The sequence below is a fragment of the Clarias gariepinus genome, chromosome 6 (genome assembly GCF_024256425.1).
Source record: "Clarias gariepinus isolate MV-2021 ecotype Netherlands chromosome 6, CGAR_prim_01v2, whole genome shotgun sequence".
Taxonomy (NCBI): domain Eukaryota; kingdom Metazoa; phylum Chordata; class Actinopteri; order Siluriformes; family Clariidae; genus Clarias; species Clarias gariepinus.
Genome location: NC_071105.1, coordinates 5,504,377 through 5,576,465, shown reverse-complemented (window position 1 = coordinate 5,576,465; position 72,089 = coordinate 5,504,377). Strand labels below are relative to the sequence as shown.

Sequence of the window (72,089 nt, the reverse complement as noted above, 5' to 3'; positions counted from 1 at the left end):
TTTTACTACTCATCCAATTAATTTCTTTAGTCTGACGTAAGTTGGCAAGTTCCTCATATTTGACATATCCTCTAAGGTCAAGGTTCTTTATCTTCCTCTTTTTCCTATTATTATTATTATTATTATTATTATTATTATTATTGCTCCTTTGTATTACTGATCAAAAACTACCTCAGATATATATTATTTCATACTTTAGATTTTTTATTTGAATGCTCTAATATCTTTTAAACTGTGTATGACTGTGCATGTAACAAAACATTTAAATTTTGTATTTGATAATGCTAAACTAGCTCCATTACATAACATGACTAATTGAAGCATAATCACTATGACCTCTTTACAATAATTTTTTGAACTGCATGATTAACGCTGGGTTGGCATGAAAAGTAATTACTGCATAATTAAGACCTTCATCATATTTCTCAGCCAATTGTCGAGCACCACTGACTGAGAAAGCAGAGAGACCTGTGGATGTGTGAGCTGTGGAGTAAACAGTCTGATTAAGCGGGATTCCACATGAAATCTGATCTTTTCAATTTTAAATTAGACACAGATCTGATTGTATGCAGTGCGTTTACTGTCTGAACAGTCAAATCAGAGTTTATGTGACTCTACCATCAATACAACACTACACTTATCACATTTACAAACAAGTCTGATTAGATATGAGTTACTTTCGCCTGCAGTGTGAATGTAAGTTACAATTCACAAATCATGAACAATAGTTTATTAGAATCTAAGTAGGCACTACAATACAGAGGAAAAGTTTGAATCGTTTGTAAGAATGAGCAGAAAGTCTTTGCGAAGTCAAATGGTGAGGCTACAGTATACAGTACCACCACTGTAACACTGATACAGATATCTTTATTAAGTCTTTTCAGGCACATTGCAGTGATTGCTCCATGTACAGTAGTGTGTGGAAGTGGAGAATAATAAGAGTAAGAAAGGCGATACATGCAAAAGAATTTTTTTTTTTAATTTCAAGTCTTGCTGCAGATAATCTAGAAATCATGGCTGGGTGTTTCGTAGTCGCGCGAGATCTCTTCCTTTACAATGATTATCTTCGGGACCGTATGATTACAGGGGGTGGCTTTAGTTCGGGAACTGTTGCATAAACAGAACCTTCACCAGTTTGTCCACCTGACACCAGATCAGGGAGGATTGTAAGATAATCAGGAGTAGAACTAATACTAGAATAACAGGGGGTTGATGATAACAGTGTGTTGTCACAAACAGTTAGGGAAGCATCAGAGGTGGTTGTAGGTTGTTGCGCAGTGGAAATGGTGAAAATATCAACATCTGATGCACAAAGTCGCCTGGTGTCTTTATTCTCATCATTCTCCTGGACCGAAAACACAAAAACAACAACAACAGAATAATGCAAATGTTTATTACTGATTATTACTAAAAGAGAATATATTTTCATACTGAACACACATGTGCACTAGTAAAGACAGTTACCTCCTGGTTATTTCCTGAGACACAACACTTGACCAAGGAAGCCATACCTGCTGAAATAAATAGACAGTTATTATTACTGCTCTTATTGGAGCCCAAGCACTGTGAAATCAGCCCTATTACATTATAGCATGTGGCATTTTATTATAGCATATAGCAAGCTTGTTCTTCTAAGGATTATTATTAGTAGTATTTTTTAGATCCCAAGCACTATGACTTTGGCCCTATGTTGTCATAGTGTGTGAGGGCCCTCGTGTTCCTTTAGGGATTATTTAGTGCCAAGCACTATGACATCAGACTTATTACATCACATTGTATAAATGGCCCCTATTCTTTTTTTGAGTATTTTTTTCCCTCAATAATCTAGGACTTTTTCAAGGTCTTAACCCTTAGGAGTCGATATTTCTGCCAGCAGCAACACGTACATTATTTTCTGGTAACTGTAAAAAGAGCTTTGTCATTTTTTATCACACACGTAAGTGTTTTTACATTATTTGAATCTGTAAAGGGTCTACATTTAATTATGTACATTCACAATATTCTCAGTCTCCAAGAAAATATTTTTGAAACGCGTCACTGAAATTGACAAACAGACAAAAAGCTTAAAGTGTCTTAAAGATATACATATAGTGCTTAAAGTGTAAAAAAAAAAAAAAAAAAACATTCTCAGTTTATGTAATCAGTGTGGAAATTATCTGATAATTACTCGAGGGAGGACACGCCCAAACACTATTCACAGGGAAAACAGTCTGGGTAATACAAGGCCACGGCCCCCAGACACCGACTTTCCCCAGATACACAATTTCCACACAGATTCTGATTCCTGCTCAAAACACACAGATTGTGCAGTACATCTTTGTGGCATTGTCCTTTGGAATGCTCAAAAGGCACAAAAGTTGTGTGGTGGTGATGGCACAGGTGCTCATTTTTGTTTGCAACTATATTTAACTCTGACAAAGTACTGATAGTAGGTGACTTTAACATTCATGTAGATGATGCTAACGACACTTTAGCCCTCGCATTTATGGACTTACTAAATTCCTTTGGGGTTAAACAAAATATAAACGGATCAACTCACCGCTGTAATCATACACTAGATTTAATTATATCTCATGGTATAGATGTTTCTAATATAGAGATTTCACCTCAAAGTGATGATATCACAGATCATCACCTCCTGATATATACTCTACCCATAGAACAGATTAGCTGTGTCTCTCCACGTTATCGATTTGTTAGAAATATGAATCCGACTACTAAAGACAGATTCACAAGTAATCTACCGGATCTGTCCCAAATTCTTATTAGACCCCTAAATGCAGACGATCTAGATGAGGTGACCAGCAGCATGGGTACTATTTTTACCAGTACATTAGACACTGTTGCTCCCATCAGATAAAAAAAAGTCAGAGATAAAACACTTGCTCCTTGGTACAATAGTCATACTCGCGCCCTAAAGAGAGCAACCCGTAACCTTGAGCGAAAATGGAGAAAAACTAAATTAGAAGTTTTTCGAATTGCGTTTAAAGACAGTATGTGCAGCTATAGACGGGCTCTAAAAACCGCTAGGACCGAGCATCTTAGCCAACTGATAGCTAAAAACCAAAATAATCCCAAGTTCTTATTTAGTACAGTAGCCCGCCTAACAAAACCTAAGATGCCTGCAGAGAGTACTCCACAACATTTTAGTAGTGAAGATTTTATGGACTTTTTTAATGAAAAAATCGATAGCATAAGGAAGAAAATAACAGAGGTTCAACCTCTAATAGCATCTCATGATCTAGTTCAGCCTAGAGCTTCACATTTAGATTTTCAGTGCTTTACAGGTATAGGACAGGAAGAGCTGTATAAACTTATCACCTCAGCTAAATCAACAACGTGCCTGTTAGACCCAATACCAACCAGATTTTTAAAAGAAGTGATGCTTACAGTTGGAAAGCCACTTCTAAACATTATTAATTCTTTATTATATCTAGGTCACGTCCCTAAACCTTTGAAGCTGGCAGTTATTAAGCCGCTTCTTAAAAAAACTAATTTGGACGCAAATGAAATAACAAACTACAGACCGATTTCAAACCTTCCGTTCATATCAAAAATATTAGAAAAAGTAGTATCAGCTCAAATATGCACATTCATGCAGGAAAACAACATCCTAGAAGAATTTCAGTCAGGTTTCAGGCCCCATCATAGTACAGAAACTGCACTAGTTAAGATTGCAAACGACTTGTTTTTAGCCTCAGACCAAGGCTGCATCTCAATACTAGTCTTACTTGATCTAAGTGCTGCATTCGACACCATAGATCATAATATTCTCATAGATCGCCTACAAAATCATATAGGTATTCAGGGGCAGGCATTAAAATGGTTTAGATCATACCTGTCTGATCGATACCATTTTGTAGATCTAAATGGAGTACCGTCTGATGTAATGCCAGTGAAATATGGGGTCCCACAAGGGTCAGTTTTAGGACCTCTCCTGTTCTCAATTTACATGCTTCCCCTGGGAAACATCATTAGAAGGCATGGGATTAGTTTCCATTGTTATGCTGATGATACCCAATTATACTGTACATCTCAACAAAACCAGATGAAATACCCAAGTTGTCTAGACTAACCGAGTGTGTCCAGGACATAAAAGATTGGATGGCCAATAACTTTCTTTTACTAAATTCAGATAAGACAGAGATATTGCTCATCGGCCCGAAAACCAGCACACAACAGCTTTCACAATTCAGCCTGCGTTTAGAAGGATGTACTGTTACTACTAGCTCAACAGTAAAAGACCTGGGCGTGATATTAGACAGTAACTTGTCTTTTGAAAATCATATTTCCAATATCACAAAAACAGCCTTTTTCCATCTTAGAAATATTGCCAAACTTAGGAGTATCCTATCCGTATCTGATGCAGAAAAGCTAGTTCATGCATTCATGACCTCCAGACTGGACTATTGTAATGCATTACTAGGTGGTTGTCCTGCATCCTCAATAAACAAGCTACAGTTAGTCCAAAATGCAGCCGCCAGGGTTCTCACTAGATCCAGAAAATATGATCATATAACACCTATATTATCATCCCTGCACTGGCTACCTGTTCAATTTAGAATTAATTACAAAATAGTACTACTTACATACAAGGCTTTAAATGGTTTAGCTCCCACATACCTAACCAGTCTTTTGATACGCTATAATCCACCACGTCCCTTAAGATCACAAAACTCCGGACTTCTGGTAATTCCCAGAATTTTAAAATCCACAAAAGGGGGCAGGGCATTTTCATATTTGGCTCCAAAGCTTTGGAATAGCCTTCCAGACACTGTTCGGGGAGCAGACACGGTTTCCCAATTCAAAAGTAGACTCAAGACGCATCTCTTTAATCTGGCATACGCGTAACTCATCCCATAACCTCATACTCCAGTACACCTATCCTGAATGGCAACTACGCTAATTCTCTCCATCTTTTATGTATTTTTCTACCCATCCCGAGGCATCTGGAGATTGTGCCAGCTTTAGTAGACAAAGGCCAACCCTGCAAGGTTTCTAAGGCATCTTGAGAAGGACCTGCTCCAGCTAGATTCTGCTTTATGATGGCTGGAGCTACCATCCTGCTCCTGTGCTTCCAGTGATCTGACCCCATCTGCCCTCTGCACCTACTGCTGAACTGAATCTACACAACTTCTGTTATATTGAACTTTCACCTGCACAACACACATGATGTTATTTCTATCTGTTATCACCCAGATGAGGACGGGTTCCCTGTTGAGTCTGGTTCCTCTCAAGGTTTCTTTCTATTGCCATCTCAGGGAGTTTTTCCTTGCCACTGTCGCCGTCACCCTTGGCTTGCTCATCAGAGACATTTCATTCATTTTCATTCATCATTCATTCATCATTCATTTCATTATTATTCATTCATTCATCATTCATTTCATTATTATCTTTTTTTTGTGAAGCTGCTTTAAGACAATGACCATTGTTAAAAGTGCTATATAAATAAAATTGAATTGAATTGAATTGAATTTAGGCCCCAGGCACTATGACATCAGGCATCATAGTGTATAAGGACCCTCTTGTTCTTCTAAGGATTATTATTTTTTTGATACATCACCCAGCTTTTTGGCTGGCTAGGTGTTTGGCCCCGGGCTTGTTGCTTGCAACTATGTTGTTTATTTTGTGACTATATGATGGCTAGAAATCCTGTAGTGAAACATTTGTTTATTGATTTATTGATCTGTATTGTCTGTAGATATGTTCTCATTTGTATTCATCTGCGACATGTGAATGTAATGAACATGTACAGCAATATCCTGATTTAACTACTGAGCATCTAATTTACACAGACACAAAATCACAGACACTACAACATAACATTTAAGCACAACTCTGAAACTTTTTGCTTATTTTAAGTTTTAAGTCAATGAAATACAGCAGTTGGACAATTGTTCATGAATCATTTATTCATGTATCTAACTATCCGTTATTTATACCCTTTATCCTGTGTAGGGTCATGGGAAGCCTGGAGCTTATGCCAAGTTGCTCAGGGCACAAGGCAAGAGCACAGGGCTCGGGGCACAGGAGAAGCTGCTATAGATGTATATACTAGACAACTCAAGAGCACCAAAGTTTGCTTCGCTCTAAACATAAAACAATGGCAAATTGCATATTTATGGTGAAGAAATACTCAAATGGAGAGAATAGAATTGTTGTACTGTAATGATGCGGGTCTTGAAATGGGCAGAACCATGCAAAATTACTCTGCACTGTCAGGCAGAGCCATGGCACTTTATACACATGGTTATACATCCTTATATCATTAGGTAGCACCAGTAAGGTATCTGGGCTAAAGACCAAAGAAAAAGATAAAGACAAAGACTCAAGAGACAAAGGCAAAGACCCAGGTTCTGTCCCCTTAGGACAGTATAAAAAAATATAAGTATAAAAATATAAAACACAAACTCTCTCCCATAAATCCTTGGTAAGGACATAGGCCCTGAGAGGATATAGATTAAATTTTTTAATTGTTAATTTTTTATTCCATTTTCTTTCATTTCCTTTTTAGTTCACTAATTAATAATCCCACGCTATGTCCAAATGAAAAGGTCTTCCCATGCGTATCATAAGCATTCGCACATCTTCCTGTTTTATTCACCCCTCTGAAGCTCTGCGTTAGGGCTCTTATAAACATTATTACATCTTACATCATGTACATTATATGATTTTTGTGTACCACAGCATGATCCAGGGTCACAGTAATAAAGTAAAGTGTTTTTGCTTGGACTTAATCACTTAAAAAAATTATAGGTTTACACAAACTCTAATTTTTATAAAATTAGGTCTCAAAGGGATGGTCAGCCTTTTTTGTCTCTAAGTCAGTGCTTATGTCAAGTTAGGGTTAGATACACACACACACACACACACACACACACACACACACACCTACACACACACACACACACACAGGGTCATGGGAAACCTGGAGCTTATGCCAGGGTGCACACAGAATTAGCCATAAATGATTTGTTTATTTTATATAAAAATTAAATCCATTGTACTGTAGAAGCTTAGAAATGCAAAACTGCATCTGGAGACTGGACTGTAATGTTACCCCTGTGTCACCGTACTGCCTGAACCAACCTGTTACAATACATTTACCATATTAAACGTTTTATCATGTGTGGTGTGTGTATGGGTACCTTTCACCATGCATCTCCTTTGCAGAATTACAATAAGGAATATCAATGCAATCAGAAGCAGCAGTGGAATCACAGACACAATGATCACAATGGAAGCTGGAAATTCTGGAAAAGAATCAGACACTTTAACCTTCATTCTGATCATTTATAAGGAAAAAGATTAATCAGTGTTATGTAGTTAGACTGATGGAATAATGTGTGTCTGAGCAAAATCACCTGCTGGAGGAGAAGTCGATGATGGTGAAGGTTTTGTTGGTTTTGCTGTTGGAAATGAAACATTTACAGTTTTGTTAGATAATAAATGGCATTAAGAAAGTGAATCTAGTGTAGGACTGATAGCAGAACAGATTCAACACAATAATGTGAAAATTCTATATGTTTAAAACTTTAGAAATACAGATGGCTGTGCATTCAATACATCTGTTAAATCACAGGAAGCTGCTGTTTCTTTATATCATTTAACCTGAAAGAACAAAACTCAGAAGGTGGACAAATAACATCAGCTACATCATTTGTGTGGAAATTCTAAACATAACTATATTTCTCCTGCTATTATTGTTATATTCATCAAATGTCCAATAATATTACAGACTAGTCATGGTTAGGATGTGCACTGACGCTGTGCTTCACACAAAACTGTTGTAATGATAAAATAGTCATGTGTGTGTGTCTCTGTGTCTCTACAAACTCACCAGTAACTGTCAGGTTGATCCGTGTGAAATAAACCTTCTTTCCATTACCAGATTGTCCACATGCTTCAGCTCCACACCAGTATTCACCAGAGTCTTGCTCAGTTACATTTCTAATACTCACACTCAAGATTTGTGTTCTTGTGTCATAACAAAGGGAGAATTTCCCCTCATTAACATTTTCACATTCTTTAACATAACAATCAGCAGTTTGCAGACTCTTGCAGAGAACGATGGGGTAATTAATGAGGGATGCAGGTTCCTTACAGCTGATGTTCAAATCTTGCTCTTAGTAACAACATAAAGAGAGTTATACAGTATATTTGTATAAAAAAACAAAAACAAACAATATACAAGAAACTTAACACTTTTCAATGAGCAGGTGACTTTAATAGGCAGGTGTAAAAATGATAAGGGATTTAAGAGTTTAATTATAGTAAGAAATTAATTGGTTTCTCAGCTATGCAAAATAAAAAAACTTAAATCATTACCTTACTATTACAGTACAATGGTCTAAATAGAAAATATATAAGTAAAAATCTTCTAAAATAATTACTTAAGTTAATGATGTATGATTTTTTGGTCCTTTGTATTTTCCATCTCGACTTTTCATACCATATACAAAATTAACAAAAGGTATTGTATATGGTATTAACTCACCTGTTGCCTTCAGTTTCACTAGTATGGAAATGTCCTTCACTGATTGTGTATCAACTCCACACTGGTTTATCCGATCGTCATTAGCCTTTATTTGGTAACAACAAATTGGTCCTAAATTCTTACAGAAATATTTCTTGTTTTGTGCACCCTAAAAAATGCTGGGTTAAAAACAACCCAATCTGGGTTGTTTTTAACCCAGCTGCTGGGTAACTATTGGACTAACTAAATGCTGGGTTAATTTAACCCAGCAAAATGGGTTATTTTTTTAACCCAGCAAAATGGGTTAAATATTCAACCCAAATGCTGGGTCATATTTAACTATAATGCTGGGTTAATTCTACCACATAAATTGGTTAAATGTTCTACCCAGATGTTGGTTCATTTTAACTGGAATGTTGAGTTAATTCTACTTCACAAATAGGTTATTATTATTTACAGTGGTTAAATAGGTTATTATTATGTTTTACAGTGAATCTGTAAAAAAAAAAAAAATACCCACGTCTATTAAACAGTTAAATTACTTTGATATACTGGTTTATTACAAAAAAAACTTAAAAGTTTTGCAAACCATACATATATGCAATAAACAACATCCTATTAAATGTTCATAGAAAAAACTTTTATTTTTTAAAAGCACAAGAACAGATAATCAACAGCGACATCATTACTATACTATTACTCACAAGGGCAGAATGGAGTAATAACACAAATAGGCTGAGGCACCTTCTACAGAGCAGGATCTCTTTGTGACATTAGATATCTTTTCTGCAGAACAAAACTATCCAGCCCTGGTTCCGTTTTAACATACAAACACTGTCTATGACTTTTTAAGTAGGCCTCGCTATTTCATAGCAACATTACAAAAAGTCCTATACAGGTGCACACTACTTTAAATAGTTAATGTCAAAAATATAAAATGCCTTGAAGCACACATCAACCGCCCCAAGTAGTGTGCATTGCTCCAGAGCCTGTCCCACCAGAATGACGAATGCCTGAGAGCAGCGCTGGTCATCATCTCCCAACGTCAGGATGTAGGGTACGGCCTTGACACTTCAGCCTGTGGAGGTATTCCACCATGTTGGACCTTAGAAAGAAATGAAAGAAAGTTAAAAAATTTGTTGTATAACAAAGATTAAACTGAATAAGACTATCAATTTAATGTGTAATAGGATTTATACTAAATAATAAAATGACAAAGCTAGGGTATAGGTAACCTGAAACAAAAACATGGAGACAGCTACTACCAAAATTAAATAACCAAATAAGCATGGCTTTTGGGATAAAGCTCATATATATATATATATATATATATATATATATATATATATATATATATAAGCTTTATCAGACTTGTTGGTCTTGTGGTCTGCGTTGATTTTAAGCTAATTACCAAGGAGATGCATTGTCATAGCTGGGGTCATACAGGCATATTATAATCACCTAAATATTAATACTTCCATCTAGTAGTTATCTGTACAGCTGACTGATAGTTAATTTAGTCTGAGTCACAAGCAACTTTGGTTAAAGAGGGCTACCTGGTTAGCTTACATGCAGCAGTCATATTTACATACTACTTGCCAAAGGGGGAAAGGTGTAAAATATTGTTATGTTATTGTAACTCGGGAGAAACGCGGCGACTTTTGACCGCGGAGTAAATTACTAGCTAGTGAAAAACGGGAGGTTAGCAGGTGTGTATATTTGTGATATTTGTCTTAAACAGTGAGATTAATAAAGTTCTAATGTTAACTAAATGCTAGCGTCATGCTAATACTACAGTTACAGTTTCGTCACCCTGCAAACATTCTACAGAGAAAGATAAAAAGCTCAGACATCTTATCCGTTTATTTCACACACAGGTGGGGTTCTGTGGCTAACTATAGCAGCTATTGTCAGCTAAATTATCTTACCTCAGACCAGCTTGAAAGTTTAAGTGTAACCTTAACACGGTAACAGTAATAAATGTTATATATAGTAATAATATTTCAGTCATATGTGACTTAGGTGAGTGAACATGTGTATACAGACCTTGTATTTAACGTCATTTTCCCCTTAAATGAACCGTCATCGGCGGTGTGGGAGCTGAAGAGAGACACGAAGCTCTGACTGACAGCCGCTGAATCCACCGGTGAACTTAGGGGGAGGAGCCAATCAAACTTCAACCCAGCAGCTGGGTTACACAAAAACTACCCAACTCTCTGTAAATAACCCAGAAAAATGACCCAACAGCGGCAACCCAGCGTTTGGGTAGAAAAAACAACCCAGCGTTTTTTAGAGTGTGTGTATCCTGTATCATACTCGCACTTGATAAGGACTCCTCCTCCTGAATATCCTGTTACTTCCTTGGAATCTCCTCCATCTAACAAAACACCAAACATCCATCTGAGCAAAACCTTCCTTCATGTAACACTGCTGCTGAGAGTGAGGATTATTCTGAAGTGCATTTCTTTACCTGAGATCAGGCAGAGGGTGAAGATGAGGAGGAGGATCTTCATCCTGAGTTCACACTCACACATCTCCACACCAACTCCACTTCAGGAAGATATTAAAGCTCCTGTTCTGTTACACACTCTTACTGTCTCTGTCCTGCTCTGTGAATGTGCTTCGTGTCTTCATCTGCATTTTAAACAGATGTGACGCAGTAATAACTTCCCCTTTTGCCTTCATTAGAAAGAGCTGCATAGAAAAAGAAATATGTAAACTACATCAGCGAATGCAAAACACTTTTAAATTTCTGACATAACAATGAGCATCTGGTCAGGTACAGTGTGTAAATAAACACGAGTGGTTTAACAAGATACTTGATGAAAAAAAATTCTGATTCTAATTCAGATGAATGTGTACAGTAGATGATACACATCATGTGACTTTCTTTCTCCATGTAAGTTATTTATACCCAAAATTGACTTTACTGATGTCAGTGTGTACTGCTCTACCGCCCGAAAAGAAAAAAAGGTGGTCAGTGCAGTTAAGTTGCTCAGCATTTCATCACAAGGTTCATCTGTGTGTTACATTTATTTATGAATTCTGAATCCCCACTGAGTTTCTAGTGAACATACAACAGAATCCAAGTGTATTTTTTAAGCAGACAGTAAGAAGAAGAACTTGTCACTACAGTATATTAATGTTACCTAGCATTTCATAACAAGATTATTCTGTGTTGAATTAATTGATAGATTGATTAATTGATTGATCGATTGGTTGATTGATTGATTTAGATACACAACACACATGCACATATGCAGAGTGGACGATAACTAATTACAATTACTTTGTTACTGAACCTACCCAGCAAACATTTGGACGTTTGATGACTGTTAAAATGACAACCCTCTGAAACATAAATTTCTTTCTTTTTTTCTTTTTTTTTTTTTTTTACAATTCTACAACTTTTAAAAATGTACAACTATTAAAAAATAGTTCTAAAATGAAAGTTGAACAGACGTGTTTGACATATCTCATTCACAACAGCTGTCATAAACGGTCATGGATCATCCGAATTTTTGCTTGGAGGGTATATATTGGACAACAATTAGTTAAAAGTCAGAGTAACAGCTATAAATGCAACCCCACACAACTGTAGACATTTACAAATGTATCTAAATGCATTTTTTGGAAATGTTTTGTGCCACGTATTTTTTTTACTAGTTAATACCATAATTGGTCAAATCTTTACCAATTTATGCCGTCCTACCGCAGGTTTGGGCAGGAACACGATGTCGCCTTGGGTCCAGTGCTTGCTGGATAAGTCCAGTTTTTATGTATCTGTACTTGAGGAGTTTTATTAGAGGATATCTTTTACATCACGGCATCTTAAAACAATTATTTGCACTTCCTACTTTTGTATAATCGCCACCTGCTGATGAGTATATGCAGTTGTTTTTCTGCCATCCATCAGTAAAATGCTTAATCACGTGGCAGTTGTTTAAAATCAGGGTGGATACAAATAGGTGTTACAAAGTGACAAAAATAGCCTGTTCACATGATCAAGAGACAGAGAGAGATGGAGAGAGAGAGAGAGAGAGAGAGATAGTCTTTTACTATAACTTTAGGCTACAGTGAGCTAATACAAACATACTTTTGCTAAGGTATCTAATATTTCTCATGTACAGGATTTGTGTACCACTGCCTTTATGTACACCATAATTATGTATGTAAATGAATATATTATTATTATGGTTGAAATATATGCCACATATGTTTACTCATACTCTTTTGCTCTTGCTTACTTATTAACAACACTATCTGCACCTACACAAACTGGTGACATTAAAACTGAATAATGTTTAATTACATTAACAAATGGTGGATATGAGCACACAGTATCTGTGAGCATGAATATTAAATAAGCCTGTGTAGAGAAATGTCCGCACTTGATTTGTCTGAGCGCTGAGACACTTTCAATTTCCCTCCTTCTCCAGAGACCAGACATTATTTTCCCTCATCTGTTTGCCTCATCTGTTCAGGGGAATGTAAGTAATGTATTTTCAAAATGTCCCTATTGGTCAGATGAAGGGTTAAAGATTAATTTAGTATTTCAATGTATTCATTGTGATGATTTGCATATCTAAACATGGTACATGAAGAAGGAATATTTTCTAAGGACACACAGTGGACAAAATGAATAAAACAATGGAAGAAAAGTTAAAGCCATAATAATGCTAAACTCAACAGAAGTAAAATGACTGAAGGAAAGTCACTACTCCTCATGACCTGAAGCCAATCCCCGACACCGGCTGTGGTACCAAGCCAACACACTCAATCACACACGCTGAGCAATTCAAGTGGTGCTCGCTGCAGGGCCAAATGTGAGGAGCTGGAGCTCTAGATCTAGTGGCGCGGGCTTGAGACGGTAAGAACACTGTACTTTAAAGATAAACTTTACATTGAAATGTATATAAAATGTATATCTTACATTTATCGCTGTCTCGACATGACTATGGTTGCTATGTTTTCACACCCTTGAATAGAAACAGAACAGAAAGGGTTTTTTTTGCGTAACTAATGTTAGCATTCTCCCATCTCCCATGCTACATTTAAGCATGTGTAGTGTTAATATATAATTATAGTTTTTTTTATTACTTCAGATTAACCTGTACAGATGCATCAGACAATACTTTTGCGAGGACAGGATCCCCTGCTGTCTATCCAGAGATGCACAGTGTGCTGCCAAAAAAATACCACTGTACCTACTGTAAACCTGTTTACAACCATTTGCATGAGCTCCAGAATCATGTAGCTAATCACATGCGAAATGCAGTTTAAGAAGAAGGTATGTGAGTTGTGAATAATTTTAATTGTAGTATTGTGCGTGTGAGAAACACATCATGCTTGTTGAACCTTTAAGTTTTTGCATTGACATTTCTTCCTAGCATTTAAATCTTAAATATATTGTTCATTTAATATGTTCTCCTGTTGTGAAACTTTTGGGAATTTTGAATTTTACATACTTACGGTTTTTCATTTGTTAATAAAGTTTTGTTTTTGTTTTTTAGTATGCACTCCATGTAACGCTCTCAAAGCCATTTGATTTTGCTGCGGTGACTTTGCATCAATTTATGGTTATTTATAAAGCAAAAAGGATGGTGAGAACATAAAAAAAGACTAAGCCTTTCAATTGCTATCTTTTATTAGTCTGACATGCCTATAATCAGTAAGTGGTGGGAAGTTAATTCAGACATTTCCTCTGACAAGGTATGGTACTGATAATCATACTTTTGATTTAAACATCAATACTGTGGATTTCCAGTGTGCAGACAATATATAAACAATGCATGCCTAAAACCATGCCTAATGTTTTTCACTTGCCACAGTCAAGTCCAACAACTAGTCACCCAGGAACAACTACCAAATCCAGATGACATGATGGAAGACACTCCAGCTGAGTCAGATAGCTTGGAGATCACCCCAACCACAGGAAGCTATGTATGTAGACACAATGTTTATGTATTGCTTGAATGGTTTATGCATTTACCTTTTCTGTTTTGTATAGGTGTTTATAAGCAGAACGTCACTAATTACATTATTATTGGAATCCTTATATTGCACACAGGACTCAGCGGCGAGGAAAAACATTTTGTTGGCCTGTAAGTGGGTGGAGGAGAACCAACACCAATTTGCTGGGAAGATTAACCTGCCAAAGATCCTGAAGATGAAGGAGGAAGATGCATTGTTGGCTATCACAATGCGAGACTTGTTCCTAAACACCATGTTTTATGAAGGTGAAAGGGATGAAGAAAAAATTTAGGCTCCCTTTCTTTTTACTTTTCAGAGAGTAGAGGACATGGACATTTTCTTGCAGGAAATACGGGACAAAAGAGACATCCGTGTGTCTTGTTTACACAACCCTCACTTGTGAATGTACTAGTGGGGTACTGTAATGTAAATATTGATTTTTGTTTTGTAAACTTTCTTTAATATTTTGTGTAAAAAAATTAGTGTTGTGTTCTTTTTAATATTTATTTATTTATTTTAATATACAGTAGATATACCATTAAAATTTGGTGTGAAAAGAAGTGTTGTGTTCTTGAAATATATTTATAATTTTATGACTTCTTATTATGACATTTTATCTAAATTAAGGATTTATTTTGTGTTTAGATGCACATTTTCCTGTTTTAGGTTAACAGAAACAAATAAATCCAGCAAAAAACTTGTAGGACAGTGGAGTATGTGATCATTAAATGAAGTTGCATGGCTGCTTTTGGGCTACTGTACTGGTCACTTATTTCCATTTAAAATAATAATAATAATAATAAAACATAAAAAATAGCATAATGTGTAGCCTATCACATGAAGGTGGAGTCTGTCTAAAATTATGGTCAAATTTAAATAAAAAAACTTCATTATTTGTTATTATTATTTATTACATTATTAATCAGATGCTTTAGAATAGTTAATGAATTAAAGAGGGGTGCACAGATAGTTAGCAAACGGTTTTATCCAAAGCGACTTAAAAAGTGAGGAAACTATTTATCCTTATAAGTAGTAAATAAGACGAGGTTACATAAATACAACGTTTAAAAAGGTATTAGAAACACACACACACATAGTGTGAGTAATGTTCTTATCGAGTATTTGCATAAAACTACACTATTTGCGGGCAATAAAGCATTATTAAAATAAGTATTTACGTAATGCTGTTAGTCACAAAAATGGTACTGGCCATGCTGAAAATAATAATTCATAATCATGATAAATATTAGAGAAAGATAAGCATTTACTTCCGTTATGGTTGAACTTGCACTGATATTAACATCCACTTGGTAGCACTTGATAGCGTCTCAAGCCCCGCCCACTAGATCTAGCGAGGGGGAGCTGGAGCTCCAGCTCCTCCCATTTGGCTCTGCAGCGAGCACCCTTTCGAGCAATTTAAAAGTCTTTGGACCGTGAGAGAAAACTGTTTTACCGAGCATAGGGAACCCATTCAAACTCCACACACAAACCAAAAGCACAATTCAAACCACCATCCCCGGAGCTGTGAGGTGACAGTGCTAACTAGTAAGCTTCAGTACCATCATGAATCAAAATATTTAATGTTTAACTATGATATTAGAAAGATCAATATGAGATATTTTACTGATTAAAAATCAGTGCGCTAATCTTACTCTTTTTCTGTTATCAAAATTGGATATGTGTCCTGTTATACAACTACCACCAGCCCCCTATCTCTATATATGTCTTATTACATGGAACTGTTATGTGCAGCTGTAATCCTACACAAAGAAGGAAGCTGTCGTGACATCAGGAATGTAGCAACATAGAGCAGAAAAGCTGATTGTGCAGAAAGATTGCTACAGAAAAAATAAGGAATTTGGCTAAAAAAACTTCTCAGTCACCTGGTCAGGTTATCTGGAAGTTGAGTCATGTCAACTGGACTGCTTTCTTGTTACTGTAGGTAGAAATGTTTTACTACTAATCCAATTAATTTCTTTAGTCTGTCGTAAGTTGGCAAGTTCCTCATATTTGACATATCCTCTAAGGTCAAGGTTCTTTATCTTCTTCTTTTTCCTATTATTATTATTATTATTATTATTATTGCTCCTTTGTATTACTGATCAGTACTACCTCAGACATATATATTATTTTATACTTTATTTACTTTTTTACAGTCTATCTTTCTTTTTAAATGTTATATTCTTATTTCATATTTTAGATCCCCCCATTTTAAATTTTATGCCATGGCCGGTCGTAACTATCAAACTGTGTATGACTGTGCATGTAAGAAAAATTTTTGAATTTTGTATTTGATAATGCTAAACTAGCTCCATTACATAACATGACTAATTGAAGCATAATCACTATGACCTCTTAACAATAAGTTTTGGAACTGCATGATTAACGCTGGGTTGGCATGAAAAGTAATTACTGCATAATTAAGACCTTCACCATATTTCTCAGCCAATTGTCGAGCACCACTGACTGAGGAAGCAGAGAGACCTGTGGATGTGTGAGCTGTGGAGTAAACAGTCTGATTAAGCGGGATTCCACATGAAATCTAATCTTTTCAATTTTAAATTAGACACAGATCTGACTGTATGCAATGCGTTTGCTGTCTGAACAGTCAAATCAGAGTTTATGTGACTATACCATCAATACAACACTACACTTATCACATTTACAAACAAGTCTGATTAGATATGAGTTACTTTCGCCTGCAGTGTGAATGTAAGTTACAATTCATAAATCATGAACAATAGTTTATTAGAATCTAAGTAGGCACTACAATACGAAGTACAAGCTTGAACCTTTTGTAAGAATGAGCAGAAAGTCTTTTCGAAGTCAAATGGTGAGGCTACAGTATACCACCACTGTAACGCTGATACAGATATCTTTATTAAGTCTTTTCAGGCACATTGCAGTGATTGCTCCATGTACAGTAGTGTGTGGAAGTGGAGAATAATAAGAGTAAGAAAGGCGATACATGCAGAAGAAGTTTTTTGAAATTTCAAGTCCTGCTGCAGATAATCTAGAAATCATGGCTGGGTGTTTCGTAGTCACGCAAGATCTCTTCCTTATCAATGATTATCTTTGGGACCGTATGATTACAGGTGGTGGCTTTAGTTCGGGAACTGTTGCATAAACAGAACCTTCACCAGTTTGTCCACCTGACACCAGATCAGGGAGGATTGTAAGATAATCAGGAGTAGAACTAATACTAGAATAACAGGGGGTTGATGATAACAGTGTGTTGTCACAAACAGTTAGGGAAGCATCAGAGGTGGTTGTAGATAGTTGATCAGGGAAAATGACGTGAATATCAGCATTTGATGTATGAAGACGTCTGGTTGAAGACATCTCTTCATTCTCATGGGGAGAAAGCACAAAAACAGAAACAAAATAAAGCAAATGTTAATTTGCAATTTTTCCTAAAAGAGAATATGTTTTCATACTGAACACACACGTGCACTGGTGAAGGCAGTTACCTCCCTGTTGTTTCTTGAGCAGAGGACACAACACTTGCCAAACCAAGTCATACCTGCTGAAATAAATAGACAAATATCATAACTTTTGTTATTTTCACTTTGGGATTCTATAATGGCTAGAAATCCTGTAGTGTATTTATCGATCTGTATTGTGTGTAGATCTGTTCTCTTCTGTGTTCATCTGGGAAATAGCACAAGTCTAGAATCTTTTATTTAATCACAACTTTGAAAACCTTTCAAACCAAGTCAGTTAGATAGAGAATGTGATGGTTTCATGAACAAATGGTTCCCGAACCATTTGTTTATTAAATCTTCCATTATGTATAGTTTATTCTGTGTAGGGTCATGGGAAACCTGGAGCTTATACCAGAGAACTCAAGGCACAAAGCAAGAGCAGAGGGCTCAGGACTCAGGACAGGGGAAGAGGTGCTGTGGATGTGCATACAGTACAACAATTAAAAAGCACTGATGTCTGCTTTACTCTAAATGTGAAACAAAGGCAAATTCCACAATTATGCAGAGAATGAAATTGTTGTACATCATATGATCTTTGTATACCACAGCATGAGCCATGATCACAATTATTAAAGAGTTATTAAAAAGTTTTTTTTTTTTTTTGGTTTCATTAAAACACATATTTTCATAAAATTAGGTCTCAAACGGATGGTCAGAGTTTTTGTCTACGCTTATGTCAAGTGATTATTATTATTACTTAAAAAAAGTCTGTGGTGGTCACTTATTATTACTGTATATAACACACACACACACACACACACAACACGCCTTTTCTTGTTCTAAGAATAATTTTTTTTGTTACATCACCCAGCTTTTTGGCTTGGCCAGGTGTTTGGCTCCGATCATTGCTGCTTGCAACTATGTTGTTTATTTTGGGACTATATGATGGCTAGAAATCCTGTAGTAAAACAATTTCTATTAACTTTTTGATCTGTCTTGTCTGTAGATATGTTCTCATCTGTATTCATCTGCGACATGTGAATGTAATGAGCATGTACAGAAATATCCTGCTTCAACTACTGAGCATTTAATTTACACAGAAACACAAAATCACAGACACTACAACATAACATTTAAGCATAATTCAGAATCTTTTTAATCCAAGTCATGATATTAATTACATCTAAAGATGCTTCTCCTTCATTCACCTTGGTGAATGTAGCCTTAGCCAGGAGGAGTTGATGTCATCAGGCGGTATCCAATGATCATTGGGTGTTTCAACCCTAAACCGCAACACCCTCAACATTGGTGGGTCAGCAGTGGTGGCCAAATCACTGCCCATCTACTCCCCCTGGCTTCCAGCTAGACTCTTCTCTCCTGCTCCATAACCAGCAAGAAGCCCTCTCTGCAGCCTCCCCCATCCTGCGGACAGTCATCTTTCTCTCCCTTTCCATCACCCCAATGGCTGTAAGCATCCTCCATACTGACTGGGCAGGGAATCCTCTACAGCCGACCTCAACTGGGAATAGCCATGCCTGCCAACCTTTCTCCCTACAGTCCTGCAAGAGATCCTGGTATTTGGCGCTCTTTCTCTCAAATGCTTGCTCACAACCCTCTTCCCATGGGACTGTAAGTTCGATGATGATGATCTTTTTTGCCTCTTCAGACCACAGTACTGCATCTGGCCTCAGGGTTGTCTGGACAACCGGGGGAAACTGCAATCTTTCCTTCAGGTCTACTTTCATTTCCCATGATTGGGCCTTTTGCAGCAGATTAGTTCTCATTATTACTGTAGTTGGTGGCTTTTGACCCGATCTTACAAACTTAATCAATGGTATTACTCTCCCATGTGGTTGGTGTTTCTTGCGTCTCTCCTGCTCCAGGGTGTTGGCAAGTGTCATGAGCACCTTGTCATGGCGCCACCTGTATCTACCTTGGGCCAGTGCTGTTTTACACCCTGACAGGATGTGTGCCATGGTACCCTTCTCCCCACAAAGCTTGCACAGTGGATCCTCTCTTAAGCCCCACTTGTGCAAGTTTGTTGGAGTTGGGAGTGTGTCATACACCGATCTTAACAAGAATGAGATACGGAAAGGTTCCAGTTTCCACAGATCTCCCCATATGATCTTCCTCTTGGGTAGGTCCCACTTGGTCCATGCTCCCTGGGATGCTAGTTCCACTGCCCTTGCCCTTCGTTCTTCCTCTTCCAGGTTCCGTACCTCCGCCTGGATCATGGCCCTTCTATCCTTCAATCCAGCCTTCCCCCATTGCTGGATATGGGAAGTTCCAAGACCCTGTCTTCCTATGCATGGCGTTCCTATGATGTCACGTAGCTTCAGCATACTTTCAGCTTGTGCAACAGATGAGTCAGCTGCCCATTTGCATCCTGATCTTGTAAGGATACCTGCCTGCCTGACTTGTTCATCCTGGGAGTCTCTGTATGTCATTATGACTCTGCACTTTGCTACCTTAAATTCCTCAACCACGGATGACAGAGGAAGTTGGAGCTGCCCTGATCTTATGTAAAGGCCTACTGAAGTGAAACTTGGAGGAATTCCCAGCCACCTCCGGAGGTACTTGTTAATCTTTCTCTCCACTCTTTCGACGCTTGTCATGGGAACTTCATACACCGTCAGCGGCCACATGAGTCTTGGCAGCAAACCATGTTGGTAAAGCCATGCTTTGAACTTCCCCGGGAGCCCTGATTTTTCGATCCTCCTCAGCCATTCCTCTGTCTGCTTCTTTGTACTGCTAATGTTATTCCTGTCGGTAAGTGAATCATCGAACCACTTCCCGAGGCACTTAATTGGATTTTCCTTTATCGATGGAATCTCCTCCCCTTGCACATGTAGCATGACTCTATTTGTCAGTTTACCTTTCCTGATCACCATATACCTGGATTTATTTGGCTTAAACCTCATTCTGGCCCACGTTACCATGCGGTCTAGAACAGTAAGCATCCACCTCGCCTTCACATGGGTTGTGGTCGTCACGGTAAGTCCATATAACCTTTTATTGGGGGTTGTCGGATGCCCGATTGCATTTTTGGGCCTCGGGCTTCCTTCCCAGCAGCTGTTATTATGAGGTTCATTCCCATGATGAAGAGGATGGGGGAGATTGTACAGCCAGTTACGATCCCTTTTTCCAAGTTTTGCCACTCGGTGGTGAAGTGGCCTGTCCTGAATCGTAGCTGGATTCCGCCAAAGTAACTGGTGATCATTCCCTTGATGTGCTGAGGTATGAGGTAATGGTCTAGTGCTGCATGGATGAGGGCGTGAGGGATTGATCCATACGCATTAGCCAGGTCCAGCCAAACAACGGTCAGATTGCCTTTGCTGGCCTTGGTCTCCTGGATCATCTGACTGAGAACTCCAGCATGTTCCAGACATCCAGAGAAGCCCGGGATCCCCCCTTTCTGGATAGCAGTGTCGATATATCCATTCTCAGTCATATATGAGGTCATCCTCTTAGCCAGTACAGAGAAGAAAATCTTACATTCTACACTTAACAGTGAGATTGTTCTAGATTGGTCTATGGTTGAGGAGTTCTCTTCTTTTGGTATGAAGCAGCCTTCTGCCCTTTTCCAACACAATGGAATGATGCCCTTCTTCCAAATCCTCTGGAACAGCTTCCATAGCCTCCAGAGAAGCATTGGGCACTTCTTATACACCTTATAGGGTATGCCGCTTGGGCCAGGGGCAGAACCCGACCTGGCCTTCTTCACCATCTCTTGGATTTCCTTCCAGGATGGTTTGCTAATGTTAAGCTCCTTTGCAGGTATATCAACACTGTTGATATTTGGGTTGGCATCGAGGACCTGGTTTCTGAAGATGTCATTGTGGGTTTCTCTCAAAAATGTCTCCACGACTTCTCTGGTGCTGGTCAGCCTTCCAGACTTTACTTCCCCTAGCAGTGTAAGTCAATAAAATACAGCAGTTGGACAATTAATCATGAATTATTTGTTAATTTATTTAACTATCTGTTATATATACCCCTTATACTGTGTAGGGTCATGAGAAACCTGGAGCTTAGGGTGCACACACACACACACACACACACACACACACACACAAAGAAGCTTAGAAATGAACAACTTGTCACGAGCCAGCCACCTCCTGCTAACACCTCACAATCCTAACTCCACCCCGGAGTTTTCAGCACGCCCAGCGTTCATCACAGCACACCTGGATCTGATTACGGATCACCCCTAGGCTTTAAAAGCAAGCTGAGTGCACCTGTTGGTGCCGCAGTATCTCGCTCGTGTGCCTTACGTCTTTGTGAATATTATTGATTCCTTGGATTTTGTCTCGTTGCCGACCCAGCTCCCCTTTGGACTCCTCTTTCGTCTCGTCCCTTCTGCTTACCTTGCCTGATTCTCGGACTGATTCCCGTGTATGACCCTGCCTGTATTAGTTTCCTGACTTCAGTCTCGCCCTTTGGATTTGTTTTGTTCACGTGGCTGGATCTACTGGTTATCGACTCTTACCTGGTTAAAGACGCCGATTGTGTTCTTCGGTCCACAGCCAGTGATGCACCCCGCCGCGGCGCAAGAAGACTTCCGCTTCTTCGGAGGACCTCCCTCGACGCGCGCCGTGCTCATACTTCTCACGGACGTAAGTCGGAAACCCCTGCACCTCTATCCTCGACCGCAACGCGGACCCACGTCAGGAATCCGCATAGCGCTTGGCCGCTCTCTGCGCTACATCCGAGGATAATTCGTGCGCTCCCACTTCCGGGTTCACGGAGGATCCCCTGACGTCGTTGCCCGGACTCCCGCTACGTCACAAGGTATTCCCCAAAGCACCCTGTGCACGCCTTGACTGACTCTCTCACACACACACACGCGCGCCGCCCCCTGCTCCGCGCTTACTCTCTCACACACACACATACTCGTGCCGCCCCCTGCTGCGCGCTGACTCTCTCACACACACACACACACACACACACACACACACACACACACACACACACACACACACACACACTCCCCCTGTGGCTGTAACTTAACCCTTTAATCCCCTAATAAATTCCCTTGAGAGTATCTGTGTCTGCTATTGGGTCTTTTTCCTCTCCTGCCTTTTCCCCCTCCGTGACACAACTGTAGCTGGAGGCTGGACAGTAATGTTACCCCCGTATCACATACTGCCTGAACCAACCATTTACAATACATTTACCATATTGGACTTTTTATCATGTGTGTTGTGTGTATGGGTACCTTTCACCCTGCATCTCTTTTGCAGAATCACAATAAGGAAGATGAATGCAATCAGAAGCAGCAGTGGAATCACAGACACAGTGATCAAAATGGAAGCTGGAAATTCTGGAAAAGAATCAGACACTTTAACCTTCATTCTGATCATTTATAAGGAAAAAGATTCATCAGTGTTATGTAGTTAGACTGATGGGAAAATGTGTGTCTGAGCAAAATCACCTGCTGGAGGAGAAGTTGATGATGATGAAGAAGGTTCTGTTGGTTTCGCTGTTGAAAGTGAAACACATGGATCTAAAGCAGTAAAAGTTTAGTTAGATAATGAATGGCATTAAGAGAATTATTCTAGTGTATGAATGATAGCAGAACATATTCAACACAATAAAGTCAGCATTCTGTATGTTGTGGCTGTGTATTCTGTACATCTGATAAATCACAAGACGCTGCTGCTTCTTTATATCATTTAACCTGAAAGGGCAAAACTCAGAAGGTGGACAAATAATATCAGCTACATAATTTGTGTGGAAATTATAAACATACCTATATTTCTTCTGCTATTATTGTTATATTCATCAAATGTCCAATAACATTACGGACTAGTCATGGTTAGGATGTGCACTGACGCTGTGCTTTACACAAAACTGTTGTAATGACAAAATAGTCATTTGTGTGTGTCTCTGTGTCTCTATAAACTCACCAGTAACTGTCAGGTTGATCCGTGTGAAATAAACCTTCTTTCCATTACCAGATTGTCCACATGCTTCAGCTCCACACCAGTATTCACCAGAGTCTCGCTCAGTTACATTTCTAATACTTACACTCAAGATTTGTGTTTTTGTGTCATAACAAAGGGAGAATTTCCCCTTATTAACATTTTCACATTCTTTAACAAAACAATCAGCAGTTTGCAGACTCTTGCAGAGAACGATGGGGTAATTAATGAGGGATGCAGGTTCCTTACAGCTGATGTTCAAATCTTGCTCTTAGTAACAACATAATGAGAGTTATACAGTATATTTGTATAAAAAACAAAAACAAACAATATACAAGAAACTTAACACTTTTCAATGAGCAGGTGACTTTAATAAGCAGGAGTAAAAATGATAATGGATTTAAGTAGAGAGTTTAATTATAGTAAGAAATTCATTGGTTTCTCAGCTATGCAAAATAAAAAACTTAAATCATTACCTTACTATTACAGTACAATGGTCTAAATAAAAAAAAAATTAAGTAAAGATCTTCTAAAATAATTACTTAAGTAAGTTAATGATGTATGATTTGTTTGTCCTTTGTATTTTTCATCTATACTTTTCATACCATATACAAAATTAACAAAAGGTATTGTATATGGTATTAACTCACCTGTTGCCTTCAGTTCCACTAGTATGGAAATGTCCTTCACTGATTGTGTATCAGCTCCACACTGGTATATCCGATCGTAATTAGTATTTATTTGGTATAAACACATTGGTCCTAAACCCTTAAAGAAATATTTCTTGTTTTGTGTGTATTCTGTATCATACTTGCACTTGATAAGGACTCCTCCTCCTGAATATCCTGTTACTTCCTTGGAATCTCCTCCATCTAACAAAACACCAAACATCCATCTGAGCAAAACCTTCCTTCATGTAACACTGCTGCTGAGAGTGAGGATTATTCTGAAGTGCATTTCTTTACCTGAGATCAGGCAGAGGGTGAAGATGAGGAGGATCTTCATCCTGAGTTCACACTCACACATCTCCACACCAACTCCACTTCAGGAAGATAATAAAGCTCCTGTTCTGTTACACACTCTTACTGTCTCTGTCCTGCTCTGTAAATGTGCTCTGTGTCTTCATCTGCATTTTAAACAGATGTGAAGCAGTAATAACTTCCCCTTTTACCTTTATTAGAAAGAGCTGCACAGAAAAAGAAATATGTAAACTACATCAGTGAATGCAAAACACTTTTAAATTTCTCACATAACAATGAGCATCTGGTCAGGTACAGCACATGAGTAGTTTAACAACATACTTGCTGAAAAAAAATCAGATTCTGATTCGGATGAATGTGTAGATATAAGCAATCTTCATGTTACTTTCTTTCTCCATGCACTTTATTTTTCCTCTCAGTGCTCCAAAATTGACTTTACTGATGTCATTGTGTAACGCTCTACCGCCCGAGGACCTCTACTGCCCTCAGAGAGAGGAAAATGTAGTATAAAATGAACACACTGAGTATTTTCTCAGAGGAAAATAAAGAAAAAAAGCTGGTCAGTGCAGTAAAGTTGCTCAGCATTTCATCACAAGGTTCATCTGTGTGTTACATTTAATTATGAATTCTGAATCCCCACTGAGTTTCTAGTGAACATACAACAGAATCCAAGTGTATTTTTTAAGCAGACAGTAAGAAGAAGAACTTGTCACTATATTAATGTTACCTAGCATTTCATAACAAGATTATTCTGTGTTAAATTAATTGATAGATTGATTAATTGATTGATCGATTGGTTGATTGATTTAGATACAATTAAAGAATTTATTTATTAAATTTTGCTGTTTTCTAAACCTTACGGAGTTTCTTGTAAGCATTAAAACACACATGCACATATGCAGAGTGGACAATAACTAATTAAAAATCCAATTAATTTCTTTAGTCTGAGGTGAGTTGGCAAGTTCCTTATATTTGACATACCCTCTAAGGCCAAGGTTCTTTATCTTCTTTTTCCTATTATTATTATTATTATTATTATTGCTCCTTTGTATTACTGATCAGAAACTACCTCAGACATATATATATATATATATATATATATATATATATATATATATATATATATATATATTTTATTTCATACTTTAGATTTTTTTTATTTGAATGCTTTATTTACTTTTTTACAGTCTATCCTTCTTTTTCAATTTTATATTCTTATTTCATATTTTAGATCTTTTCAATTTTAAATTAGACACAGATCTGACTGTATGCAATGCGTTTGCTGTCTGAACAGTCAAATCAGAGTTTATGTGACTATACCATCAATACAACACTACACTTATCACATTTACAAACAAGTCTGATTAGATATGAGTTACTTTCGCCTGCAGTGTGAATGTAAGTTACAATTCATAAATCATGAACAATAGTTTATTAGAATCTAAGTAGGCACTACAATACGAAGTACAAGCTTGAACCTTTTGTAAGAATGAGCAGAAAGTCTTTTCGAAGTCAAATGGTGAGGCTACAGTATACAGTACCACCACTGTAACGCTGATACAGATATCTTTATTAAGTCTTTTCAGGCACATTGCAGTGATTGCTCCATGTACAGTAGTGTGTGGAAGTGGAGAATAATAAGAGTAAGAAAGGCGATACATGCAGAAGAAGTTTTTTGAAATTTCTAGTCCTGCTGCTGATAATCTAGAAATCATGGCTGGGTGTTTCGTAGTCGTGCTTATCAATAATTATCTTCGGGACCGTATGATTTCAGCTGGTGGCTTTAGTTCGGGAACTGTTGCATAAACAGAACCGTCACCAGTTTGTCCACCTGACACCAGATCAGGGAGGATTGTAAGATAATCAGGAGTAGAACTAATACTAGAATAACAGGGGGTTGATGATAACAGTGTGTTGTCACAAACAGTTAGGGAAGCATCAGAGGTGGTTGTAGATAGTTGATCAGGGGAAATGACGTAAATATCAGCATTTGATGTATGAAGACGTCTGGTTGAAGACATTTCTTCATTCTCATGGGGAGAAAGCACAAAAACAGAAACAAAATAATGCAAATGTTTATTCGCAATTTTTCCTAAAAGAGAATATGTTTTCATACTGAACACACACGTGCACTGGTGAAGGCAGTTACCTCCTGGTTGTTTCTTGAGCAGAGGACACAACACTTGCCAAACCAAGTCATACCTGCTGAAATAAATAGACAAATATTATAAGTTTTGTTATTTTCACTTTGGGATTCTATAATGGCTAGAAATCCTGTAGTGTATTTATCGATCTGTATTGTGTGTAGATCTGTTCTCTTCTGTGTTCATCTGGGAAATAGCACAAGTCTAGAATCTTTTATTTAATCACAACTTTGAAAACCTTTCAAACCAAGTCAGTTAGATAGAGAATGTGATGGTTTCATGAACAAATTGTTCCCGAACCATTTGTTTATTAAATCTTCCATTATGTATAGTTTATTCTGTGTAGGGTCATGGGAAACCTGGAGCTTATACCAGAGAACTCAAGGCACAAAGCAAGAGCAGAGGGCTCAGGACTCAGAACAGGGGAAGAGGTGCTGTGGATGTGCATACAGTACAACAATTAAAAAGCACTGATGTCTGCTTTACTCTAAATGTGAAACAAAGGCAAATACATTTTAAATCAAATGCAGAGAATGAAATTGTTGTACATCATATGATCTTTGTATACCACAGCATGAGCCATGATCACAGTTATTAAAGAGAAGTTTTTTTTTTATTCTATTAAAACACATAAAAAAATAGATGGTCAAAGTTTTTGTCTGCACTTATGTCGAGTGATTATTATTATTACTTTAAAAAAATGTCAGTGGTGGTCACTTTTTATTACTTTATATAACACACACACACACACACACACACACACACACACACACACACACTCATAACTAGGAGCTATTTTACACAGCCAATCCTTCCACCAGCATTTTATTTGGCTACAGTATGTAAAACAGTAAAAGCTCAGAACTGAACCTCAGAACCTGAATGTCTAGGTGGAGAATCAGCTGTAAATAATTTGTTTATTTAATATAAACACTAAATGCATTGTAGAAGCTTAGAAATGCAAAACTGTAACCTGAGGCTGGACAGTAATGTTACCCCTGTGTCACTGTACTGCCTGAACCAACCAGCTACATGAAAGTTACCATACTAAACATTTTATTATGTGTGTGTGTGTGTGTGTGTGTACCTTTCATCCTTTGTATCTGATGAAGAATTATAATCAGAAATATGAATGCAATCAGAAGCAGCAGTGGAATGGCTGACAAAGGGATCACAATAGAAGCTGGAAATTCTGGAAGAGAATCAGAGACTTTAATATTTATTCTGATCATTTATAATGGGAATTGTTAATCAAAGTTATGTAGTTACACTGATGTGTTTCTCTGAGCAGAATCACCTGCTGGAGGAGAAGTTGATGATGGTGAAGGTTGTGTTGAAACTAAAATACATAGATGTAAAGCAGTAAAAGTTTGGGTGGATAATTAAATAATAAATGACAGTAAGAGAGTGAGTCTTGTGTATGACTGATAGCAGAACAGATGTAACACAACACACTCAACATTTAAACTTTAGACATACTAACAGCTGTGTATTCTGTACATTTGATCAATCAGAGGAAGCTGCTGCTTCTCTCCATCATTTAAACTGAAAATACAGAACTCAGAAGACTGACAAATAATATCAGCTACTGTACATCATTTTACATCCTTGGAATCTCCTCCATCTAACAAAACACCAAACATCCATCTGAGCAAAACCTTTTCTTCATGTAACACTGCTGCTGAGAGTGAGGATTATTCTGAAGTGCATTTCTTTACCTGAGATCAGGCAGAGGGTGAAGATGAGGAGGATCTTCATCCTGAGTTCACACTCACACATCTCCACACCAACTCCACTTCAGAAAGATATTAAAGCTCCTGTTCTGTTACACACTCTTACTGTCTCTGTCCTGCTCTGTGAATGTGCTCTGCATCTGCATTTTAACCAGAATGTGACGCAGTAATAACTTCCCCTTTTGCCTTAATTAGAAAGAGCTGTACATATAGTTTACACAGAAATATATGTAAATGACATTAGCACAATGCAAAACACTTTCAAATTTCTGACATAATAATGAGCGTCTGGTCAGGTACAGTGTGTAAACAATCATATCAAGGTGTTTGAGTGTTTAATATCAGTATCTATTTGAGTTATCTTTCCTCTCAGTGCTTCTAAACTATCAGTAGGCATAGGTGGGTTTATATAGGACTGATTCATCAGTAGAACACGTCACTCTCAGTTGCCCCAGCCCCTTTCTGGTGTTCAAGTGTTTGTAGCATTGTGGCTAATTCAATTGCTTTCTGCAGCTTGCTTGTGAGTGGACTTTGTATGTCAATCGGAAAGGTAAGCAGTACAGCAGCAATGTTTTTGTGTTGGTTTGTTAGATTACTCACTCACTCACTCATCTTCACGCTTTATCCTGTATTCAGGGTCAGAAGGACCTGGACCCTATCCTTGGAGGCTTAGGGCACGAGGAAGGGTACACCCTGGACAGGGTGCCAATACATTACAGGTACACACACACACACCATGGGCAATTTAGAAATGGCAATTAGCCTAACCTATATGTCTTTGGACTGTTGGAGGAAACCCACCAAGCACAGGTAGAACAAGCAAACTCCATGTACACAGAGACAAGAATCAAGCCTAGTCGGGAATCGAACCCGGACCCTGGAGGTGCAAGGCGACAGTGCTAACCATTACACCACCATGCCACTGTTTGATAGATTGATGTTATCGTTTTTGTATTTATACCCGCATAAGATGTCGAATGGTTAATAGTTGCAACCTGTGTTTGGTCAGACTGCCTATTTAGGTATGTGCAAACTTGCATTTAAAGGGAGCTTTTAGTTATAGAAGTTAAGCTATGTTAGAACAAAATACAAGCATTCTATTGCTCCCATATGGTGCCAGTTTTATTGGTGTGCAGCAGTAGCGGTTGCTTTAAGACAACAAGAGAAGCTCCGCTTTTCTCTACTCTGTCAGAAAATAAATGCTTATATATGCACTGTCGTATTTATATTGGTTTTAATTAAAGTGCGCTAGAACCCGTTCAACTTCATGACTAGCTCGTTCAGAATCAGGTATTTATTGTAGATTGTTTGATGCGATTTTCGTAATTTTTTTGTCATACATTTCCATGCAGCACAGCACGTTAAACCCTCCTAAAGCCCAGCTTCACTTGAGCTCTATGGGCAAGCACAGAAAGAAACTGCAGAAAAGCTGGACGGTAATTAGATAAATGCACCAAAATCGTCACTTCCAGGGAAGCTCAGCTTTCCTAGAAGTGAATGAAGCAGTGGGTGGGCCAGGACGCTGGGCTGCTGCATAATGATTGGAGGAGCTGTTTAAAGGGCGGAACCCCTTTTTTAAATGACAGCATATCTTAAGTATACATCAGCGCTACAGATATTCGAGTTCAGTCCCATGCGGACTTGCAGGTGAAGTAGTTCGATAAACTGCTGCACTCTGTATTGTTTGCTGGTAATATAAACCATTTTTGTTTGTACAAATCATTATTTAAATAATTAAAAAACATATTATAGCGTTCTTGACTTTGCTCCTTGTTTCAGCATTGTAAAAGTTAGTTCGTTCATATAATTAAAGTAGCTCGTGGAAGGGGAAACTAGCCAGCTAGCAAGCTGTGCATAATGACAGACACGGACGATGCTAATATTGTTGACCTGCTTTGGCAAAACCATTTAGTAGTCTTCCTTACGAGGAGAGACTCAGAATTAAACGGCAGGGCAGACCAATGCCCAAGATTGATCTGGTACAAAAATCAGGTAAAAATAACAGGTCTTTTCTCTCCTGGTATGACAAGGTGAACTGGCTGACTGGAAGTGCTGTGACAAAGAAAATGTACTGTTGGCCATGCCTCTTGATGGAACCTTCTGAGGGAATGGGATGTGTTTGGTCAAACGTTGGTTTTGAGGATCTGGGTACGTTTGACACGGCATGCAAAAGGCATGAAAAGTGCAAAGAACATGTAAGTCCATGTGCAAGGTTAAGTTGTCTGGGCAGAGTCAGGTTGCAACATGCAATCATTTACATCTACATCTAGGCATTTGGCAGACGCTCTTATCCAGAGCGACTTACATTTTTATCTCATTACACATCTGAGCAGTTGAGCAGTTGAGGGCCTTGCTCAAGGGCCCAACAGTGGCAACTTGGTAGTTGTGGGGTTTGAACCTGGGATCTTCCGAACCGCAGTCCAATGCCTTAACCACTGAGCTACCCCTGGCCCCTGTCAGTCAATGAAGGTCTTCACATTTAGGTGGCAAAACATAATGAAACAATTAAAAAAACAGGCCTAAACCGTATAATTGATGTAACTTCCTTGCTTGGCCGTCAGGAGCTGACATTCAGGGGGCATGATGAGAGTAGTGAATCAGCAAATAAGAGGAATTACAGGGAACATTTAAACGTTAAACATTAGCTAAATATGACTCTTGGCTCTATGACTCTCTATGTCTTGGCCACAAAATTTCAATCATCAGCTGTGGGTGATGCTGGGATGTCCCACACAATTTAAAATGACTTGATCTCTGCTCTCGCAGCCACTGTTTCTGATCATATAAAAGGTGAAATTCAGATTGCTCCTTTTTTTGCATGACAGGTGGATGAAGCAACTGACATATCTTGCCATGCCCAACTGTCTGTCATTGTTAGATATTTGGATAGTGCGGGTAAAATTCAAAAGTGCTTTTTGGATGTGTCGGGGGGTTGAGATGCTTAGTCTGTGTTTGAAGTTTTAAACAAGAACATGCAGGGCTACAGTTTTAGAGAAAAAAAACTTGTGGCACAACCCTACGATGGGGCTGCTGTCTTTGCTTCATCTCTTCATTACTTTATCCAGTAATAGCCCCTAGTGAAGTGTTTGTGCATTGCTATGCACACAGACTGAACCTGGTGTTGTCCCGGGGTGCTAAATGCATCTCTTTCTGGGTTCACCACATTTTTGTTTAAAGTCGACAAAAAGGATGTTTTTTCTTGAGTCTGCAGAGTCTTAAAGATTGCCCAGAAACGCTCCTTCTTGATGGAATTTCACATCACGGATAGTGAGCATTGTGGCAAACAATTATGATGGCCTCATGCAGACTTTTGACAAGATTACCCAGTATGAGAGCATGGATGATGACACACTAGATGCTGCCAAAGGCTTGATAATGAAACTGGAGGATTTTGAGTTTGTGTTCATGTTGTACACATATAAACAAATATTCTCTGATACAGATGTTGTCTTTGATGTTGTCCAGCAAAGGGCTATGGATGTTCTTTACTGCAAAAAGAAAAAGGGTCTCTCCTTGCTTTTGTAAAGGAGAGGAGGTCAAAGGAGGCTTATTAAGCAGTTTATTCAAAAGCAGCAAATCTTACCAAATCAGCAAATCCAACCCTTGAGAGGAACCTATTAGAAAGCGCAGTCTGTCACAATTATAGGATCCCCAGGACCGCTGCAGAAATTTGTACATGGTCCTCCTAGACAATCTTATGGAGCGGATTTCTCAGCGTTTTTAAAATTTCAAAAGCATGAGCTTCTTAGAATTAGTCAATCAAGGAAAATTTGATGAAATGAGACAAGTGTTTCCAGAGGAGGCATTTGAAAGTGTGCTAAAAAGTTATGGCCATTTCTTTGACTCAGGGAGACTGAGATCTGAACTTCAAGTACTATATTCCGAACATGACTTACAGGGGAGCAGGGGTAAGCTGTGTGATTACTTGGTGTTTTTTAAAGACATGGAGTTGGATAGTGCAATGCCTACAAGCTGGTGTAGAGAGGAGCTTCTCTTATTTAAAACGGGTCAGGTCATACACCCGCAAAACGATGGACTGTATATACATAAAATCCAAGCTAATTTCAGGCCCTGTGAGAATTGGTGTACGTTCACATCTACCAGTTGATGGTGTTAGCATGATCTTGGGTAATGACCTGGTGGGTAGAAAGGTCTTTCCATATCAAATTGTGTCTGCTGAGCCTGATGTTAAAGCCCAAGTTGATGTCTCTAAAACTTTTCCATCTGTTTTCGCAGCGTGTGCTGTAACCCGTGCTCAGGCAAAAAGGTTTGATGATGTGGTTGATATTTCAGAATCTTTTTTCCCTTCCTCAGCTGATCCAGTAGAGAGCAAACTGTCAGTTTCACCCCAGCAAACAACTGAAATTGCTAGGGAAAACCAACAGCCACCCTTAAAAGTAAGCCGAGAACAGTTAGCTGCTGCCCAAAGTGAAGACCCCAATCTGGTGAAATGTGTTGATGCTGCTGTAGATAAGTCACAAGTCTCAAAACGTAAGGTAGGTTACTTCTGGGAGGATGATATACTCATGCGTTGGTGGAGGCCACAGATTGCTGATGATGATAGTCACATGGTCTATCAGATTGTTCTAGCTTCTAGTTACCAAGCCCAAGTTCTACATCTAGCCCATGAGCATGTATGCTCCGGTCATCTAGGGGTGACAAAAACAGTCATCAAAAATCAGTGACAAAAATCAGTGCCTTATTAAACATTTCTTTTGGCCTGGTGTAAAATCTGCAGTGTCAAAATTTGTGAAGTCGTGCCATGTTTGTCAGTTGGCTGGAAAACCCAATCAGACAATTCTTCCGGGTCCCCTTCAGCCAAATCCATTCATGGGAGAACCCTTTGAGAGACTTTTGTCGATTGTGTGGGACCACTACCCAAATCTAAGTCTGGCTATCAATTCATTCTTACGATTATGTGTATAGAAACCCGTTATCCTGAGGCCATACCATTGCGTTCCATCAAGACTAAGGTAGTAGTAAAAGAGCTCATAAAGTTCTGTTCAACTTTTGGGATACCCAAAGTCATTCAGACAGACCAGGGGTCAAATTTCACATCTCATGTTTTTGAACAGGTAGTGAACGGGTTAGGTGTGGAACATCAGTTATCAAGTGCCTACCACCCAGAGTCGCAGGGGCCCTTGAGCGGTTCCATTAGACCTTTAAGTCAATGATGCGTGCCTACTGTATAGAGAGTGGTAAGGACTGGGCAAAAGGATTACCTTTGTTGTTATTCGCTGTTAGAGGAACCAAGCAGGAATCCCTGGGCTTCAGCCAAGCTGAGCTTGTGTTTGGTCACACGGTGCGAGGGCCATTGAAACTACTAAGTGAGCAGTTTCTTGCCAAAAACACACCAACTGTGTCTACTTTTAATTATTTGAGTTCCTTTTGTGAGAAGCTCCACAAAGCTTGGGATGTTGCTAAGGCCCATCTTGCTGGAGTCCAGTCCAACATGAAAACCCGCTATGACCAGAAGAGTGTGGTGCGCCATTTTCAACCAGGTGACTCTGTGCTTGTACTATTTCCTGTTCCTGGCTCAGTCTTGCAGGCGAAATTCTCTGGTCCATATGTGATTGATAAAAAACTGAGTGAAACAAACTATGTTCTCCGTACCCCTGATCGACGTTGCAAAAGTAGGATGTGTCACGTAAATATGTTAAAGGCTTATGTATCTAGAGATGAAGCAAAGCCAGTTGTTCCTGTTAACTCAGTGTCAGTGGATGCTGTCGTTAACTGCCCATATACTTCAGAGGCAGATGGCTTAGTGGACAGAAATGCTCAAGTCTCTTGTGGCAGGTTTGTCAAACTCTGCTTTCTTATCCAATTTGGAGTTGTACCTCTCCTATTTGCCTAATGATCAGCGTGGTAGTATTGTTAAGCTGATCAGGAAATATCTGTCACTGTTCCATGATGTTCCTTCCCAAACCAGTATCTTAAGTCATGACATAGATGTTGGTGAATGTCCACCTATTAAACAGCATCCATACCCACACAAGCAAAGCCTAATAAAAAATGAAGTTGATTATTTGTTGCAACATCGATTTGCTGTGCCCAGTCAAAGTCCATGAAGTTCTCATTGCCTGCTTGTTCCCAAGTCAGATAACTTTTTGCGATTCTGTATGGACAAAACCAGACTCCTTTCCGCTTCCTAGAATGGAAGATTGTGTAGACAGGGTAGGTTCTTCACATTATGTCACCAGGTTAGACCTCTTAAAAGGTTACTGGCAAGTGCCTTTAACATCCCTTGCCAGCGAGATATCTGCATTCGTTACTCCTGATGTGACAAATGTGACAATGTGCAGTACAAACCTGAATACAGATCTAGTAGAAGAGAAAACTCTTATGATCTGATAGTTATGTTTATGAAACATGTTCTAATTCTTATTGTATGTTATTACTGTTAGTCATAGCAGCTGAGTCATAGTAATTTGTGTTATGTTTTGTTAGTACTACTTTAACACTTTGTGTAGTAAGAGTGGGGTGCAGTTCCCAAGTGATTCCAGCAGGGGGTTGTGCAACTTTGTTGTTGAGGTATGTAGAGGGGCACGTGGCCTACTTTCTCCCAGTCATTACACATGTGAACTGAGGAAAGCTGTGTCCGTGTATCTCTTACACAACTACCTCCCTTTTCAGGTATGAGACCTTTAAAATTACTTTATAATTACATGTGTCTTAACTAACTCTGAGAAAACTCAGGAAAATATTTGTAGTACATTCTGCCTTCTTAATTTTGAGTTTAAAGTGAATTTAATTTTGTTAATTACATTAGGCTTGTTATGCTAACCTCATGGTGGTACTTAGCAGTGGGACTCAGTAACCATGGTAACAGCCACATGGCTTATCCTGTTAAAGCTGACATTGTGTTGTATATATATATATATGTATGTAATATTTAACATGGAGTGAAAGTACTGTTTGTGTTGTGTGTGGTAACTAGGAGCCTGATTATAGCAGAAACAAGCTGAATTACAGTATCTTTTGAATGCTTGTCTGTCAATCCTATGTTTCACATCATTAGTTAGATTCAGATTTTGAAGTGTCAGCATTATTAATAGAATAGGTATTACTTGGAATGTATGTCTGTATGTATGTTTTATTGTTGCATTTCAGTACTATTTGTGCAGTACATAGATGCGGTTTCACTTGTTGCTGGTGAATGTTGTAAGAACTGAGAACTGTATACATATTGGCATTTGTTTTGCTATTAATTTGCATTTTTCAAAGTTATGCCGATAACCCAGTCATTACACATGTGAACTGAGGAAAGCTGTGTCCGTGTATCTCTTACACAACTACCTCCCTTTTCAGGGCTTTTACATTTGGAGGCACCGCTGGGATGAGGGAAGTGAGGTTTGTACCCTGAGCTTGAGAAAAACCCCACTTTACTCGTCCCATAAAAATAATCCAGGTCGTGGAGGGTGTAGCTACCGTTGGTGTGTTAGCCAAGCCAAGGAGAGTGTGCATACTGAGGTGCAGAGTGTTCACCAGGGGCGCAGCAGAAGTCCAAGGTAACAGGCAACTATACCTTTGCGTAGTTCTGGTCCTTCCTCACCCGCCATGATGAATTCGGAAATTGAGAACCTGCAGTTTGAGATTAAGGGTGCGCTTTTCCAACTCAACAAAGAGCAGTTGATGCAAATAAGTGACTTTCTTGAAATTTCAGGAATAGATCGAGATAAGGTAGCTGGCAAGACTTGTAATGCCCTTGTCTCGTATATTATCCGATACGTTGAACGCGAAGAACTGAGTGAACTTGAAGATGACGGCATGTCAGAACTGCTAAGTTTAATGGACATGATAAAGACTCTGCAAGACACTAACAAAAATGTTACACCAGAAACAACAACAGACAGTGGCGAACAGGAGAAGCTAAGGAGAGAGCTAGAACAGCTAAAGCTTATGGTGCAACAAAAGGAAACCGAAATGCATGAACTAGCTAACAGACAGCATATTGTAAATAATCAAACCATACCAGTTTACACAGCCCCAACCACTGTTAACAGTCCCTCTTGGCGAAGAGATTATAAAATCTCAGGTCAAATTGGCGAACCGGGGCAAAAGGACAGACTCACCTTCTCTAGTCTGGCCCGCCAAATTGAGAATGGACTGAGTAAATGTTACCCTGAATCAGAAATAGTGGACGCTGTTATCAGAGCCATTGTACCGGGACTCCAACTGCGGAGTTACCTGGAAGGTAAAAGCGATTTGTCCCTGCCCACTCTTAGAAGAATTCTCCGCTCACATTATCAGGAAAGGAATGCAACTGAGCTATACAAACAGCTCACCACAGAGGTCCAGAGCAGTAAAGAGACCCCACAGAACTTTTTAATTCGAGCAATGGATTTAAGGCAAAAGATATTGTTTGCCTCACAGGAAGCGGAATCTAGTCTCAAGTATGACCCTGCACTAGTGCAGAGCATGTTCATGCACACCATACTTACAGGCCTACAAAATGACAACATTAAAACTGATCTCCAACCTTACCTTTTGCAACCAGCTACCTCGGATGAGTTACTCTTGGAACGGCTCAATACGGCATGTGCCAATGAAAAAGAGAGGCAAGATAAAAAGAGACAGATCACGCCACAGCGTCACACTGCAGTCCATGCAATTCAGTCTAGTGACATAAATGGAGATAAAAAAATTACAGCCCAACAAACCACTGGCACCCTTCCCCCAGATGTGTTGTCAGACTTGAAGGAAATCAAAGCAGATATAGTACAGTTGAAAGATCTCAAAGCTGAGGTATCACAAATTCGAGAATCCATTCATAAAACAGATATTGTGCCCAAGTTTTATCTCCCTGCCGGCAAAGAGACTGAATACGGGGCAGCCCACCATCCATGCTATTCCCAACCTCAGTTTGTGGCATGGAATAAAGAGGGTGCCACGGCTTTCCATCAGCCGAGCGGACCTGTACAAGAGTATCAAGCTGGGAGTGGCCCAAGGTTAATGACAGGAACTGCCCAGTTTCAGCAAAGATTTGCACCACAGAGATACCCAATGCCACGTCCCCGACCGAGATGTTATTTGTGCCAGCAGCAAGGGGAAGAATATTGCCAGCATTGCTACAGATGTGGAAGTAGTGAACACTTCCGTGCTGGCTGTAGGAGCTATAGAGGACCACCCAGCACAGGAAGAGGAACCTCTTTAAACGAGGAGCGGTTGCCCCCAAGGGACAGGGAGTGACCGGGATAGCCAAAGTGTCCCAAGAATGCACCGGCTGTGAAGAAACAGAGGGACATCAGAAGTTTCAACAGTGTTTAGTGTGCAAAACAACTCACTATTGTTCCAGGAAATGTCAGGTTAATCATTGGCCAGAACATAAGGAAAACTGTGAACCGTTCGCACGGCATAAGAAAAGAACAGAACAAACATGGTCATGTAAAATGATGACTAATAGAAAAAGGGACATTGTGACAAAGGAACAGTGTACAGTGACTGAACTTGTAGGAAAAAAATGTCTTGTCCACTGCTATCTACAGGGAAATAAAACCGAAGTACTGTGGGACACTGGCTCACAGGTGTCTGCAATTGATGAGGTATGGAAAATTAATCACTTTCCAAACATTAAGTTGAGAGACATAGCAGAGATAGTTGACTCAAATGACCCCTTGCAGGTTGAGGCAGCCAATGGTACGGAAATGCCATATGTGGGGTGGATAGAAGTGACCTTTAGACTAGCCGGGGCTGCTGATGAGTTTCATGTCCCCATGCTTGTAATGAGAGGTAGCCAACAGCCATGTCCTATTATTGGCTTTAATGTAATTGAACGTGTTGTTATCAGCAGCCAGAACAACCAGACAAACAATGTCAGCAAAGAAAAACTGATAAAAACTGTGAAATTGGCTTTTCCTAACCTAAAGGAAAGGAAAGCTGAGGCATTTATTAAGGCAGTGAGTGTTGAAAGAATGAGTGAGTATTTGGTGAAAACAGCCTGCCAGAGGATGACTATACCAAGTCATTGTGCTGTGCAAGTAGAATGTAGAATCCTTGCCAGATCCTTTAAGGATGACACTACATTACTTTTTGAACCTGATGGTAACCCTCATTGGCCAGAAGGACTTGAGTTTTGTGACACGTTAGTGCAGGTAAGGAAAGGGACACGACCAAATATCATTCTTAGTGTACAAAATCCCACTGACCATGACATCATGTTAACAGGAAGGGTAGTTGTTGGTACGGCCCAACCAGTCACCTTTGCTTATCCACTTAGTCTAGTTAATGAAGCACATTCATCTGCTGATATAAATAATATTCAGGCCTATCCTGCCGAACATCAGAGAAATAATACAGAGCTCTGGGATCCCCCTATTGATCTCAGTCACCTGGATGATGGTCAGACGAAAATAGTACGTGAGATGCTGAGGGAAGAATCAAGCTCCTTTTCTCGGTCAGATAACGATATAGGCTGCATTGAGAGACTTCAGTTGGAGATTTCGTTGAAAGACCCAGAACCAGTAGTCCGGTCCTATATGTCAGTTCCTAAGCCATTATATGAGGAGATGAAGGACTATCTGAGGGATCTAATTGCACAGGGATGGATTGAGAAATCCCACTCTTCCTATGCGTCACCTGTTGTTTGTGTACGAAAAAAATGTGGTTCTTTACGTCTATGCATAGACTACAGGGAACTAAACCGCAAGACTCACCCTGACAGACAGCCAATCCCTAGAGTTCAAGATATCATGGATGGCCTTGGAGGAAATACTATGTTTTCACTATTAGATCAAGGGAAGGCCTATCACCAAGGGTTCATGGCAAAAGACAGCAAACATTTGACAGCTTTTGTGACACCATGGGGGCTGTACGAATGGACTAGGATTCCATTCGGGCTTATGAATGCTCCAGCAGCCTTCCAGCGCTGCATGGAAGAGTGTTTAGAAGGCCTCAGAGACAAAATTTGTGTTCCCTACTTGGACGACACATTGGTGTTTAGCAAAACATTTGAGGGTCATGTCATGGATATAAGAAAAGTGTTGCAGAGGTTGAGGGAGAGTGGAATCAAATTAAAACCAAGCAAATGCGAGCTATTCAAAAGTGAAATTCGCTACCTTGGGAGAATAGTATCGGCAGAAGGAAATAAAATGGACACGGCTGACACAGCTGCCATAAGGGTGCTGAAAGACAAAACCCCCAAAACAGTTGGTGAGTTAAGACAGATTCTGGGGCTGTTGAGCTACTATCGGCAGTACATAAAGGACTTTTCTCGCATTGCCGGCCCCCTTTATGAGCTAACGAAGGGCCAGGCCCAAGAAGCAAACCCGCAACTGAAGGGGAGGAAGGTGCATACAAAAAGAAATGCGAACGTTGTACCATCTTACACACCAATTAAATGGACAGACTCACACCAACAAGTTCTTGAACAACTGATTAGCTGTCTGATTCAACCACCTGTCCTGGCCTTCCCAGATTTCTCCCAGCCATTCGTTCTTCACACAGATGCATCTAACAAGGGTTTGGGTGCTGTGCTCTATCAGAGGCAGAATGGAAAATTGCGTGTGATTGCATATGGGTCTCGGACACTGTCAGTCTCAGAAAAAAATTATCATTTGCACTCAGGCAAATTAGAATTCCTGGCTCTTAAATGGGCGATCACGGAAAGGTTCCGTGACTATTTGTACTATGCCCCCTTTTTCACTGTTTATAGTGACAACAACCCCTTGACTTATGTTTTGTCCACTGCTAAGTTAAATGCCACAGGAAGTAGATGGGTAGCGGAATTAGCAGATTTCAATTTCACTATTAAGTATCGCCCTGGTAAAGAGAACATCGACGCTGATAGTTTGTCGAGAATGCCAGTAGATGCAGAAACGATGATCAATGAATGTACAGAGGAGATGTCCTATGATGCAGTGGGAGCAACTGCTCAGGCAGTGGAAACACAGCAAGAGTCGAACGCCTTATGGTCGATGGCTATCTCTGTTAAGAGTTTGCTTGTTGATCCAGGTACTGCCATTGTTTCGCTAACACCAGCACAGATACAAGAAGATCAGAAGGCTGACGTACACATTGGGCCAGTGTTAAAGTATAAGTTGTCTGGGGTGAAGCCCTTGCGTAAAGAACTTAAAAATTTCAGCACACAGAGCCTTTGTCTCATTCGTGAATGGGAAAAATTGGAGACAGATGAGAATGGAGTCCTGTGGAGAAGGACAGTTCACAGAAAACAACTGGTGTTGCCTGACAAACACAGAATCACAGTATTGAAGGAGCTACATGACCAAATGGGACATCAAGGTACTGATAGGACAGTGTCACTAATTAGAGACCGTTTCTTTTGGCCATACATGCAGCGAGGAATTGAACAATATGCAATGACCTGTGCTTGTCTAAAACAGAAGAAACCTAGTCGTGAGACAAGGGCTCCCCTTACAAACATTATCACCACACAGCCATTTCAACTGGTGTCAGTAGATTTCCTCCACCTTGATAGATGCAAAGGCGGCTATGAATATATACTCGTGGTTGTAGATCATTTCACACGCTTTGCACAGGCTTACTCTACAACATCAAAGTCAGGAAAAACGGTGGCTGACAAAATATTTAATGATTATGCCCTGAAATTTGGATTCCCAGCACGCATCCACCACGATCAAGGAGGTGAATTTGAGAATCAACTCTTTTCCCAACTGAGCAAGTACTGCAATGTGGCCGGATCGAGAACAACCCCTTACCATCCACAGGGGAATGGACAAGTGGAACGCTTTAACCGAACACTAATGCAGATGCTAAAGACCCTCACTGATAGAGACAAGCTGAGCTGGAAAGACTCTTTGAACAAGCTTATATTTGCTTATAATTGCACACGTACAGAGGTCACAGGCTTTTCCCCATTTTACTTGCTATATGGCCGTTCTCCAAGGTTACCTATTGATATGATGTTCAACTTGCCCACAGAAGCAGGGAGCTCTAGTCATCATAGTTATGCTGAACAGTGGAGGCAAGGAATGCAGGAGGCATATGCTATTGCACAAGAGAATGCGAAAAAATCTGCCCAAAGAAACAAGAGGATATATGATGGCAAGGTGAGGAGTTCAGTGCTGTATCCAGGTGACCGCGTTTTAGTGAGAAATATGACCCCTCGAGGAGGACCTGGAAAACTACGGAATCACTGGGAAGACACCATCCATACTGTAGTTCGCCAAGTAGGAGAGGATCTCCCTATCTATGAGCTAAGGCCTGAACATGGAAAAGGAAAGTCCAGGATTCTACATAGAAACCTCCTTCTACCATGTGATCACCTGCCCCTGGAAACTGAGGTGCGTCTACCTGCAAAACCAAAAAGGAAAACTTCAGTGACTGACAAAGTCAGAGAGGGTTCAGAAGATGAGGAGGATGAAGATGATTATTATTTCAGAGGTATGCCATATCAGCCTGTGACTCCGCCACCAGAACCGGTAAGAGAGATGCCTGAAATTGTACAGAGGGTAATCCCACCTGACCTCAGCACACCCACCGCTGAACCACCCCGGCTGGAGAACGGTGCTAATGACAACCCTTTGGAAAATCTGGATATTCAGGATGAAAACACACCTCATACTGAGGAGGACCGAGCATCATCGCCCATGTTGAATGTCGGACAGGAAGAGGAGATTGACATGAGACCACAGCGACCTCAGAGGCTCCGTAGGCCACCAAAGACCTTTAGATATGACAAAATTGGAACACCATCTTGCTACAATCTTGCTGCAGCCCCATCTTATTTAAGGCCCCAAGTTTGGGTACAACCAGTACAGTCTTGCTACAACCAGCCCTTGTATTTTTATGGAACTTAGACTGACTCCGCTTTGGGCATGGACACTCATCAGCATACAGCAGAGCTAAATGTTGTTTATTACACAAACACTAACATTTTGCACACACATATGTTTTGACATACCGGCAAGTGCTGAGCATGCGTGCTTGAGAGGACTAAAAACAACTGAATGTTACAAAAGAGTTCCAGCCTGTAACAAGTGTTAGAACACATTTTGTTATACTTGGTTATCGCATAAGGTCAGAGATAAGGATGTTGAGGACAACATCTAATTTTGATGGGGAGTGTGTGACAAATGTGACAATGTGCAGTACAAACCTGAATACAGATCTAGTAGAAGAGAAAACTCTTATGATCTGATAGTTATGTTTATGAAACATGTTCTAATTCTTATTGTATGTTATTACTGTTAGTCATAGCAGCTGAGTCATAGTAATTTGTGTTATGTTTTGTTAGTACTACTTTAACACTTTGTGTAGTAAGAGTGGGGTGCAGTTCCCAAGTGATTCCAGCAGGGGGTTGTGCAACTTTGTTGTTGAGGTATGTAGAGGGGCACGTGGCCTACTTTCTCCCAGTCATTACACATGTGAACTGAGGAAAGCTGTGTCCGTGTATCTCTTACACAACTACCTCCCTTTTCAGGTATGAGACCTTTAAAATTACTTTATAATTACATGTGTCTTAACTAACTCTGAGAAAACTCAGGAAAATATTTGTAGTACATTCTGCCTTCTTAATTTTGAGTTTAAAGTGAATTTAATTTTGTTAATTACATTAGGCTTGTTATGCTAACCTCATGGTGGTACTTAGCAGTGGGACTCAGTAACCATGGTAACAGCCACATGGCTTATCCTGTTAAAGCTGACATTGTGTTGTATATATATATATATGTATGTAATATTTAACATGGAGTGAAAGTACTGTTTGTGTTGTGTGTGGTAACTAGGAGCCTGATTATAGCAGAAACAAGCTGAATTACAGTATCTTTTGAATGCTTGTCTGTCAATCCTATGTTTCACATCATTAGTTAGATTCAGATTTTGAAGTGTCAGCATTATTAATAGAATAGGTATTACTTGGAATGTATGTCTGTATGTATGTTTTATTGTTGCATTTCAGTACTATTTGTGCAGTACATAGATGCGGTTTCACTTGTTGCTGGTGAATGTTGTAAGAACTGAGAACTGTATACATATTGGCATTTGTTTTGCTATTAATTTGCATTTTTCAAAGTTATGCCGATAACCCAGTCATTACACATGTGAACTGAGGAAAGCTGTGTCCGTGTATCTCTTACACAACTACCTCCCTTTTCAGGGCTTTTACACTGACAACTTTCTTAACTACACTGTCATGGCCTTTGGAATGCGAAATGCTCCTGCCACCTTTCAGCGTTTAATGCAGATAGTCTTGTCAGGAGTACAGAACTGTAAAGTTTACCTAGATGACATTTTAATCTATTCAATGACATGTGAGGATCATCTAGGAAACCTAGAAGCAGTGTTAAAGCAGCTGAATGAAGCTTCTTTAACATTAAACCTTGCTAAGTGTGAGTTTGCAAGGGCAGTTGTCACATACCTTGGCAAATTAGTTGGCCAGGGCCAGGTAAAGACAGTTGAAGCTAAAGTTTCTGCTATTATTGAGTTTCCCTCCCCCACAAACAAACGTGAATTACGTCGTTTTCTTGGGATGGCTGGGTACTATCGAGGGTTTTACAAAAACTTTGCCTCAGTAGTTTCCCCTCTAACAGACCTTTTAAGTTCAGAACATAAGTTTGTGTGAAGCCCTGAGTGTAAATCTGCTTTTCAGGTAGCCAAGGATCTTTTGTGTAATGCACCAGTCCTGTCTGCCCCTAACTTCAGCCTCCCTTTAAGCTACAGGTAGATGCTAGTGCTCATGGAGCTGGTGCAGTGCTCCTACAATATGATAGCTTGGGTATTGAGCACCCAATATGCTATTTCTCCAAGAAGTTCTCAAAATGCCAGGAACACTACAGTACCATCGAGAAAGAGGCCCTTGCATTACTGCTGGCTCTGCAGCATTTTGAGGTCTACCTAGGCTCTGGCAGTAGTAATCCAATAGTGGTTTACACAGATCTTTGGTCTTTCTTTCACGTATGTCCAATTCCAACCAAAGGTTAATGAGGTGGTCCCTCATTGTTTAAAAATGTAATCTGGACATACGGTATAAAAAGGGGATAGAAAATATAGTAGCAGATGCACTTTCTCAAACTATTTATACATTTTTATTTACAAGCTGTTATACCTTGTAATTAAGGGTGGGTGTGTTACGTCCCAGGACGTATTTCTTATGTTTATGACCCAGTTTACATCTGTAATGTATATGGTCCTGATTTATTTATTTTGCTTGTCCATTCTGTGCAATGTGATTGTACTTTGTTTCTTTTGGTTCTGTATTGTTTTGTTTTGTTCTTTCTCTCTCTTTCATTCCTTCAACCAGATATAGACATCAGCTGTGCCTATCTAGGAAAGGCCTGTTTGGGAGAGACCTGATTGGTTGATGAGCTGGGAGGTGGAATGCAGGAAGCAGTGACAATCATTTCTTCTGCCCCAGCATGTGGTTTTTCTGCCTGTGTGTTTGTAGATTGTTGTGAGTCTAAATCCTTGACCTTGTGTTGTTTAGTGCTTTTTCTGTTACTAAGATTTGATCTGTGTCACGTTTTGTCTGCTGTCGTTTGGGTAAGTGTGGCATAACTGCAGGAGGCTAGATTTTGGTTCAGTATGGTCTTTTATTTAACACAAAACAAAAGCTCTTTTATAAGAGCACCTTGAACTTTAGGATAATACTTTTCTTCAAGAAAAAACAAATAGCACTCAAGTCATAAGTTTCACAACGACTAAAGCTAGACGCCTGACTGACTTTCAGTCAGGCTATTTATAATTAACTTAAATTCCTCTCCTCGATTCAGGTGTGCACTCTTGTCACCTGACCGAGGCGCCCTATGGGAAATGAAGTCCAAATGAAACTCAACTGAAACAAAACAAACATAACCAGTAGGCGTTTTGGCGCCCTCTATGGGTTAACCCTTACAATCTGTAAATAATTTGACCCTTTTAAACTATACTGTTTATTTTGTTGCTGCCTATATTTAATTGTGGGAGCTGTAGAGAGGTGGATGCTATTTTCCTTTTCTTCTAATCATGTTTTCTCCTGTTTCTGGATAGTTAGGGAGTGAGGTAAAAGTTATGTTGTTTATTTGTTTTTCTTTTTCAGGTAAGTTAGTTTGATCCTCCCAACATTTAGACAAATTTTTGTTTGTTGTGTTGGCCTGGTCCCCTCTTGAAGTCTTTGCTCCCTTTTTCTAAAATAAAAGTCAATAGAAAAAAACAAATTATTTCAAATTTGTTGTGTGTTGATTGCTGGCTGGGACAGGAGTGATGACCTCCAAAACCTTTTTTTTTTTTTTTTTGGTTACACCTTCTCTCTAACCCCTAGAAGGGAGAAAAATGTAACAACGGCCAATTGGTATGACAGGGTCACAGACCATTTTCTGCAAAAGGAACAGAGGGCAGAATTTACGTACAAATTACATAATGAATTTTATGATGAAGGCCTAATATGAGCTTCACCTGCTTCAAAAGCTAGCAGCCGCCACTGGTGTGCAGGTAGCTGTATTGTTCAGTATGTTTCTGTTGCTGTTAAGGCCTTTTTTCTACACCGTCATCACTCTTGATTCTGCTTAGGTGTGGCAGGCCGCGTTATCCAGCTTATTAGTTCAATTCGTCGCTTAGGCTGTTCAGCCTTGACGTCAGCTTGGCTAATATAATGTGGCTCATTGCTGCAGCATCCGGGATTTATGGATGGAACATGTCTGAGGGTGGTAGGTTCCATATATTGAATTACCCTTACATAATGACGTGTTATCTTCCTTGTCTTAGTAATGTGTTGCAGGGTGCCTGCTGTGGTGCATGTGTTCTAGTCCTGAATTCCAGTAACCAGACCTACACTGCTGTTTTGTTTCTTGGTTGATTTTTGTTGTTTTCTTATTAAGTTTGGTTGATTAATATATAGTCTTGTTCTTATGATGATTTTGTTTGGTATCATTACCTTTTTTTTTACATTTAGTTTCTCAATAGCTCTCGCTGGTAGAATGTTAATTATGGCCTTGGCCTATTTTAGCAGGCCTTATAAGCCTCCATGTTGGATGCTGAGCATCTGCTGGCTGTTTACCATCTGAAAGGTGTGTATGTATTTTAAATAGTATTTTGTTTCTCTTTATTTCTCTTTTTCTTTCTTTTAAATATCTGTTTTCAGTTTATTTAACGACAGGTGCTGTGGTTTCCAACCCAAAGTAGAGAGGCAGATTATCCACACTTGATGGCGCTGTCTTGTCACTGTGTAGTGTTGTGCTGTGTGTATTGTGTGACTATGTGACTGTGTGCGTGATAGTATATTCCTTTATATTATATATTCCTTTAGGAGGTTGATATCATTTAGCCACAGGCCTGTAACCAGCTTTTGTGAGGTCTGTGTTTTAGAAGGTCAGTAGCAAGTAGTTTTATTTAGGTTATTTTTAATAAAATCAGTTTTAAATTGTATTAATAAAACTGCATATTTTTGGTATTCATGTCTTTTACTCATTTCATTAAGTGGAAATGAACCTGTGTTTCCTTGAGTAGCACCTGTGGGTGCATAGTGTTTCTCTGGGTGCAAGTCCTAGGTGGCGTAAACATCTTTCTTCCTCTAAATCATCTAACTTTTTGTTGCCCATCACCATGCATCTGCCACATTCTGGTGTAGTAGGCAGGATATCAGTCTCGCTCTCTGTGTTTTGCCACACTTTTTTTTTTTTGTTGTTGTTTTTATGACTGAAATAAAGTTGCTCACATTGTGCGCACTTTCACTTAGCAAAAATCAGCGTTTATTTGGCAAGTATATATTATAGTTTTGTTGTTTTTCTGGGGTACTAGTATTGATTTTACATACCATAAGGTTCTGTATTTTTCATTTTCTTTCTTCTCCCCTTTTGTGTCAACAATGATTTTCCTTTAACTGTGCTTTCTTTATTTTTTGTTATTTTTTTTTATTTTTGTTTTCTTCAGTAGTTTTCAATACTAGTGTCACTTGTTTGACTCCACAGTTAAATAGGTGTAAATATTTTCAATCTATTTATTTGTTTTTATTTTGTGACTTGATTATTAGTTTCAGCAGTACGAGTGTACGCTAGAGCCGTCATACATTACAATTAATATTGTCTGTGTTTTTATAAGATTCTCTCTTAATCAAGTGTGTTATCGCTCGAATTCTGTCTTGAATATAAATAGGGATGCACTTTTTTGTCATCTGAAATTTTGTTTATGATTAAACTCAATGCAGATATTTTTTTTAATCTCGTTTGTTTTAATGGAGCAAACAGATTCTGAGCCATTCAGTTTAAGGTGTGTGGTGTGCCAAATACCCTTTTTCAAAATCTTACTCCACTTTTTTGAAAAGTGGGCAGCCATGCCACACATTTTAGGGATAAAATTTGTACTGTATGGTAAATTTGTCATCAGACTTTCAGACATTCTTACTGTGCATCAAACTTTAACATTTAATATATCTTTCAACCGTGAAATTTTTTTAAACATGATCCAATTTTCCTACAGACAATAACGACGCTGATGACCACATAAGAATACATACAGAGCACAAAAAAGACTGTAAGAAAAAAAAAAAAAACATAACCCAAGTGTATTTTTAATCAGACAGCGAAAGGAAAAGCTCGTGACTGCAGTAAAGCTACTCTATTTCATATTTGCCCAGCATCTTATAACAAGCTTCACCTATGTATTGAATTAACTAATCAACCAATTAATTTATCAATCGATCAATACTTTTTTGATTCAATAATTAAAAAAAATAATTTATTAAAAATAATAAGCTTATATGCTGAGTTTCTAGTGAAAATACAACATAAAACAAATTCTGTATGCAGAGTTCAGCTTTCTACAGCTTTTAATTAAATTAACTACAGGTCATTTATTATTTAGCGAAATTGGGGGTGGGCTGGTATTGAATTTTTTTTCTCTAATTAAGAAATTGATCTTATTATCTTATCTCTTAAAAAACTCACATATACATTACTGCACAGTAAAATTCTTTCCCAGCGTAACTGGGGTCAGAGTGCAGGGTCAGCCATAATACAGCACCCCTGAAGCAGAGTTAAGGGTTAAGGGCCTTGCTCAAGGGCCCAACAGTGGCAACCTGGTGGAGCTGCCGACCTCTGATCACTAAGGGCCTTAACACACTGAGCCACCACTGTCTTACAATTTGTTTGAATCATTTACGCATGACAAATATGCAAAAGAAAAAATAAATTGAACTGTATATGACAGATAGCAGGACAGAATCAATGGAATTCTGTGTACATTTTGTATTTTTGTAACTTCGGAAACACTGACTGCTTTTAACTTTTTCTATATATGGGAATAAAAAATAAAACATTTATATGGGAAGAACAGGTAACAAACCTTAAACTTAAAAAAAGCTGCTAATCACAGCACTGACAAGACAGAAATGAGAAGTTCAAAAGAACAATATCAACTTCTATATTTTGAGGTAACTTCTCTATTTGTTCTCACATTGCTCTATTCACTAACTGAAAATAAAAATAATCGACAGGTTATTCTGTACAGGGTTATGGCCATGCATATTCATGTTTCCAGGGAGCTGAGGGCACAAAGCAGGGAACCCAGGATGTGGAACCAATCCATTGAAAAGCAGAAACACAAACACTCAGACACCCGATTACACGTTAACAGGCAGTTTGGAAACACCAATCAGCTGATACCTCATGTCTTTGGACTGTAGAAGGAAACCTAAGTATCTGGAGGTTAAAAATATAAATAAACAGAACACACATTGTTGGTGAAACTAAACACTTTAAAGATCAATGATAAATAAACAAAAATAAACACAAGGAAGTTCATTTACATTTAGACATTTGGCAGACGCTCTTATCCAGAGCGACTTACAAAAAGTGGTTTCTAAGTTTACATCACTGGATAGAAGTAAATTCATGCTAACAGGAAATAGACAGGGGCAGAAATGGACATGGAATTATTATATATTAAACTTATACATAATTACATTTGTACACACAAACTCCTTATATCTCAATCTCATCAAGCACCCACACAATTCACTGGACCAACAAGTCCACTCCTTACCCAACAACACACAGCACTAATATACTAGTGTCAAATACCAGTTGGTCAGTCACACCCCGAGAAGCCAGAGCCACCCCAGTGGCACAAGAGGAACCCAATACCCAGGTGGCTATAATGGCAATGACTTTAATGTGATTGGTGATTGGTGAAATAGTTAAAAGTTGTATTTTATTGTGTATAATTCTAACAAAAAACTTAACATTGAATATTGAATGCGACAATGATTTTACAAAAATGGGTCTTCTTTAGAAATGACTATAAATAAATGAAAAAACACAATTAATAAAACCATAAGTAAATACCCCAAAATCTGCAATTATTAAGAAAGACAATACCAAATGATACTAAAGAAGTGTACTTTGCTATACACAGTCCATCATTTCTAGCTTTAGAAAATTAAACTTACGTTAAAGATGCACCTGTCACCAAAATTGGGAGTGAGGTTACATTCACACTAACAGACAAAGCGGCCCATATCTCTTATTTCTTTGTGTTTTTGTCCAAATGTGAACAGTGTGAACAACCCAAACCACATGGAATCTAATCTTTTCAAATCTAAAATAGACCCATATATGATTTGTTAATAGATTTGGCCAGTAAATTGGATACAGGTCACTTCTGACTGCAGTGTAAATGTAAGGTATGATTCGTAAATCAATAGCACATAATCAGATTCTAAGTATGCATTACAGTAGAAATTACAAGCTTAAACCATTGGTAAGAATAAGCAGAAAGTCTTTTCAGTCAAATGCAGCAATTGTAACTCTGTTACAGTTATCTTTACTGGGTCTTAACTAGGCATGTACTGTAGTGTGTGTGTGTGTGTGTGTGTGTGTGTGTGTACAGAGGTGGAGAACACGAGTAAGAGTAAGAAAGGCTTTACAAATGCAGCCGACAAATTTCTGATGCAAGTTGTGAGTCCTGCTGATAATAAGCTTGAAATCATGGCTGTGTTTCGTTGTCACATGAGATCTCTTCCTTATTAATGATTATCTTTGGGACTGTAGAATTCGAGCTGGTGACTTTAGTGCTGGATCTCACTGCTGCATAAACAGGACCTGTAACAGATTCTCCACCTGAGTGCTGAGCAGCACTGACTGAGGACGCTGGGAGATCTGTGGGTAACTGAGCTGTAGCGCTGATATCCTGATCAGGGAGGATTGTGGGAAATCCAGCAGTAGAATAAACAGTGGAAACACAGGGGCCTGTGGGTAAGAGTACATTGTCATAAACATTTTGAGAAGCATCAGTGGGGGTTGTGGGTAGTTGAGCAGGAGAAATGGTGAAAATATCAACATCTGATGCACGAAGTTGCCTGGTGTCTTTATTCTCCTCATTCTTAAGGAGAGAAAGCACAAAAACAGAAACATATTATATTTTTAGTTTTATTCTCAAAAGAAATATGTTTTCATACTGAACAAACACATGTGCCTGGGTGAAGGCAGTTACCTCCTGGTTGTTTCCTGAGCACTGGACAGCAGAAGCCATACCTGCTGAAATAAATAGACAGTTATTATTACTTTTCATGATGATTTTATGATAACTAGGAATCCTGTAGTGTATTTATTAATCTGTATTGTTTATAGATCTGTTTCCATCTATGTTCATCTGGAACATAGTCACTGTGTCACTTTTTCTCCTAATGAATTTGTACAAGCAATTTATTGATTCTACTACTGAGTATTTACACACACAAAATCGCACACACAACACCATAACAATTAAGCACAAATCTGAAACCTTTCCATCTAAGTTAAAGCAGGTGGAACATCAGTCATGAACCATTTGTTCATCAATCTGTGTTCATTACGTACATGGCTTATCTTGTGTATGGATGTGGGAAACCTGGAGTTCATGCCAGGAAACTCGGGGAACAAGGAAGAGCTACTGTGGATGTACATACAGCAACTAAAAAGCACTGAAGGCCGCTTCACTTGAAACGTGAAACAAAAACAATGTGCACATTTAGGGTATAAAGAATATTTAAATGCTGTGGGAAAAAATTGCTGCATCTCTGTATACCACAGCATGAGCCATGGCTAAGGTTACTAAAGTAAGCAGATTTTTAATTCCATTAAAACACATATGAAAAGTTATAAGCTGGAGAATCAGCCGTGAATCATTTGTTTATTTAATATAAACACTAAATGCATTATGGGAGCTTAGAAATGCAAAACTGTAACCTGAGCTGAGGCTGGACAGTAATGTTACCCCTGTGTCACTGTACTGCCTGAACCAATCAGTTACATTATATTTACCATATTAAATGTTCATGTGTAGTGTGTATGGGTACCTTTCACCCTGCGTCTTTTTTGCAGAATCACAATAAGGAATATGAATGAAATCAGGAGCAGCAGCAAGATTACAGACACAGGGATCAAAATGGAAGCTGGAAAAGAATCAGACACTTTTACCTTTATTCTAATTGTTCATTACCGAAAAGAACAAATTAAAGTTATATAGTTTGACTGAAGGGGAAATGTGTATCTGAGCAAAATCACCTGCTGGAGGAGAAGTTGATGATGGTGAAGGTTGTGTTGTTTTTGCTGTTGAAAGTGAAACACATGGATGTAAAGCAGTAAAGGTTTAGTTAAATATAGAATGGAATTAAGAGAGTTAATCTTGTGTATGACTGATAGCAGAACAGATTCATCACAGTGAACATTCTGTATGTATAAAACTATAAAAATACAGACGGCTGTGTGGTCAGTACATCTGATAAATCACAGGTGCTGCTGATTCTTAACATTAATTAACCCCAAAGTACAGAACTCAGAAAGCTGTTAAATAACATCAGCTACATCATTCTTAAGGGAAAAGATTCATCAGTGTTATGTAGTTAGACTGATGGGGAAATGTGTGTCTGAGCAGAATCACCTGCTGGAGGAGAAGTCGATGATGATGATGATGATGATGAAGGATGTGTTGAAACTGAAACACATGGATGTAAAGCAGTAAAGGTTTCGTTAGATAATGAATGGCATTAAGAGAGTTAATCTAGTGTATGACTGATAGCAGAACAGATTCAACACAATAATGTCAACATTCTGTATGTTTCAAACTTTGGAAATACAGATGTCTGTGTATTCTGTACATCTGATAAATTACAGGACGCTGCTGCCTGAAAATTACCTGAAAGGGCAAAACTCAGAAGGTGGACAAATAACATCAGCTACATCATTTGTGTGAAAATTCTAAACATAACTATATTTCTCCTGCTATTATTGTTATATTCATCAAATGTCCAATAATATTACAGACTAGTCATAGTTAGGATGTGCACTGACTCTGTGCTTCACACAAAACTGTTGTAATGATAAAATTGTCATGTGTGTGTGTCTCTGTGTCTCGACAAACTCACCAGTAACTGTCAGGTTGATCCATGTAATATAAACCTTCTTTCCATTACCAGATTGTCCACATGCTTCAGCTCCACACCAGTATTCACCAGAGTCTTGCTCAGTTACATTTCTAATACTCACACTCAAGATTTGTGTTTTTGTGTCATAACAAAGGGAGAATTTCCCCTTATTAACATTTTCACATTCTCCAACATAACAATCAGCAGTTTGCAGACTCTTGCAGAGAACGATGGGGTAATTAATGAGGGATCCTGGGTCTTTACAGCTGATGTTCAAATCTTGCTCTTAGTAACAACATAATGAGAGTTATACAGTATATTTGTATAAAAAAACAAAAACAAAGAATATACAAAAAAGTTAAAACTTCTCAATGAACAGGTGACTTTAATACGCAGGAGTTAAAATGATAATGGATTTAAGTAGAGAGTTTAATTATAGTAAGAAATTCATTCGTTTCTCAGCTATGCAAAAAAAAAAAATTAAATCATTACCTTACTATTACAATGGTCTAAATAATATATATATATATATATATATATATATATATATATATATATATATATAAGTGAAAATCTTCTAGAATTATTATTTAAGTAAGTTAATGATGTATGATTTGTTGGTCCTTTGTATTTTTCATCTCGACTTTTCATACCATATACAAAATTAACAAAAGGTATTGTATATGGTATTAACTCACCTGTTGCCTTCAGTTCCACTAGTATGGAAATGTCCTTCACTATTTGTGTATCAGCTCCACACTGGTATATCCGATCGTAATTAGTATTTATTTGGTAACAACAAATTGGTCCTGAATTCTTACAGCAATATTTATCTTTTTCTGTGTTTTTTATATCATACGTGCACTTGATAAGGACTCCTCCTCCTGAATATCCTGTTACTGCATTGGAATCTTCTCCATCTAACAAAACACCAAACATCCATCTGAGCAAAACCTTCCTTCATGTAACACTGCTGCTGAGAGTGAGGATTATTCTGAAGTGCATTTCTTTACCTGAGATCAGACAGAGGGTGAAGATGAGGAGGATCTTCATCCTGAGTTCACACTCACACAAACTCCACTTCAGAAAGATATTAAAGCTCCTGTTCTGTTACACACTCTTACTGTCTCTGTCCTGCTCTGTAAATGTGCTCTGTGTCTTCATCTGCATTTTAACCAGAATGTGACGCTGTAATAACTTCCCCTTTTGCTTAAATTAGAAAGAGCTGCACAGCAAGTGAAATATGTAAACTACATCAGTGCAATGCAAAACACTTTCAAATTTCTCACACAATAATGAGGGTCTGGTCAGGTACGGTGTTTAAACAATTATATGAAGATGTATAAGTGTTTAATATAAGTGTTTCTGCATGTAAGTATTTTTCTTTATGTGAGTTAGATTTTCTTTCAGTGCTCCAAGATTAACTTTACTGATACAGTGTGTACTGCTCTACCGCCCTCTAGAGCACAAGGTGTGTAAAAATGAGAGAAAGATGCAGTATCACCTGAACACTCCAGTATTTTCTTACAAAGAAAAAATAATAATCCAAGTGTATTTTGTAATCAAACATTGCAGCAAAGTTGCCCGGCATTTCATAAGTAGGTTAATCTATATGATTAAGTAATTGATTGGCTGATTGATTGATTAATTGATTAAATGATTAATCAATTGGGATACAATCAATTAATTAATTCATGCTTATGTGCTAAATCCTCAGTGAGTTTTTGGTGAACATTAAAATTTATTCAGGTCAACACACAAATCCTGTATGTAGAGTGGACTGAAACTAATTTCATTTACTTTGTTATTGGACTTAAGTCCAGCTTTCATGAATCTGTAGTTTACTTGAGTAGTTTTATTAGTGGATAGTTTCTACTCCACTGCATCCTGAAACACTTATTTGCACTTTCTATCTTAATACATTTGAGTTTGTGATGCATTACATTTCCACCGGGGTATGTTACCAGTTGAGGCATTAATATCACCACCTGCTGATTATTATACATACAGTGGGTATGGAAAGTAAACAGACCCCCTTAAATTTTTTATTCTTTGTTATATTGCAGCCATTTGCTAAAATCATTTAAGTACGTTTTTTCCGCTCATTAATGTACACACAGCACCCCATATTGACAGAAAAACATAGAATTGTTGACATTTTGGCAGATTTATAAAAAATAAAAGAAAATTGTAGAAAGTCAACCATCACTGCAGCTCGCCACCAGTCGGGGCTTTATGGCAGAGTGGCCCAACAAAAGCCTCTGCAAGACACATTAAAAATACCTGAAGGACTCCAAGATGGTGAGAAATAAGATTCTCTGGTCTGATGAGACCAATATAGAACTTTTTGGCCTTAATTCTAAGTGGTATGTGTAGAGAAAACCAGGCACTGCTCATCACCTGTCCAATACAGTCCCAACAGTAAAGCATGGTGGTGGCAGCATCATGCTGTGGGAGCGTTTTTCAGATGGAGGGACAGGACGACTGGTTGCAATCAGGGAAAAGATGAATGCTGCCAAGTACAGAGATATCCTGGATGAAAACCTTCTCCAGAGGGCTCAGAACCTCCCACTGGGCCGAAGGTTTACCTTCCAACAAGACAATGACCCTAAGCAAGGGTTAAGGAGTGGCTTCACAACAACTCTGTGACTGTTCTTGAATGGCCCAGCCAGAGCTCTGACTAAAACCCAATTGAGCATCTCTGGAGATACCCAAAAATGGCTGTCTACCAACGTTTACCATCCAACCTGACAGAACTGGAGAGGATTTGCAAGGAGGAATGGCAGTGGATCCCTAAATTTGGGTGTGAAAAACCTGTTGCATCTTTACCAAAAAGACGCATGGCTGTTTTAGATCAAAAGGGAGCTTTTACTAAATACTGAGCAAAGGGTCTGAATACTAGGACCATGTGATATTTCAGTTTTTCCTTTTTAATAAATCTGCAAAAATGTCAACATTTTTTTTTTGTCAATATGGGGTGCTGTGTGTACATTAATGAGGGAAAAATATTTTAAATAATTTTAGCAATGGCTGCAATATAACAAAGAGTGAGCAGTGGGCAGCGCAGTCTGCTCCTGCTGGCTCTGCTCTGGCTGGATCAGGCCCACCCAGCTCTCTGTGTGCGCGGCTTCAGATGGGTGTCCTCTCTCTGATGTCCGACGTACACCTCCTTGCGCCTTTTTCTCCTCGCCGGCAGGGTCACAGTATCTGGCTCCATCTGAAAGTGAAATATATCATTATTGCGGTGATCAAAGGCTTACTCACCTCTTTGAAGTCCCTGCGGTGCATTTCATTGCCCCACTCTCCGCTTTAGGAAGTCCCCAGCAACCCAACAGACCCCAAGCTACACTCCCCGCTGTGTTTTATTACGTGGTGAGAAGCTTGGGATCATTAGCGGCGATAAAGGCAGGGACACAGATCCACCTGGCGTATCTCAGCGCAGGTAGAGTTCTGCGACTCATGGCAGGGTAAGTCAAGGAGGTGAGGCGCGTGTCACTAAGCACAGCAGGATGATTTATTTTGGGCAAAGTCTTTTCCAAACTCATGAAATCTGAGGGCATAGGAGGCTCATGTACCTTGCCATGTTCTCCCACACCACCCCACTCCTCCACTCCCTGCACTGGCTTCCTGTAGCTGCCCGTATCAAATTCAAAACACTGATGCTTGCCTACAAAGCTAAAAATGGCCCAGCACCCACTTACCTCTCTGCTCTAATCACACCACACACTGCACCATGTTCTCTCTGATCCTCCAGCACTGCTCACCTCATCCCACCATCTCTCAGGGATCGAGGGCGGCATTCATCCAGGCTCTTTTCTGTTCTGGCACCTAGGTGGTGGAATGAACTTCCTCTAGATGTCCGTACAGCAAAGCCTTTGACTATCTTTAAACAACAACTCAAGACACATCTGTTTCTCCAGTACTTGGACTAACCCCCCCCCCAAAAAAAAAAAAATAATAATTCCCAGTTGTGTTGGACTAATGGCACTTAGTTATTAACCTAGTTAACCCTGTGTACGTATGTATCCAATGTTGTAAACATTAAAGCACTTTTTGTAAGTCGCTCTGGATAAAAGCCTCTGCCAAATGCCTAAATGTAAATGTAATTCTGCACCCAAAGAAGCCGGTGAATGTGCTGCATGCTGTAGGTGCCCTGGTTGTAGGGTTAAAACGTGGAGTTGTCTGAGGCATGTACTGTAGGCGCTGACTTTTAGCCCGCCATCACAGCAGTTAGGAAACTTAACATAAATAAGATAAAACATTTTCAGACATTCAAAAGAAAACAAATAATCATTTCAAATTTTGTGTCTCGTGTGTATTATTGTATCAAACTTGTATTTAAGTAACTTCACAAGTAGTGAAATGACTGAAGCGATGCACCAGACAAAAAAGCCTGATTCTTGCAATCCCCACTGTACAACCCACAGCACTCAAAGGTTCCATCACGTTCCGGTGCCAGACACCGCCTAGATGGTTATAATGATAAAGGTTTTAATGTAATGACTGGTTGGTGTATAAGTAAGAATTAAAATACAGATACTGTAGTTCTAAGTATTGTTTTATTGTGTAGCATCATTGCAGAAACATTGAATAACAAATGCCACAATGATTTTACAAAGTTTTTTAAAAGCACAGTCTTAAAAAAATAACATTCTCAATGCAAAATAAAAATGCATGAATGCTTCTTGATAAATAATTACAAATATATAAAAGTACAAAATTAATAAAACCATACAGAAATCCCCCCAAAGCCCCCAAAACAGAAATTATGCTTAATAATATATGAGAGTACACAATTAATGAAACCACACAAAAATACCACAAAATCTGCAATTATTATTTTTTAAAAAAACAATATGAAATGCTACTAAAGTACTATGCTTGGCACAGTCCATACTTTCTGGATTTTCTTAAGCTGAAGATGCACCCAAACTACATGGAATCTGATCTTTTTAATTTTAAATCAGACACATATCAGATTTATTTCAATGTGACCCGAGTCTGAACAGTCAAAATCAGAATTCATGTTTTTATACTATCACTACAACACGATACTCGTTACAATCACAATCAGATTTGGTCCTTAACTTTTACCTGTAGTGTGAATGTAATTTAAGATTAATAAATAATAAACAATATCTCATAATCCGTTTGTGAGAATGACCAGTCAAATGGTGGCGCTATATCATGACTGTAACTCTGATAGAGATATCATGACTGTAACTCTGATAGAGATATCTTTACTGAAGTATTTTCAGGCAGTGATTTAGTGATTGCTCCATGTAGTGTGTGAATGTCCAGAGGTGGAGAAGAAGAATACGAGTAAGAAAGACTATACAAATACAGCTGACATACTTGTGAAGTTGTGAGTCCTGCTGATGATAACCTACAAATCATGGCTGTGTTTCGTTGTCACACTAAATCTCTTCCTTATCAATGATTATCTTTGGGACTGTAGAATTTGAGCTGGTGACTTTAGGGCTGGATCTCACTGCTGCACTGATGTCCTGATCAGGTGGAATTGTTGGAAATTCAGCAGCAGAATAAACAGTGGAAACACAGGGACTTGTGGGTAAGAGTACATTGTCATAAACATTTTGAGAAGCATTAGCGGTGGTTGTAGGTGGTTGAGAAGGGGAAATGGAAAAAATATCAACATCTGATGCACAAAGTCGCCTTGTGTCTTTATTCTCTTCATTCTTACAGGGGAGAAAACATAAAAAACAGATAATGTAAATATTCATTAGCTTTTTCTTCTAAAAAATATTTTTTTTTTCATACTGAACTCACACACACACACACACACACACACACACTCGCACTGATAAAGGCAGTTACTGTAAGGGTTCGCCACTAGAGGGCACGTTTTTTTTTTTTTTTAGTTATTTTTTTATTTTAAACGTTAACAATGTCAATTTTAGAATCCGCAGAAGCTCAGTGGACAGCACACAACCTCTTGCGGGCGAGCCTTTCTCTAAATATGCCGTTTTCATGGGGGTGGGTCTAAGAAACACGCATTTCAGTTTATTAGTCCTCAAGCCAAGTTTTATTATTCCTTACGCCTGGTTTAGGTTTAGTATTTAGTGCGCACCGTTTGTTCAGTTTGTATATCTGTTACACCTATATTATAACACTCAAAAATACATTTTATTTGGGGTAAAATAACTGATGTGCCTAACTTTTTTTCGGCAGAGCCTCTGTTTCACTGGATAATCCAGGAAATTCCATAATATTTAGGATACCTATTGACACCTCTCAGGTGACTCCCCCCCAACACACACACACACACACACACACACACAAGATCAACACAAGCAGACCAAACGTCAGCATGTCCTTTCCCCCAAACAGCACGGCAATGAGCATTTACTTACATCTGAACAGAGTCCTTTAAAACAATGGGCCCCGTTTCCTGAAAGCTTCTTATCGCTAAGTAGTTCTTAAGTTGTACTCTTAACATTAGAGCTAAGTGGTTTATGTAATTTTTTTCTTCAGGCAAAACTTCAGCCCTTTCATATTTTGCCTAAGGTGGTTATTTAAAATGTTTTGCCTTCCAAGGTAACAGATTATGGAGCTTCTTGACCTGCTCAGACCTGCGCTTGCCAGGCCAATGCGTCGTACTTGCGCTTCACATCCCGATGTCCAGCTGCTTGCTGCTTTTTGTTCAAAATATTTTACATTGATCATTAGCCATCATTCATGACTGATGGACTTTTCTTTTGTCTCGTTTTATTTTATGATAAAATTTGATTTAGTTAAATGAGGAAATAAACTTGGGAGTTTTAGACCCCACATCCATTCAATTGTGGGTGATTGTAACGCTTAATACACCTATCTTACCTATGCAGTTTGACTCGCTTCCACAATTGCCCGTCGACGTTCCGCTGACGTTCTGCGAAGTACTGCAAGATCTGCAAGCTTCCGCTTAATTTTTTGAGTGTAAAGACAGAAACGTACTCACAGCGTCAAAACTTGCGGTGAATCATGATGAACCACACTTACGGCCCTTGCGCGAAACCGCATAGGTAAGATCTCATTGTATTCATTCCCTAAGTCCACTATACAACTATGATTGTACACCCGGTTTGTTTTACCGCCACTACAGGTTGCACGAAAATATTAGCAACAGTTTGGTGATTTAATTTATATATTTGTCTATTATAACATGCTATTGATAATTTAACTTATGTCGAAATAAACGTTATTGGAAGAATTCTGTGCAGTGTTTAATTTGCATAGAAAGTGCTGTCCTTCTTAACGCTGTCTTTCAAAATAAGTGAAAAATCGATTCCTGAGCAATCGATGTCAGCTAATTCAGGACCTTTACTGTAGACAGCACCTTGTAACATCGGACGTACAGTAAGAGGAGTGACTTCTAAGGGACAGTTCGAGTAACACACTTGGAAAAGTAATCAACTTACGTAAGATATTTTTTAAGAGTTTTCTTAGCACGCTAAGAGTGTGCGTTATCAGGAAACCGGGCCTTGATCAATAGCTCATGATTTCTAAATTAAAATAATTTAAACCTGTCTTACATGTAAATTTACAGGCTTGTCACTGAATGATTTACTCAGATAAAGAGTCGTATAAGAACAGTGGCAGCTGGCACACCTAAAATAGATGCAGGATTATTTTTTTTAGTCTAAATAAAAATGTTTTCCTAAACATGGACTATTGCTGTTTAATTACAATATTTGTTAATTTAATTAAAAAAATTAGAGCGCAGCGGCAAAAGTAGACTTTAGCAAGAAGACTGACTTTGGCCATTTAAATAATTTATTAATGAATTAGTGATGTTTTTGTTTTCGGCTGTAGTGATGAAGGTGACCATGTCATTTTGTCATCTTCACAGCAGTGGATGCGCCTCTATTCACGTTTCTTGCGAATTACATCAATTGAAACAAAACCCTACACGCGTAGCTTTTCTAATTACACAGGATAAAATCTAAAGGCTTACTATTTTATCGTTTTCTTCGCTTAAATTTTATTTTAATATTTTACAAAAATTTAATTAAATTAAAAGTTGATTTGTACTGTAATTTTAGAACTGTGATTATAAATTGATTTAATTACAATGTTTCACTTAGGTTTATCTCATACTCAGCTCTAAAGAAGCTGCGGTTTATTGATCCTTGAGAGAATAAACTAAGGCCCGAGGCATCAGTCTATAGTTATATAGCGCCACTCAGTGGTAAAGCCAGCAAGCGAACAAACCTGTTATCGTTTAAACAAAACAAAAGCTGTTACCGTGAGACCTTTATTCCTGTTGGGTACCATCTGTATACCCCTTACCTAATGTAGGGTTGTGGGAAACATGGAGATTATGCTAGTGAGACTTATTATTATTATTACTATTATCATTATTATTAGTAGTAGTAGTAATAGTATTTTTATTGGTATTATTACCATTAATAATAATAATAAAAATAATAATAATAATAATAATAATAATAATAACTAGATGCTATTTCACACAGCACCAGCATTTCTTTGCAAGTTGGCTATGTAAAACAGTAACCTAAGCTCAGGACTGAACACCCAAAACCTAAACATCTAGGTGAAGAATAAGCCATGAATAATTTGTTTATTTAATATTAACACTAAATGCATTGTTGGAGCTTAGAAATGCAAAACTTGAGCTGGGTAGTGTTACGCCTGTGTCACTGTACTGCCTATACCAACCAGTTACATGAAATTTACCATATTAAACATTTTATCAAGTGTGTTGTGTGTATGGGTACCTTTCATCCTGCATCTCTTTCGCAGAATCACAATAAGGAAAATTATTGCAATCAGAAGCAGCAGTGGAATCACAGACACAGTGATCAAAAGGGAAGCTGAAAATCCTGGAAAAAAAATCAGACACTTTAACCTTCATTCTGAACGTTCATTATGGGAAATATTAATAAAAGTTATGTAGTTAGACTGATGGGGAAACGTGTGTCTGAGCAGAATTACCTGCTGGAGGAGAAGTTGATGATGGTGAAGGTTGTGTTGTTTTTGCTGTTGAAACTGAAACACATGGATGTTCGGTAGTGAAAGTTTAGTTAGATAATAAATCATAAATCAATTTGTGTTTGAATTCTAAACTGCTCTATTATTGCTGCTATTATTGTTATATTCACTAACTGCTAATAATATCAAAGACTAGTTCTAGTTATGATGTGCACTTTTGCTTCACACTAAACCTCTGTAATGTCAGAATAGTTATTGCAGTGTGTCTCTGTGTCTCTACAAACTCACCAGTAACTGTCAGGTTGATCTGTGTGAAATAAACCTCGTATCCATCATCAGATTCCCAGGCTGCTTCAGCTCCACACCAGTATTCACCAGAGTCTCCCTCAGTTACATTTCTTATACTCACATTCAAGATTTGTCTTTCTCTGTCATCATACAGGAGGAATTTCCCCATATTTACATACTTTTTACTTTCTTTAACAGATTTTTTAAAACAAACTGACTCTTGTAGCCTAATATTGCACAGAAACTTGGAATCACTTCTGAGGAATTCTGGGTATTTACAGCTAATGTTCAAATCTCCTCCTACATGGACAGTCTCAGTGATAGACTTCATATAGGACAGATCTGCAAATCAGAAAACATATAATCAGTTTATAAGTGTGTATGGATTAAAGAAGAAAAAACTTACGGTCTCAATTATAAAATGTCCTAGCACAGTGGAACCTTGGATTATGAGTAACATGGTTTGCGAGTGTTCCTCAAGACGAGCAAAAAAATTTTAATGAATTTTGTCTTGTTAAACAAGTGAGTCTTGATATATATACGAGTACCAAGTATCATCGAGTATCATGTGGCACACATGAGTTTAACGTGATCACAACTGTGCCGATGGTTCTTCTCTCTCTCACACTGCGGAATTGCGGGTAATCGTCTCCCATGTGCGTGTCTCAGTGTGCACATGTACTGTTTACTATAACACTGTGACTGTGTGTGGGCATAAACTAAATAAACTATCTTTTATTTTGTGTGTGTTCTGTAAAGATCTTTCTTGTTAAAGATCCTGTTTCTCTCTATATACTGTATATCCTTAAAAAAGCATTGATTCTGTTTGTGTGTGCGTACACGAGTGTCATTAAAGAGTGCGTGCCTCCCCCTCTCCCCCTCTCACCTTCACACACACACACACACACACACACACACACACACACACACACACATACACACACACTCTCTCTCTCTATCTCTCTCTAATGGAAACACTGCTCTGTCACAATTCTTTTCAAAGGTAAAGTGCACGTTAATTTGTCTTATTTTTACTTTACAGCAGTGTGTATTCTCAACTAAGAGGGAAGGGAGGGCTACAGTGTAAGAAGAGAGGGAAGATGAAGTTATTCCTCCTCTCCTCTTACTTTAGCTTCACACACATACACAGCATGTGCAGTGTGTGCAGTAACTCACCACCTTCTGTTACATTTACTACAGTGTAGGTCTGTATTCTATCAAACACATCAACAGCACATGTGTATGTTCCAGTGTCCTCCATAATCAGCTTTCTGATAAACACGCTAAAGAAACCTGCACTTCTGTTGTCATGAACTGAGAATCTGCCATCATGTGACCATTCACTGTTTAGTTTTGATCTTATTTGATTTGAACATCGCTGATTTGTCTCGACCTTATGTTAATTCAATTAAATTTTATTGGTATAGCGCTTTTAAAAATTGTCATTGTCGCAAAGCAGCTTTACACAATCAAAAGAATTATTTAAGTTTGTATGGAATGTACTGTAAGTGTGCATGAATCAAAATGGTCAGATAGTCCCTGGTAAGCAAGCCGAGGGCAACAGTGGCAAGGAAAAACTCCTTGAGATAAAAATAGTAATAAACATTGAGAGGAACCAGACTCAACAGGGAACCCATCGTCTTCCTGTTTCACCCGTCCTTGGTGAAACAAAAAGCAGGAATTGATCTGCATTCATACAGTGTGTTGGATGTGTTAGCTAGTTCAGCTATAACTGTTTATGTTAATTGATGTTAATATGGAGTCCAGGTAGTAATTGGAGACTCAGGTAGACTTGTAGGAAATTCCAGTCCTGAACTATCGAGCAACTACAGTCAAGTCAAGCTGTCAACACCAGTTGAGGCCAGAATCGTCTTCATGGTAGGGTAAAACCATCTCCAGACACCAGACTTATCCCAAAGAGACACACATTGTTAGACATACAGTGCTGCATTCTGGACTAGCTTAGGCTTGTTTATGCACCTAGTTGAACAACCAGACAGTAAGGCATTACAATAGTCCAACCTAGACATGAACTAGTTTTTCTGCATCGTTTAGCGACAATATATTTCATGTCTTGGCAATATTTCTAAGGTGAAAGAATGCTATTCTGGTAATATTATCTACATGTGCTTCAAATGAAAGGCTGGAATCTATAATCACACCGAGGTCTTTTACTGTTGCACTTGATGGAACAGAAAGGCCATCTAAAGTTTCAGTGTGATCTAAAATCTTACTTCTAGCTGTATGCGATCCTATGACTAGAACTTCTGTCTTATCGGGATTAAGCAGAAGGAAGTTAATTAGCATCCAATCTCTTATGTCCTGCACACATTGCTCAACTTAAGTAAACTGTTTTTTCTCATCTGGTTTTGCTGAGACATATAACTGTGTGTCGTCAGCCTAACAATGAAAACTAATACCATGCTTACGGATTATGTTGCCCAGAGAAAGCAAGTAAAGGGAAAAAAGCAGTGGGCCTAAAACTCGATCCTGTGGAACACCAAACTCCACTAGAGAACATGCAGAATGATCACCATTTAAGTTTACATACTGATAAAGATCGGTCAAGTATGATCTGAGCCAGGAGAGGGCTGTACGCTTAATTTCTACAGTATTACATTTTCTAATCTGTGAAAAAGAATACCATGATCAATGGTGTCAAAAGCTCCACTGAGGTCGAGTAATACAAGCATAGTTAAACAACCCTAATCAGAGGCCAATAGGAGGTCATTTACTACTTTAATAAGTGCTGTCTCTGTGCTGTGAAGAGGCCTAAATCCTGACTAATACAGTTTATGTAAGCTATTTCTATGTAGATATGAGCATAGCTGCTCTGCTACTATCTTTTTCAGAATCTTAGAGATGAAGGGTTTCTTAATAATCGGTTTAATAACTGCTAATTTAAAAGATTTTGAAACATACCCAATGCTAAGTGAGGAATAAATTATTCTTAATAGTGGTTCTGTTATTGCTGGTACGGTCAGTGTAAGATCTTATATACAAGTTGATAAATTTGCAGAGAAGATGAGTAAAAGTTTATTTTCTTCAAGGGGAGTAAAGTATTCTAGGTTCCGATCTGACATGGTTAGTTTAACTAATCTTTTCTATAGTTCAGGACGCTCTCCTTCCATGCTATTTGAAATAATTACAATTTAGTTTGACGCCATTTAAGTTCTAATTTCCGAGCGGTCTGTTTTAAGGTGCGTGTGTGATCAATTATACCAGGAAGCGAGTTTTTTATCTCTAATAATCTTTCTTTTACCTCGAGCTACATTATCTAAGGTATAACGGAACATCGACTTTAAATATTTAGTCGCCTGATCGAGTTCTGGGGAACTCTGCGAGATTATTGATAAAGCTCTGTGTGGTAGTTTATTCTGAAGTGCATTTTTTTTTTACCTGAGATCAGACACAGGGTGAAGATGAGGAGGATCTTCATCCTGAGTTCAAACTCACACATGTCCACACCAACTCCACTTCAGAAAGATATTAAAGCTCCTGTTCTGTTATAGACTCTTACTATCTCTGTCCTGCTCTATGTGCTCTGTGTCATCATAGGCAGAATGTGTTGCAATAATAACTTCTTCCCTTTTTGCTTTTATTAGAGGAACAATTAGAGGAACATATGTAAACTATACCAGCACGATGCAAAACGCTTTTAAATTTCGAATACAAAAATGAGTGTCTGGTCAGGTACAGTGTGTAAACATTCATAAAAAGGCGTATGAGTGTTTTAGTATTAGAATTCTGCATGTGAATTATTTTTCCACAATTAACCTTACTGTAAAAGTATGGTAAAACTACGTTTTTTTACTCACTACATTTTTGGTGAAAAAAATAAAATAAAATAAAAAGTGAAAAAAAAATTACACTTTAAATATAGATTTGTTACTTTTCACCTAATGGATGATCACAAAAAAGTGCTAAACATAAGCGATCATGATGTCATTCATACAATATCATGCCTGTGCTACACTCCCAGTAGTAAGGACAGGAACAATACAATTCCATTAGTTCAAGCAGCCCAAGTATACAGAAATTATTGGTTACTATGACAGTTACTATACCTTGACAACAGATGCAGCCCACTTCTGGGCTGCTGATACCTCTGGCTCCTTTTTTAAGCCTCTCAAATGAGCAAATTTGTCAGGGTAAGCTTAGAAGCAATCTAGCTAACTAACTAATACATTGTACTGTGAACTCTTATGCATTTGGTTTGTGTTTTATGCCAATAACAATGCTGTTTTTTTTTTTATAACTGGCCTAAAATTAAGATTTGTTGATCTTACTTACAGTATACCCAACTGTGTGGAGGTGATGGTCTTTCGGCTGCAGGGGTGAGAGGTTGCCACAATGGACAAATTTTCTTTGGGAAGTGCATTTTAAAACATGAATATTGTACTTTAATATGGGTTAAAATGTGAAGTGATACTTCTTGTAGTAAGGTATGCTTTTAGGCTGGTACAGGTACCTGTACTTTTACTTGATAGTCTTGATAGTTATTTTAACCCTGCAAAGATTTTTGAGAATCTCTTTATGCTTCCTGATTGCCCGGGAAACCCCTTTAGGATTCCCGAGAGTCCAGTTATAGTGCTTCATAATCCTGTTTACAATTTGTTAGTTTATTTAAAGACAGTTATGTTGCCTGAAAGTCTAGTTACTCTTCCTGAAAGTTCATTTGGGGTTCCTGAAAGTCTAGTTATCATATCCGAGAACCCTAATATGCTTCCAGAGAGCTACCTGAGCACTGATATGCTTCCTGTTGGTCCTGTAGATGCTGAGACACTCCCTCTTAGCCCTGTGCCCGAGCTACGCCCTGCACCACCTGACCCATCCACTTCCCTATCTCAGTCAGGCACTGCACCATCTCCAATTAGCCTAGCAGTGTCTTCTGGTGCTAAGAATGTACTTTTTCCATCAGATGAGTCCAAGAGTTGTATCCTGGTCTCACCTTCTGGCTTTGATAATTTGAGAACATTATGCTCATTTTGTCACCTGAGTGACAATGATACTATAGTGATACTACACCACCAACCAGATTCAAGGACATGATGCTTAATGTGCCACCTAAATTATATTCACAATTCGAAGACATTATACTTGTGCCTCTATCAGGGGTCAGGCACTTTTATTTTATTTATATGTTTAGCACTTTTAACAATTGCTATTGTCGCAAAGCAACTTTACAATCAAATTACAATCACAATCAAACTAATTATTTAAGTTTGTATGAAATGTAAATGTGTATGAATCAAAATGATAAAATAAAAATGACAACAGAAATTGATCTGCAGTCATACTGTGTGTTAGAAGGCTAGAAATGTTTAAGTTAATAGAGTTTAGTTCATTATTGGAGGCTCCAGTAGACTGTAGCCCTGACCTCTCTGTAACTCCAGTCCTCATGTATAGCTTAACAGAAAGAGCAGGAGAAAGAGAGAAAGAGAGCAGAAGAGTAGGAATGATAAGTTGGTGACTGTCACACAATGTAAAGTTGATAAGAACCTTTACAGAGATCTTGATCACAGTCCTTGTGCCAAGCTCCATCTTCACAAGATTCTGTCCCAAGCCTCATGTTCAAGGTCAGCCCAGCTCTCATATCGAGCTCCAGCTTCTTATGCATGCAGTGCCTACATACTCCATCTTATGACAGCAAGCCAAAAATGAGCTTTACGTGAAGGTCAAAATGGTGTGTCTACAAGACCAACATTATATGTTATTTGTTCTAAGGCTTTAATAAGGTTACCTATTCAGGTTTTAGACACAATACTGCCACATAAAGGCTTTTAGTGAAATACCTCTATATGGACATACAGTACATACACTGAGTACTGAGACTGTTTGATTTGCCTTTGACATTAGGGTGTAGCTTGTAATAGATTTTGCTATATCTTAACAATGCACAGTAGCTAATTCATGCTAACAAAGTCACAAGAAGTCATAGTCTAATTTATAGCTTTATTGAACTTTCAGAATAAAAAGAAGGAACATTTTCTTAAAAATGATAGAATATAATTTAATAAAAACAGACATGTACATCTTATATAACTATGTTGATTATAACATGTAACAGCTGAACAAAATAATACACATTTACACATTTTAACCAAACCTACAGCCTGTGTGTTGCCCTTTTTTAAAAAAATAAATAAAATAAAAGCCAGTCCAGTGTGAGCTGTTATTTTGACTCAAACCTGTGATAGAAACTGAACAATGTCTCAGTCTCACTAGCTCACATACAGTACTAGGACTGCTCCCATCTTATCACATCTCATCAATCTGGCCCACATGTATAAATGAACACCTAAAGGTAAAGTGTTTATTGTGACTGTGACTGATATTTAATACTTTCTGGAGATTCTGGCTACCCGACAGAGCTCCATTATACAGTACAGTATACCAAATTACACCACAGGACTGTGGAAATGTGACCAAACATGAACTGCACTTATCATCCTTAAACATCAGGATCCAGCATTAAAGTGGATATGAGGCTAAAGGCCCAGCAGTGATCAGATAATTTAGGCTAAAACTTGTTTAAAACTTTGGCCCTTTTTTGCCATGCAAAAGCTGTGGGTTTAACCAAAAGCAAAATAAAATTGTAAAGAGTAAGGAAAAGGTATCTTTAATGGATAATAATAAATGGGTATTTGTTTATTTTGCTGAAATGGCAGTTGCTAAAAAATGTTGTCCTGAGACAGATGGGGAGATTAAACAGATGAAGTAACGTGAATGACTGAATCGTAGTCAGAAGTGACGTCTTCCCTAATCTTTGGAACTGCATCAATAGGGCTGGTGGCATTTGTGTGAAAACACACTGATTGCCCTGTGGGTAACTGAGCTGTGGAGTAGATGTCCTGATCAGAGGGGATTGTGGGTAACTAAGCTGTAAAGTAGATGTCCTGATCAGAGGGGATTCTGGGTAACTGAGTTGTGAAGAAGATGTCTTGATCAGAGAGGATTGTGGGTAGTTGAACAGTAGAGTAAACTGCAGAAGTTTCACATTCTGAGCCATAAAGGCGTCTGGTGTCTTTAATTTCCTCATACTCACAAACAGCAAGAGGAACCTGAGCGCAAAGAGAAATTATTAACAAATATTACAAATGTTTTCCCACTATTTTTATTAAAAAAAAATTTTGCCTCTATTTACATTAGAATTACCTCTTGATTATTTCCTGAGTTTAGGACAGAACACTGGTTAGTAGAAGCTCTACCTGATGAAAAACAGCACATAGTCTTAGTTAATATAACTGTTTTTAGTTTAAAATTTCAGTTACAATTACTTGATAAGTACTGCTTAGCTGAAGTTCAGCTTTTTTTGTAAGATTGTCTTGACGTTCTTGACGTGATGAAGACTGGGTACACAAAGACCTTACAAAGCACCTGGTATACCTTGCAAAGCTTTCTCTCTCTCTCTGTCTCTCTCCCTCTCTCTCTCTCTCTCTCTCTCTATATATATATATATATATATATATATATATATATATATATATATATTGTGGCGTGGGCGGGGTTTGGCACTAGTAACCATCATGCTTTGCGGGAGGGGTTGTTAGGTGTTCACCCTGTCGAGGAAAGGTGTTTGGGTTAGTGGCTTCGGCCAGGGTGTGTGTGTGTGAGTCAGAAGTGCGTCTTTATTAATGTCAATGTGTGGTTTATGTGCTGTGTTAAATAAATTACTCCCAGCCATTTGCATTGGGCAGCAAGGAAGCTCACCCGTCTCTCCAAGTGCCTTCTTAGCGGTGAAAAACGCTACATTGGTGTCAGAAGTGGGATGGAGAATAACGGGTTAGAGCGCACCCCGGAGGAAGCTACAGCTCCGTGCGCCGTCAGCCGGCGAGGCGACCTGCAGCTGCACCTGCCATCCTACGATGGCGCTGTCGAGCCCCACGCGTTTATCGCCCAGGTGGAGCTAGCCGCCGACTTTGCGGGCTGGTCCCCGGCGGAAACAGCCGTCCGGGTGGCTCTCTCGCTTGAGGGCGAGGCGCTCCGGTCGTTGGAAGACCTCCGGGCGGATGAGAGGAAGGACTGGGCGAAGATGCGGGAGTCGCTCCACTTCCGGTTCAGCGCGGGTGACCGTCAGGAGGCCGCGGGCGAAGAGCTAGCGACCCGCGAGCGGAGCGCCTCCGAGCCACTGGGGGCGTTCGCCATGGACGTGAGATCTCTCGCTCGCCGGGGCTACCCGGAATTCGGGCCCGTCCAGCAGGAACAGCTAGCTCGCCGTGCGTTCCTGCGGGGAATTCGGCCGGCGCGGCTGCGCGAGCACCTCCCGTAAGCGGCACCGGCTTCCCTGTCTGAGGCGCTACGCGAAGCCGAGCGTGCCGAGGCCATCATGGCAGAACATCGCGGCGAAAGAGCCGAGCGTTTTTTCCCATGGCTCGGGGCCGCTCGGTAGGTGAACCTAGCCGGGGACAGGGCTACCCGTCGCGGCTAGGCCTCGACTCAGCATCCGAGATTCCGGGACGACGCCGAGGCCAAGGACAGCCGGACTACCGCTGCAACGTTCCCCGGCCTGAGGACAGCGTACCCCAGCAGCCGTTACAACCAGCTGGGGGGGAAGCCGCCTCCCACAGCCGTCTCTGTTTCCCCAACTGCAGGGCCTAACTTCCGGTCAGGACGTGTAGGAAATCGCGCGGGTGTCTACGTGAACTGTGGCCTGGACAACGTTTCGCTACGGGCGCTCGAGGACACCGGCTCTACAGTTTCGCTGCTGCGCTGGGGAGTATTGGAACAGGGCGAGCGCGGTTGTATGCTGCCGGCCCCAGCCTTGACCATTCGCACCGTATCGGGGAGCTCTGTGTCTCTCCCCTGTGTGTCTTTATTTAAGCCATCCGAACCCGTAGTGTCTTGTCCGTTCACTGTTGTTGCTATGTTTGTTTTGCACGTTTTTCCCCAACCTCACTATAACCTCCTGTCTCCTCCTCAGGGTTAAGCCGAGTCTGCAGGGTCGGCGTAAGGCCTTTGTAACCAGGCAGTAGGGTCACGGTCAAGACGCCAGCCAAGCGCAGCGTAGAGCTCACGTGACATTTCTGTTAGTTTTGCTGTTCAGCTCTTGTGTGTTCGTCCCAGCCTGAGGAGGCTGTTTTGTGTTTGTTTTTATTGTTTTTTTTGTGTTATTTCAGTTTATGAAGAGTTCAGTATACGTGGGAAAGCTTAACAAAGGCAATAAAAAGAGACTCAAGTGTGTTTCAACCCATACCTGCATCTTGCGTCCGTTTCTTTACCCAGATATCGTGACAGGGAGCAGTGTTTTTTTTTTTGGCTACTAGGGAGGTGGGAGCCTCAAAGGTTTTCTGAACTTGCTGATTTAGTGGAAAAATATGTGAATTAAAATTTGAAGATATTTTGTAAAACTACTTTAACAAAAAAGGAAGGATCATTCTTAAACCATAATGCACGACTGGCTGCACAACATTAAAAATACACATCAGCTGCAGCCCTCTTTATCATCTTTTATTTAACGATCTTTATTGCTATTATACATCTGCGGAATTATTTTAAGTAACTTTAAAGCATTAAAGTAATAAGTAATTAATTTAAAATTTAATCATCTATGCAGGCTAGTTGAAAAATCAATCCTAAATATTTTTTATTTAGACATACAGTGCGTGCAGATGCAACACATCTTACCATAAGTATGATTGTGTTAAATGTTTTAAGTGTGTGTGTGTGTGTGTGTGTGTGTGTATGTGTGGTTACCTTCAATTTTGCGTCTCTTTTGTAGTCATTAATGTGATTCCAATTAGAAGCAGCAGCACAATAAAAGAGACAGTGATCACAGTGGAAGCTGGAAATACTGGAGGAAAAAAAACAGAGACCGCTTAATTTATATACTGATTATTCATAAGCAGTCTGATTAATCATGGAGTTGGATAATGGGCGTGATGTGAAGAATCTGAGCAGAATGA

The 72,089-nt window shown here is 38.9% G+C and overlaps 1 long non-coding RNA gene across 1 annotated transcript; it reads right to left on the bottom strand.

Annotated features, from left to right (window-relative positions):
* Positions 1-17,342: 17,342 nt before the first annotated feature.
* LOC128527071 (uncharacterized) lies at positions 17,343-22,802 on the bottom strand. Its single transcript, XR_008360833.1, has 3 exons — positions 22,361-22,802; positions 17,920-17,975; positions 17,343-17,800 (listed from the first exon to the last, which is right to left on the bottom strand). It is a non-coding gene; the product is annotated as an uncharacterized LOC128527071 (long non-coding RNA).
* Between the last annotated feature and the right edge of the window lie 49,287 nt (positions 22,803-72,089).